This window comes from Patagioenas fasciata, chromosome 1, assembly GCF_037038585.1.
Source record: "Patagioenas fasciata isolate bPatFas1 chromosome 1, bPatFas1.hap1, whole genome shotgun sequence".
Taxonomy (NCBI): domain Eukaryota; kingdom Metazoa; phylum Chordata; class Aves; order Columbiformes; family Columbidae; genus Patagioenas; species Patagioenas fasciata.
Genome location: NC_092520.1, coordinates 166,093,842 through 166,165,930, shown reverse-complemented (window position 1 = coordinate 166,165,930; position 72,089 = coordinate 166,093,842). Strand labels below are relative to the sequence as shown.

The 72,089-nt window shown below is 36.9% G+C and overlaps 2 protein-coding genes across 4 annotated transcripts; one reads left to right on the top strand and one right to left on the bottom strand.

Annotated features, from left to right (window-relative positions):
- Positions 1–4,694: 4,694 nt before the first annotated feature.
- Positions 4,695–17,725, bottom strand: NTS (neurotensin). The gene is made up of 4 exons (XM_065829224.2): positions 17,471–17,725; positions 13,954–14,015; positions 7,419–7,643; positions 4,695–5,174 (listed from the first exon to the last, which is right to left on the bottom strand). The coding sequence occupies exons 1-4, from the start codon at positions 17,529–17,531 to the stop codon at positions 5,028–5,030; spliced, it is 495 nt and encodes a 164-aa protein (XP_065685296.1). The 5' UTR covers positions 17,532–17,725; the 3' UTR covers positions 4,695–5,027.
- Positions 17,726–34,531: 16,806 nt separating this feature from the next.
- RASSF9 (Ras association domain family member 9) lies at positions 34,532–62,807 on the top strand. Of its 3 annotated transcripts, none has more exons than XM_065843863.2 (2): positions 34,532–35,231; positions 58,839–62,807. In XM_065843863.2, exons 1-2 carry the CDS (start codon positions 35,185–35,187, stop codon positions 60,112–60,114), a joined length of 1,323 nt encoding a protein of 440 aa, XP_065699935.1. In that variant the 5' UTR covers positions 34,532–35,184; the 3' UTR covers positions 60,115–62,807. The 3 variants fall into 3 exon arrangements, with proteins under 3 accessions (XP_065699935.1, XP_071655813.1, XP_071655815.1); XM_071799712.1 differs by lacking the exon at positions 34,532–35,231 and adding an exon at positions 35,320–35,593; XM_071799714.1 differs by lacking the exon at positions 34,532–35,231 and adding an exon at positions 35,778–35,880.
- Positions 62,808–72,089: the final 9,282 nt, after the last annotated feature.

Sequence of the window (72,089 nt, the reverse complement as noted above, 5' to 3'; positions counted from 1 at the left end):
CATATCCCCATAAGTTATACATTATTTGCTGTAAAATTCAGAGTTCTTTGGACAAAGTCTTCATCCATCCATCCATATATATATATATGCCCTTGCTCCATGGGGTATTATGCATTTGATTCCTTCTTTTTGAACAGAACAAAAGGCATGTTGTCTGTTTGAAACAGATCTTTATTTAAAAGATCATTAGATAAGATTCCAAAACCCAATAACACCTGCAGTATATGGGTTATACAACTACCCTAAGGATTTGGTAGTACAAAAAAATAACCAAGAGATTTCAGTCATGCAAGAACTATTAAGCAAAGTATTACTAAGACTTTCTCTATACCTGCTATAAAATAGGAAATCTCTAAATATATATATTTTTAGGAGGAGAAGGACTGTTATTTAACCATACGGGTTACTTATTTGAAACAACAAAATTATTTTTTGCATCCTAATAGAAGGCTTTACAATATTAGATTCTAGGAACTACTGCCTTTAAATACGTACAAACAATATGGTTTTGAAAAATACTTCGGAAGAACTGTATCATTCACTCCAGACAAAATGATTGCCAAGTCATATTGCTCTGAGACAACTTTCTTTAGAAAATAATGTATGATATAGTACACATTATTTTTTTCTACACATTTATTTTAGACCGTGAGTTAAATACTTATAGATGAAAAAATCTTAAATCCCAAAATATTAGATTACAAAAACCTGTTATGCAGCTTGGATTTTTAAATAGTGAATCAGGAAAAGCTGCAATAATGATGTCAAGATTGTATTTTAGGATGTCTCCAGTCTATCCTCAAAGTCAGATCCATTGACACACAAACCCAGCAGTTTTGCATTCACATTCCGTTAACACTTTGTTAAGCAGCTCAGACACTGCGTCTGGTCAGAGATCCTCAGGCTGCTAGCAGTCATTTGTGAAAGCAATGTGAAAACTATCTGAGAAGCCCCTTCTGTACACATCAAAGAAACACAGCCTGCAAAAGATTCCTACAATTCAACTTCAAGAGTAAAATATAAAATAGTTCTATACTAATATTACACTGTAACTAACTTCTGAGGCAAAACAGACAGGTACTTGACCCACTGGGAGCTCAAGCAGACAAATGCTACTCCTTGGTTTTTCAAGTCCAGGTATGTATAGTCCCATCTTTTCCTATTGTAAAAGGGGATGTGAGGATCTGGGCAAAAGCTGTGCACCCTCAGCTGCTTGGAAAAACCAAGCCTTAGTTGGGCAACGAACAGCTCCTGAAAGTTCTATGTTTCTTAATAGCTGATACCCCTCCAAAAGATCCTGAGTGGCTCCCATACCATTTCTCCACATTGCTACCTCAGAGGACCCATTCAGCCAGCCAAAGCTTGGCTTTTACTGAGGTACCACAACTCCACTTTCTTTGCTTCCTGGACAGCAAGGTACAAGTTCCAACTCTGTCATTATGTTGCAGACTTAGCAGGCTCTCTGCAACACTTGTTTTGTGACTCACTTCAGTCAGTACAATATTTTGGATGTGGGGAACATCACTGATCAGTCTGGAACCTTGGAGAACTTCAGAAGAACCTGCTTCAAGTATTACAGTGGTGGCTTGAATCTTCGATTTGATACCTCATAGTGCAAACTGATAACTAATCTTGGAGAAAAATGAATAAAGATCAAGATCAAATTATAATGTCTTCATTGTGTCTTAGTTAAGAGCAGGGTATGAGGCAAAATTAAATGTCTTTGAATCTACAAACTTGATATTTCATCCACTCTGTTCATACCACAGCCATTAAACTCTTACCTATACCACAGAACAAAGTTTAGACTTATAATAGAAAAAGCAGGAAACAGCAAATTTTATAAGATACTACAAGCAAGAATGAAGCTGAAGACTTACTTTATCACTACATTCAACCTTGAAAACAGTAATTATTATTTTTTATATTGTTTCTTTTAAGGAAAAACTAACAAGTATATGTTTCAATGATGATGAAAATATTCTTTTTCCTATGCTTTTATTGTATAGGGCATTTGTAAGATTATGAAGGATAACTATTCAAATATATTAAATCAAATTAAATCTATTACATTTCATTCTACATTAGTAATAACTGAGAGATTTTTGCAATTTTTCTGTATGACAATATCCAATATTTTAAGAGTATGATAAATAATTAAGCTGCAGAATAAATGGTATAATTATTCATCTATGAACATCATAAAAATATCAGCAATGGAATATGTAGGAAAAATATGCTCCTTTGTGGAGACAAAGAAAGACAGCAAATCTCCCAGGATTTGCCTTCAGAAAAGAAAATTGTCCATGTCAAGAGGTATTTCTTTAAGCCAGGGTACCAATCTGAGTTAATGGTCTTCAATATAACATTTTTAAACTTAAGCCAATTATGAGCTGCAAAAAAAAAAAAAAAAAGGCCAAAAAGAGCTATCTGATTTTACAAATCTTTACATATTGTGAAGACCTCCTCTGGCTTGAACTTCATTTAGCAAATGCAAATGCAAATCCAGCAGGCAATGCACAGCTAGGGCCAAGGCAGGTACCGAGCATCCCGCTGAAAAAATGCCTGAAATAGAAACCAAAATGCATAAGCCTGACTAGTTCTTTTTGCTGCCATCATCTAAACAGGAGGGCTAAAGAAAAGCTGTAATACCCCAGCAGTGAGGTTATCAGGGGGTAGCAACAGCTAGAAGAGGAGATTTCAAGAAAATAAAGAACCCCCAGACATCAAAACATCCCTTAACAGCTCTATATATCTGGCTTAATCATATGGGTTTAATGTGTTTTCAAACATTTTAATGCTTCTGTCCTTGATTTTAATCAATGACCGATAACCTGAAATGCCAGCATTGGCTTTCATATCTTTACTGACCATGTTACAATTATGGATATTTGTTCCTTATCTAGTTAGGAGTCTGGGCTGTCAGTCTGTCAGTCTGGATGACATTCCTCTGACAGCTCGCTGAACACTTCCATCAGAGGCTACAGAGCAACTGAATAAGCAACAACCTCCTGTCATACTTCAAGCTTTGCCTCCTCCTGTGACACACGGTAGCTGACTGTGTGTGGATTCACAGTGTGCTGAAAGGAAATTGGTTATTTTAAGCCATTTTCAGCCAGCCTGGCTAATCACTTAAATCTGCACTGAAAGAAACAAGTGCACAATCACAGGGTAAGTCCCACTCAAGTGTGGAGCACTAGATGAGGATGGAACAGTTTGTCATCATTTGATGTCTTCTGCAATCACCTTCAATACCTAAATCACCTCCAAAATGAAACATGAAAGGGTGCTTCTGTTTTTGAGAATTTTGACATTCTCTGTTAGATGACAACCACATTACATTATCCTATTATTTTTTAATGAGAGAAAAGTATCATGGCAACCTATTTCTTTTTGTCTTATTGTTCTGTGCTCCCCATAAAATAGTGATCTGAAGTTTCTTTCTTTTTTTCTTTTTTTTTCTTTTTTTTTTCTTTCCCTCACATATTGCTTGCAGTGAATTTTGGAACAAATTCTGTTCCACTTTGTCATTTCAGAGTAACAGCTAATTTAGAATTTTAGGTGTCCACAACGGGACTAGGGAACTTGTAAGTTTGTTGAAAAGAGCGATGTTTCTTAGCCTCTCAAAAGCATGCTGTGTCTCCAGTCTAATTCTATGACAGTTTCATTAAACAAATTAAGGGTATGAATCTACTAGAACCTTATTTAAGCAAAGCCCTGAAGTGCATTAAACATTTAAAACACGGAGACCAAATGTACTCAAATGCTTTGCTGTATTCAAGCCATGATGATTATTATAATAACTAGTCTGTTTTGTGTTCAAACAGAACACAGGTAGGTTTTCTAAAGCAATGTCTGTCTGATTTTTTGCCTCCTTGTCTGAGCATCCAGGTTTCAATTGATCTTGGACTATCCCTCTATTTTGACTGTTCTTGTGACCCCCAGTTCTTTCAGACTGTTTTCTCCCAGACTGGAACACGGCACCAGTGAGATCCCAACTGTTACGTACACACCACAAACACAGAGCCGGAAAATGTGGCATTTGATTCCTAACAGCTTGAAAATAATTTTTTCTATGCTGGGAGCTACTCTCCCCATCAGCTTCCAAGACTGTCTTTAACCCCTGAAACTGCCTGTTGTTATTATAAGATGTTCTAATTTTAATTCCTCTTTCAAATATTTCTCCCAAGTTTCTCATATAACTGGATTAATACTTTGACTTTTGACAGTGGCAGCACAGAAGCATTAATCAGCTTTTTTTTTCTTTATTTTTTTTTTTCCCTGAGCACTCATATATTAGGTAAACACTGCAAATTCTTTTACTGATTTAATAAATTGTTTTTCTTATTTAGTCGGTGACACACAAGACTCATCTGGGTTTGTTCTCACTAGCATACATTGTTACAGTCTCATTTATGTATCGTTTTCTTAAGTTATTACTCTTTTGTGGCAAGTTAGGAGTCAAGAACTTAAAATTAATCTACAATCAGGTTATATAAAATATCAGTTTTGAAGTTGCCATTTAATAGTTAGCTGATAGTTTTTCTTCCTTTCTTAAAACTAATCCCTAAAAAATTAAACTGGCCAACATATAAAATATTGTGACAGTTCTGTCTAGTGTATTATACAGAAAATTTGCAAGCATATATATGTTTGACATGTTGCATTAAGAAATTGTAGGATTCTTGGTAGGGTTTATGGACAACATCAATTTACTTGGTGTATGTTGGTGTGCTTTATAAAACAGGAAAAAACTACAATTTGTTGGAAATATTTTGAAATCTCAGTTTTGTACAATACATCATGCTTAGAAACTGGATTTATTTGCAAATGTATTGGTCCAATTAATCTCAAGTAGGAAAAAATCACAGTCAAGAAACAGCAATTGCAAAAAAGACACAATTATGTTATCATCTTGATGATTTTTCATAGTATATTTTCACACAAGTATGATTTTAGATTTAAATAAGATAACCATAATGCACAGTTACCTATAAACTAAATATACATTGTTTTCTTCTGCTGCATCAGTAAAATGAACTTCTCTTGAGTATGTATGGTCTTCTAGCTTTGTTCACATGTAGCTGCCGTTTCAGAATATAAGGATTTTTTCTTTTCATTATTTCCTTCTCTTGGCTTGAGTTCGCTAGATCAAAAACATCTTGCTGAAGTAACTGTAGGATGCAAGAAGAGACACAAGGTTATCAGCTCTTTTTTGGTAATGAAGATTAACAGTTCCTAGAAAGTTTTATAAAACTTTATTTTATTTTAACAGCTGCCATTAATAAAAATCTTTACTATAATAGCTGTGGGGTTTTTTTGGTTGTGTTTTTTTGTTTGCTTTTTTGTTTATTTGGTTTTGGTTTTTTTTTGTTTGCTTTTTTTTTTTTTTCGGTTTGTGTATGTGTGGTGTTACTGTTGGTTGGTTGGTGGTTGGTTTTGGTGTTTTGTTGTTGTTTTTTGGTTTTGTTTGGTTTGGCTGGGTTTGGTTTGGTTCAGTTTGGTTTGGTTTGAAGTCAAGACACAAACCTAGTATCGGGTTAAAGATGAGCTAGATCTTATGGGAGTGATATCTAAATTCCACTGAAACAAACAAGATCAGTGTTTTTGACCAGAAAGAAAAGCTGATGTCCTTCTTGTACTAAACTCAAATTGACTGAAAACTTCCTAATGATTTACAATCTGTAATCACTCATTTAGGCTAAACATGTCCTAAAACACGCACTGCTTGCTGGTTTTAGCTTTTGAGCAATATTTTTATCTGCAACTTCCTACAAACAGAAAAATCAAAATGTGTAATAAACAAATAAAAAATGAAATAAAGCACAAGAAAGTCAAAAGTCTGTCCATCAAAATTTCTTATATAACTGTGTTTTGAGTTTTACTTGAAGCTAATAAAGTGTTTTGTTCAGGTCTCTTCTCTCTTTATCTGTTAAAATTTCATCCATTCTCTCACCATGTTTTTCCATGGTCAAGTACAGTCCTACTGTCTGGCTGAAAGGCAATAAACTGAAAACTCACCCCAGTATTTCCCTAAGCAATCAAACTCTGTTACTCACTTAATTGCTTAATAAATGAGTGCTCATCTAAATTCTATGGAAATGAATGGAAAGACTTTCATGGTTTCAACAGACTTTGGATTTAATCCTGGATGAACAAGATCACAAGAACTTTTTTCATTACATTAATTGTTTATTTCAAGCGTTCTACAATGCTTCTCCCTCTGGCTCTATCCCTTCTTCTTTTATTGTGTCATATAATCCTCTGCACTGCGTAAGTGTGTTCCTAAGCTGAGAGAGAAATACTTTTTTTTACTTTCACGTACAGTACTGTTAGTAGTGATGATTCCCAGCCACCACAAGATGCAATGCAACCGTAAGGCAAGGAACTGTGGTTAAGTCAGGTGGGCTATTGCATATGGTCAGTTCTATGGTAGCTCCTTTTCAGCAGTAAATGTACTGATGAAGAGAGTCCTCATAAAACTGGTTCTCAAAGATTTTGCACTCTTTCAAATGGACCATCCCAGCTAATGTGAAGCATTAAGAATAAGCCTGCAAATACAGAGCTGCAATTCAGCAAACAAAAGAGGATCAAGATTCAGCCAGACTGTATATGAATCTGTGATAGCCGAAGAAATCATATTTACTGGAAAGTGGGTAGTGACACTGACATATCTCTTTTCACTATGCAAAGCAGCTTTTAGTGTAATATATAACAACACAAGTGGATTGTGCCCAGTAAGCCTTTGTGTGATCATGTCACTAAGATAAATATCACAAGCGGACTATAAACAATCACTATTTAAGAGGATCAATCCTCATACAATCAGAATGTCAACTTCCAGGGTCCTCTTTGGGTGTGGGGAAGTGAAAAGCAGGAGTTCCCTCGCTACTGATTTCCTAGCAATTATAAGAAACCCAGAGTACCTCGTCAAATTACATGTACGCATGGGCATATGTCCATACATTTTGAATCCAGTTTGCCTTAGGGTTTCAAAAGGGTTTTCAGAAACATTGCCTACATTTAGTTACGCCTCAATAAATCTGCAGTAACTTCACACCTGTCAAGTAGATATTAATTTTATGTTCTGGCATAGAGCTGACTTTCATGTGTTTATTTGGTTCCTTGGAATGGCTACTAAGAGTGTAGAAAGTATGTAGTTAAGAATAGTTCTCATTTATCTATGGGTTGTCATAAAAAATGGACAGCTCATCAGAAACCATGTCAATTCATACTTTTCTATACTCTTCTTCTTTCACTAAGAGGCATATTAGAGGTATTAGAGAATACAAAAAGGGGAAGAAAAGCTCAGACAATGTGACAGAGGCCACATGGATATAGATTTTAAAACATCATTACAAACAGACCCTGAGAGTTTAATAACAGTTGAAACAAGCATTTGTGACTGTTTGTTTTACCTCCCAATGCTGAAAGGCTCTGCTGTGGCAAACTTTTTGGAGTTGATACACTGTGAGCATTGCTTCCAAGCTGAAGCCATCCAGAGCAGCAGGAAACTGTCTTCCTGAAACGAGGTCCTCTTCATCTACCTCTACTGCTTCTCCCACTTGGTTGTTCATGTTGTTGACAAGAGTGCAGATATTTAGCAGGGTCATTTTCCAGTAAGGAAGTTTTGCTCTGTTAATCTGAAAATACAAACACCCACTTTTTATCATGTTGCATACTTTTTTGTTTGTTTTTAGTAATAATGTGTGACATTCAAATATTTTGGTAGGAACGTTTGTGTGTTTGAAGTACTTTTCATCTACTAAACTTTTAGACACTAATTACGGAGTGCTGAAATTAGGCCAACTCATTTATTAAAAGCACCAAGTCTACTTCCCCACTGCTTTACCTCCCAGGTAGATGAACATGATGAAAAACTAAACTGCTACCAAACCAGAATGGTAGCATTTCATAGTCATTCTGCACAGGTGCAAACAAAAACACAGATGGAAATGAATATAATATAAATTCACAGGTGTAAATCAGGACAATGAGTCAAACCCACTGGATAAATTCCCATTACTGGAATCCAAGGTGGATGCCTGTGGTTAACTAGACGCTCCTCCCCAGTTCAGAACGAATACCAGTCATTTCAAAATTCCCTGAGAAAAGGAATGGAGTCCCTGCTTCAGGGCAAGCTGTCTGATGAGGTTGGGACTGAAGTTATGGAATCTGTAAGTCCCAGGAGTTTTGTATGCTGGAGAGTCGTGAGCCTGGGAGATGTGAATCAAAGGTCTACAGGCTCAGATGAAGATGGAGCAAAGATGAAACAGAGCTGTGCAAACAATGTATTCCTGATTTGGTAACTGGAGTGAAAAACTCAGACTAACTCTGTTTAGGTGGTCCATAATGTTACGTAAAGACAGAAACACAAAAATTTCACCAAGGTTTGTCTCAAATTCTGCTTTTTCCAGTATCTTGCATTCTTAAGGAGCTATTTAACTTTTAAACCCTCTTAAAAATGATGAGAAAAATAATTTTTACTTTTCTACTGGTACTGTTCTTTCCAAGCAGTTGTGCCAGTAGTTTTCTTTAGTTTCGATTATCAGTAGAAAAAAGTAAGTCAAAAGCCTAAGTGCTAACTCATTCACTACTTTTCATGTCTTTGCAACATTCTTGGTTCTCCCATTATTAATTATTTCTTTCAAATCGTATTCCTTTTAGCAGTGAGTATAGAAATAAGTTTTCTTAAACTAGAACTGGTGAAATAGCAATCTCCAGTCAAAAGTCTAATAGCAAATTCCTATTTATTACTGGCAAGGGTTTCCTTGCTGTGCAGATTAGGATTACACTTTACCTATGAACTGAAATGTATTTACTTCTTTTCCCGGATGTACAAAGTTAAATAGAGGTATTACATTGACACAGACATTGTCTTTTACATACTGACAGCATTAAGATTGTGGATACAGTGCTTAGCTGAACATTATTAGTAATCACATAATATGTTATTTCTTTAAAGTACCTTCCTAAGAAAGAGGCTTTGTATGTAAGATATATGCATATTGACCATACTTCACTATTTTTAAGGGAAAATAAAGAAAATGCAGAGGAGTGAGGAAGAAACAAGAAACGCAGTTGTCACTATCACCATTAGTTACAAAAAAATCAGTTTTCGGCATAGTCACTGCTCCAATATATATCTGATATGTGTGCTTTCCAAAATTTGAATTATTTACCCTTTTAATAAAACCACTATGTGCTCTCAGATTTCTGATGGGGCTCAGAAAAAAAAAAAAGAAAAAAAAAAGAGTGTTTTATTTGGGACCAAGAAGAAAACAAATCTCAAATCTTATTCAGAAGCTTGAAACTGGTTCTGCATTGTTTACTTTGAGTTCATCTGTTGCCCCATCTAGGTGCCCTAATTAGTGTGTTGAATTATTTTAAAAGATGTGACAGGTTCAAAACAAAAATTAACCTCTTTGCAGAATGTCTAATGTAATTAACAGAAGTTAAACTAGCAAAAAGAGCAAGAGTCCACTGCAATGTCAAAATCTTCTGTTTTGAAATATTTATGAAATATAAAAATATGAAGCTTTCCATGACAAATAGGAAGGTTTTTCCAGTACACTTCTTTGTCCTAGCTGTATGAAAGAAATATGAGCTAGCACTACAATAGCTAAATTGCAATAAAAAGTAAAATACAGGGGCAATGCTACATGAGCAAGTGAAAGTTCAGAGTTTGAAAATACATAGATAAATAAATTGCAGTGGATGGGAACAGAGCAGAAGAGGAAAGGGTAGGAAAATTTATGTCTTCTTGCATAATTTATAAAATCTTTTTGATCTAAAGTCACTACTTTATGTTAGCCTGATGCATGTCTATGTTTAAAGGAACTTACCTCTGTATACTAGTAAAGCACTTAAGTGTCGTTAAGTGAAATTGGTCTTATCTGCTGCTTATGAGGTTAGGGGAAAAAATTTTGCATTACTGTCTGCAAGCATACATTGTTTGTTAAGGGAGTCTAATTCCCATTAATACCACACAAATATCACCTCAGACTATTTTCATTTGGGTACACCTGCTTCTGACTGACACTGCTGTCAGCTCACAGAATGAGACTATAAAGCATTAAGAACTTCAGTCAAGAGTGAAGTATTTTTTTTAATTGGATATGGAGGTCTCCAGGTCACTGAACAGAGAAGTCACTGCTTTTCTGCTCCACTATTACAGCAAGCATTACAATCAGACAGATTTGTTGTATAAGGCATGGGAAGTCTCTGAATCAGTCCTCCTAAAGGAATATGTGAAAATACAGTTTAACATGACCACAGCCCAAATGTCCAGGTACATCTCAAATGTGTGATATTTTTTTCCACACAGATTTAAGCAATGCCAACTACAGTTGCTAAAGACATGCCTTGGAGAACACCTACACAAGAGATCAAGGAACCCATATCTGCCAAGATGGAACTAATTTTTTTAAGATTAACTTGAAAAATACCTGGGAATGATCTGAAGGAAGAAAAGAGACTTCAGTATGAGTCAGAACTTAAAAGTTATCAATGCTGAAGTGAATATTATGTATGCATTTTCATTGTTGAATATGCTACTGAAATCAGACTCAGATATATGGCTTCCCATAGCTCATATATAATGAAAAATAATTTTAAATCATCTAAGACACTGAAATGAGTCTGAGAATATTTACTTCTTTGACAACAGGTTTGTCCTATGAAAAATTAGAGAATCCCAAATTATAACTTACATTATATCTTTTTCTTTCCATTTCTGGTTGAATAACCCGGCTAGTTTGTTTAAGATACTTCTTATATTGTCATACACACCTCTCAAATGTTTGATTTTTTTTTTTTTGAGAAAAAGTAAGTTCAGTTCTCTGATTTTTGTATTCTTTACCTAGTGAAAGGAGATGAAAACCAAATTCATAACCAAGTAAAACTCAAGGAAATGTAGGATTTCAACAGTTCCTTTTCAGAACTGTAATTGAGTTTTATTAAGAATGTAACCATAGAAAAAATAAAAATACTCTCTGTCTTTAAGCATATATTGTATTGAGTTCTGTTGCAGTGGAAGATCTTCCATGTTGTATGCTAATGTCTGGAAATGTAATAAATTTTCATGTGATGACTGAGTAAGGAAGTCAGCAACTCATAGGCAGCAGTAAACTCATCTGCCTTAGACAAGGAAGCAAAACTGGGCCAGTACAGTCAGCAACAGGAATCCTACAACAGTAAGAAGCTCAGGGGGCCCAAGACTTCAGAAAATTAATGTCACTGGGGATCCCAAGGTATATTCTAGTGGTTATGTATTCTTAAAAACAAACAAACAAACAAACAAACAAACAAAAATAAAAAACCAACAAAAAAACAAACCAAAACAAACAGAAATAAACAACTAAAAACCTTCTTTCTTTCTTTCTTTCTCTTTCTTTCTTTCTTTCTTTCTTTCTTTCTTTCTTTCTTTCTTTCTTTCTTTCTTTCTTTCTTTCTTTCTTTCTTTCTTTTCTTTTCACTTACATCACCTCAGTATTGTTTGAGTTCAGAACATTTTTCCTGCAAATGGTGGTTTCAGGCAAGCATTTGGGAAGCTGGGAATAGAGCTATCTATTTGAGACAAAAGAGAGACAACAGATGGCTGTCCACATGTTTGTGACACATCAAGTCGTGTTTCCTTACCAGATCTTCCAAATGGCTCTTTGGATTTTATCTTAGAGAAAAGACAGATAAATCATTTTAGGGACTTATTTAATCCCTCTATCTTCTTTGAGATGTAACAGCAGAAAAGGGTGATAAACTCTATTAAATGTTCAAGACAGGTCATAATAATCATGGATATAATTCTTTAAAGATGGAGAGTGATTCAGCATACAAATGACTCTAAAAAGCAGTTTGAAAAGGGCCAGTAGACACTGGACAGCAGTCTGTGAAGTCAAAAGCATATGGTAACTCTTTCTATAATACTGAATAAACTACTGAATGTTGCCAAAAGTGTGTGGTTAACCCCTAACTGTAGTCTTGATAATATACTTTGAAAGTGTCTACTTACAAAGGTTTTTTTCTGTCAAAAACTAGAACTACAAGTGATAATCTGCTTTGTTGCATTTTTAGATCTCAGCTTTCATAAACATATTTTTCTTTCTTTTTTTTTTCTTTCTCTCCCCCCCCTCTCCATCTTAATGCTGTTTAAATTGTCTGAATTTCCCTTGCTGCTTGTTACTAAGTCAGTGTCAAAGACAGTTAATGCAGTTTAACAGTAATTGCACTCAACTGGAACCAGATCTCAGGCACAATACAAGAGAGTTATTACACATATCATCCTCAAATTTGTCTCTCATACCAGAACCATACTTCTGTTCTAATGAGGGTTAAAAGCTAGCAGAGGACAACAGAAAAAAAATAAAAAGAATTTGTCATTTCAGTGACGAATGGAACAGCCTCTTGTAGAAGCATTTGTGCACACTTTTTAGCAATTCCACTATGCCTTACTTTGATGTCAAGAGACAATATATATTGAACTGATTAATTTAGATGGTGATTGAAGGCAGCATAATGTAGAATTAAAGCAATGTTTCCGCCATGTATCTACTGCTTCTGTCAACTTCGGGTGTCACTTGATTTATGGTAGATACCATAAGGAAATGGAATAGCAAACTACATGATGTAAAACAACATATAAGAGTATTATGGCAAACATCATTACTGATGCGCTGTATTTGTGCATTTTTAGTTACCTGACATTGTTCTCTGTGCTGAGGGGGAGTAAAAGATGGAAGTGGAAGTTAGATTCACAGTTCCACTAAAGTCAGTAACAGAAATACCAATAGCTGCAGGGTTTCCTCACAGGGCATACTATGCTTTGCTACACAGGGAAAGAACTATTTTTGTCAGCCTCCTACATTTAAATCTGTCTCAGGAAAATAATATCTATTAAATCTCTCTGTACCTTAGAGAAGCAAGTGACAAACAGGTTTATTTGGTAGCTAAGGTTAATTACCATGCCAGTAAAGAACATGGGAACCTAAGAACTGCCAAACCAGATCAAAACAATGTATTTTCTGGCCTCATTTCTTATTTTAATCCATTCAAAGGATCCTGTGAAAAAGCTCACATAGAAGCAAATACAGTAAATACGAAAGTCTTCTAAGCAGGTTTTGTCCTTATACTTCAACTAGTCATTGGCTTATGAAATTCTTTTTGGGGGAGAAATTTTCATTTCATTAATTTAAGCAATACTTTAACTTCATTAGAATGAAGAATTAAAATATTCAGCCTTAAGCCCATGATGTTTGTTCTTTTCCTGAAGAAATATTAGACGTATGTATTTCTTAGATCATTTGTGGGAAATTACAGTGGTGAGAAAGTGTCTATCGGCCTGTTCAATGCATATGTGCAACCCTTTCTGCTTCACTTTGTCAGTTTGAGATTGGAACAGGACTTTTGTCTATTTGTATTAAATAACAAGTACAGTACTGACAGTCTGGCAACTTGTCAAGGAAATGCCATTTATCAGATTAATATTTTCACAGTGATATCCCCATGCTACTGTACTAATGCTGTGATTAAATTCCTAAACCAAAATCAGCATACATATTAACACGTTCTGTTTTATGACTGTCTTAATTTTTATGCATATAGGAAAAGTTCTGCATAAAAATAGCACTTATGGGTTTGACTCGAGGTTAATTTAGCTTTCAGCATGCATAATCCTATTGGAAACACATTTCCTCATATAAATTTACATATCTGTACATAACACAGTTTTGACAGTTTAATGAAAGTACCAGTGTTACAAGTGAGGAACACGTTTAGTGTGTCACATCAACACCTTTAAATTTCCTTTGAACTGGAGAAAATCTTTTACCAAAGTAATGTATAACAGTGAACTTTTCAGTCCAGACCATAGGTGATTACTTCATACAAAGACTTCTGGTATTATAATGAGAATTCATTTGCTCCCTACCTGTCAGCTGAAAGAGGAAAAATAATTACCTTTGATGTGTACATATTGGTCAATAAATCTGCTTCTAATGCTTTCATTTCCTCTTCTGAATCTAGGAATAAACCAGAAACACATGGTTATTATTCCATCATAAATCGTGGACATTTCAATTCAGCATACAGAATTTAGATATATCAATGAGTTTTGAAAAACAAACAAAAAACACAGTCAAGTGATCTAGAGGGACTGTGAGGAGTCTTTGGGTAACAGCAACATTATGTTAAAGTGGATGCTAACTACCTTTTTAAAGCATGATCAAGATTATAGAAGTGAATGAAATGATTTATTAATCTCAGTTCACTGGCAGTCAGGTCCACTAATCTTCAGCCCTTTCAGTAAGAAAAACTGCTGCAATATTTTTCATTCAAAATCAGTATGACTTTCATAATCACTATTTGTCACCCCTGCTTACTTTATAAGAAGGTTTTGGATATTTATTTCAAATCATATTTATTTAAGTAGTAGCTTAGTATTTAGGTGCATAGCAGTTATGATTACCTGAGAATATTTAGTCTTGGCTCTTCTTTGTTAAATTAAGAATATTTTTATTGGTACGAGGGAATTGCGTTTGACCAGAGTTTATGATACAAGCTCTTGAAAAAGCATATACCAAAATAAAGTATTCTGACTGAAAGTCTTAGAAGTTTCTTTGCTAATTTAATTGACCTTTAATAGCTCAGCAGACTTGCAAGACCCGTGATTTGGTGAATAGGGTTAAAATTGCCATATAAAGACAAAATAGCCACAAACTTTTCTGCTTTGTGAGGTACAGAATGAATCACAAGGAAAATCTGGTTTCTTGAAAACATAGTAGCAATCATAGGTCAAAGATAAAAAGATATAAAGAGAAATCTGTTAAGTCTTCTGGAAAAATGGAGTTCCACGAAGCTTTTAGTTTTCCTGGAATATCAGCAGTCCAAAGCCAAACAACATGCTTGCTTGTATTTAAAAACAAACTAAACCAAAATCTATTCCACATTCATATCTCACTTTCATTAAAATGACTGATGCTGTTGGCATTTAACCTACCATGGAATGTGTGGATAGATTCTGCCTATGCCTTCATTTCAGGGATCATCACTATCTTGTGTTGCTACCTTTCACAGAACATGAGACAGCAAGGGGCCTTTTATACAAATATCTGCTAATCTGTCATAGATTTCTGCTAGCACAGGAAGCCAACCATTATAATGCTCTTAAAAATAAATTATGTTTAATCTTAATAACAAGATCTCACCACCACTGTCCATCTGCTTTGGGGAATTCTTCCAAACTATCAACAGTCATTCCCCTCCTTTTAATTTCAGGCTTGATTTATTTCTAATTACAAATTTATTAACGGTTTGTATATAACTTTCTTCACCATAAATGATATTATTCTATTTCCAATATTTACCTAACTCATATTTTTTGAGAGCAATCACCGACCACCCTTTACAGCTAAAATCTTAAATGTGTGTGTTTACATGGTGATTTTCAAACGTAATGCCACTGTGCCATTTGGACATAAACCATTGCCCTGGAAATCCCATAAATACTTCAGTGAAAGAGCTATTAGACTCGTCTGTTCTCCTGTCTTGTAATAGCCTTGTACTCCCCAATTCTGGTATGAGAGTGGCTCTCCTCTGTGCCTGATGGGATCTCAGCACAGCAGAGTACAGTACAGTTCAGATCAGAAGCCTAAGTACTCAACTACCTTAACACCTACCATTAGCTACAGGAAGTAGCTCTCTTACACATTTTTTATTTTGTTTGTCCTTCATGGTCAAAAAACCTTAATATCTCATAAAAACAGCTGAGGTCTGATAATATGACCAAGTCCTTTGTCTCCTCAGACATTTCCAAGACCTGGGCTCCTGCTAAAAGAAGCTTTTAATAGGAACTTCTGTAATAGCCTAAGGTATTGCATTTTGTGCTGTTGTGCTGCTTCCCATTTCTATTACTCAAGTCATCACAAACTTCTGAATGTTATGCCGACCTTCCTCTGTAGTGATGCTCCTGTTCACCTTTGTGTTACCAGCACACTACATTAATTCATTCTTGCTTTTTGCATTGAAGTTGTACTTGAAAATATTGAATAAAACTGGTTTGTAGATCAGTTTTACAGCAAGTCACTAGCAACTTCTCTTCAACCTAATGCCTTTCAGCACTGCTGGTTATCTTAATTGCTTTCCAGTTAGCCAAAGTTCTGCTGACAGCACAAAGTCACCTCAGCTGTATTTCCAGTAATGACAGGAGCAACTCCTGTGAATGAGTGAGCAGCACACCTGTGACAGCATCCTGATTTGTGGTGTCCTGGGTCATACCATCTGAGGACAATGAAAGGACTTGTGCCTGGTTAGCACCTGTTTTTTATATTCTATGGAGAACGGAAGATAGCTTCCACACCATTGAGGGTGGAAGATAGCTGCAAACGTGGAAGATAGGTAGATATTATTTAACATTTTGATGGACAAAAAAAAGTCTGAGAGACATTATATAGAATATAATAATACATAATATACAGAATCATTATGTTTAAACTGTGATAAAATGCAGGTATTACGCGTGTTATGTTTTTCTTCTGCAGGGAAGCTTTCATCTAAAGTGAGAAATATGAATTCGGAGTCCTCCTGAACACCGAAGCTGTAAAGTGAAGCTACTTGTAAATTTATTCTTTAAGTTTTGTGGAGTTAAAAGCTAAAGTAATTTGCAAGTTAGTTAAGATCGGATTTTGAAGCCTATTCTGCTTCCATGTCTGTATGCATACACCTGTTTAATTGCCACCATACCCATTTTGGGTCATAAATCAGAGCATAACGACACATACTTAGCTGTGTCATTTTCCAAAGATACAGGCAATCCATTTTAATATATGGTCCTCTTTTTTAGGTTTCTAAGGCAATTATTCTTGGAGTAGAAATGCACTTACATTAACCTTCCTATTGTGTGATCTGCATCTGATTCAGTATCTTTTATCATATTTTCAGATCAGTTGCTAGCAATTTTTTCCCCAGAATGCTAAAATGGAATTTCTGTCACTAAGAGGTGACTAAAGTGCATATCTATTGATGTTGATTTGGATTATGGCACCTATACATATAAATTGCAGAATAATTTCCGTGATAGTTTGGAAATGCATACATAGTATTCAATAAATCACAAACAAAGTGGCATAATCAAGCAGATGGTCTACATTGATGTGTATTTCCAATTACTAGTCTACACTAACTCCTGTGGTATGGATGCTGTGAAAAGAAATGGTTTATATAGAGGGAGAAAGTTACGGGAGCGACAAAAAATGATGCTGGACAGAGCCCGTTATCAGGGCCAGCTCCTTGGCGCCCGAAGGGTATAGCCGCGGTAGCCCGAAGCGACTTCACTTTTCTTTTGGTCCCTCTCAAAGCTCTGGGAGCAGCTTAGTGCCTATCGGTCGGAGAGCCTCCGGGGGGACGGCGGCGAGCGCCAAGCCTGCGTTGTGGGGTGCGCCCGGGAGGAGGGGAGTGCGGAGCGCCCGCGGGGACTTACCTGAGCCGAGGCTGCAGGAGGCCAAGGCCAGCAGCACCACGCACACCAGCTGGGCTCTCATCCTTGCTGTGCCGCCCTCTAGAAAGTAAAGTCCATAAATCCTGGGGAGAGATGGAGAGAGAGAGAGACAGACACACAGACAGAGCCCCGCCGCTTCGCGTCGCTCCGCGCCTTCAGCACACGCGCTGGCGGACGGCTGCAGGCACCGGACGGGGAACCCGGACCCTTCCCCAACTATATAAGCCGCGGGGTGATGTCACGGCAGTGCCGCCATCGCCTCCTGATGAAGTGCCCTCCCTCCGCCCCCTCCGCCCCCTCCCCGCTCCCGCTCCCGCTGCCCCCTCCCCGCCGCTCCGCGCCCGCCAGCGCTGACGCCACTGGCCGCCTGACGCACGCGGAGCCCCGCGGGGCGCGCAGCGAACCTCCGCACTCACCGCCGGAGTGGCTTTTCCTGGCGGGGATCTATCCTTTGATCTGGAAAACCCCTGAAATATTTTACTATTATTATTATCGGGGAAAAACAAAAAAAGTTATCGCAGTTGCTCGGACCCCTGGCGCGTACTATGCGCTGGGTCAGGGGAGGGAAACAGTCGCGCCTGAGCACCGCGCGGTCCTCCTGCGGTCGTCGTCTGATGCGCTTTGTCTGTCATCTGTTTTACCTTTCCCTACAGCGAGGGGAAAAAAACGAGGAGAGAACCGCACAGCGGTCACGGGCAGGGGTGTGACACCAGGCAGGCACAGGAGTGTTAAACCAAGGATGGGGAGTGGGTGCGTGAATCGGGCATGGGCAGGGGTATAACCCCGGGCATGGATAGGGGGTTTACATAGGGCATGGAGAGCAGAAAATAAAAAAAAAAAAAGAAAAAGTGTAGCCTCTGTGAGAAAGAGCGATGGAGAGCAATAATGGGAAAGTAACTTAGACATTTTTCATAGATGCGCAAAAAATTCTGATGCCCGACACGGCGAGACTTTCTATTACTTCTGGAGAGTGCTTGCCGGAGGCCAACAGCTCTGATTTCAAGAGAGTCAGGGCTCCTACGAGACATTTATTTTAAAATGTACTTTTCCCCGTTTTTTACAATAGATCTCTTTCCTCAACGACCAGCAAGAACCAGGCTCCGTGGAACAGCATCCAGAGCTCACGACTCAATACAACAGGCAGGGGACCCGAGGCGGGAGGCAGCGCGGCGGTGGAGCGGGAGTGCGTTGCCCCGGGAGGGGCCGCGTTGGCAGCGGGCGGCGCCGGGGCGGGGGTGAGGGGGACACGGTGTCCCCCGTCGTTTAACCGCATGACCTGCCCTCCCTGTGTGAACGGCGGCCCGTATCTGTCCCGGGCTCTCCCGAGCCGTAAAAACCACGGAAATTATTCGAAGTAAAGGGTAGGGCAGGTTAATCTTTAACGTGCGAGTATGTAAACGTAAAGCTGAAATCTGGCATCAGCCTCCATCGCTCTACTGCATTTACTGTGATTTTTTCCTCAGACACAGACAAATGCTCCATCTGTTGAATGCAGATATTACAATGCGGAACATTTTGATCTCCGTGAACACATTTAAGGGCAGATACACATGCCACATATAGCAGGAACATACTCCATAGATTCTGCGAGCGTGGATGTTCTCTTCACTGCAGAAAGTTCCCTTCAAAATGCAAAGAGCAGTGACGCGTGCTGATTTCCTTCCGTACCTCCTGTGCCTATCTATGGGACTAAATAGGTGCCAGAAAAAAAAGAAAACACACAGAACTTTTAAAATCCTGCCACAAGAAACACCTGATGAGAAAAGTTTAATTAACTTAATTCCTTCTTCTATGAATCAACTTCTGCAGTTCAACAGAATTTAAACATGGATGTGTTTTGGTTTATAGTCAAATAAATGCACACAGAAATAAAGTTGAGTGCATTCTGGTGGTATTAGCTGTTTTAAGAACATGGATTTTTGCACACAGTTGGGAACACATCTTTCAGTCCTGATAAGAGAAAATTTTGAAACAAACAAAACCCAAAAAACATGTTTATCATAGCGTATTGGCTGTGCTAGTCTTCCAGAAAGATTTAGCTATTGCTCATCTCCCTTAGCATGGAGGTTAGATTAGATAGCCACTCACACTTCCCTCTAGTCCTATTTTCTATTATTTCTGTCATGTAGAAAGACCAATCTGCAGCTGATTTTGCTTTGTGGGTGTTCTGCTGTTCGGAAAGCTCTATGAATGAGAATCATATTTCATAGATATTTTCTAATGCCTACTCTCTGTCACAGATTTCTTCAATAGTGTAATTGCCCATATTCTTATGTAACTCAAATTTATGGGGAAGAAGTTTTATTTTTTCCTCAGGAAGACTGTAATTGTCATTTTTCCTGCCATTAAAAACTGTGATCACCTAATTGTTACCTTTTTTTTTTTTTTTAATGCTGAGATACTAATTATTAGTGATTTCTAGAGGATGAATGCATGTTATGTTAATGGGCCATGGCCTTTTGAATCATTGCTTTGTTTTTACCTTCCCCCCCTCACCCCCGAAAATGACAAGGCAGAAACTTCAGTGTTAAAAATCTTCTTTGTTTTCTTATCACGTTGCATGTTCTTGACATATTATCTTCAAGTCCCCTGCATCAGCCTCAACTGAGCTTGCGCAATTATATTGTTTTCTCAGTAGAACTGAGCTGCTACTTCTCTGATGCTCCTTCACTTATTTTTGCCACCTCTTTCCTACATCTGTAACCTCTACTGCTCCATTAACAATTACATACTAGGAATTTTAACCCTTTCAGCAGTTAATTCCCTAAATCACCTTGAGTTCCCCAAGTCACCTTCATGTCACATTTATCCTCATAAGAAGGATTTATCTTGCAAAGAAATGTGCTCCAGAGAAGCTTTTACGAGAAGAAGAAGAACAACAACAAAAACAAAACCACTTTGCAGATATGTCTCTCTCTCTGTCTTTCTTTTTGCATAATCCTCAGCTAGAGAGAACATTTATAAATATTCATTAGTATTGGTCAGCTTGAAAAACTTGGTTTATCTTTACCTGCCGTCAACATGTGATTTAAACAGCCTGTCCTGGCCTACAAATCATCTCCATTCACAAATGTGAGGCATCATAAGATAAAGGAACAATCAGGCAAATGGCAGATTCATGAAAGAACAGATACCTTCGTCACTGAAAGGTAAAACTACCATCATAATATATGAACTACATCAAACACAAAAGCTGTAATCACCGAACAGAAGGAGAAAACCATTGTGCTAATGATCCCGCAGTAGAAGGTATTGGGGACTACAACAAGAAACAGTTGATGTTTCAGTTAGCAATCTTATGTCTTTGAAATACAAATAAACACAGTGAGAATGGATGGAAGGTAATTAAATTTGTTCAGTCTTGTCATTAAATATATTAACATCTGAGGGGTTTTTTTGGTGGATTTTAAATTTTTTAATGTTTTTTTAGTCAAACCTTGCAGTAGTTATAGAAGTATGGAAACTAGAAAAGGGATCGTTCTGAAGGTGTTCAGCAAGACAAAATTTCATACATCAAGCTGGCTCAAGATGCTTGCTCATAATCTCAAATTTGAATTTAGTTGTATGACCCCTACAATGGTTTGCCTGTGAGCAGTTCAGGCTAACATGCAGAAAACTGAGGACTCAAATTAGCTTCTATCACGTCAGCTCAAGGGATGATAAGCTCAAGCAAAGCAGCAGGAAAGACAGGGAAGCATGTTCAAAACACATTTAAAGCATAAAGCATCCTCAGACACTGCAGCTGAATTTCCCAGACGTTGTGGGTTCTCAGTGTCTGTTTCTCTGAGCTAGGGTTTTTATTCCATTTGTTCAGGACAGTGGTGTTCAAAAACTGATGGTATATTCAGCTGCTGAAAATCCTGGAGACCACGTATATTGGAAAATTCAAAAGTCAAAAGGAGAAGCTTAACACACTGGATCATTCCTAAATAAAACATTAAACATCCGCTCTACTTCCAACCCAATCTCCTTTAGCCATCCTGTGACTTGACTTTTTAGATTTGTGATGTTGTGCACTTTAAGGAAACCTTGAGGAGTCAACCAAATGATATTCAAGAACTTACTCAGGTAGAAAAAAATTCAAACACGTAAGGAACCATATTATTATCTGAATCAGAAATATTTCTTAATATGCAGCAAATTTATGCCACATTTTCGAAGGAGCTGCAAATCAGCAGAAATTTCTTGGAGGTCTAGCGAGCTGTATCTTTATTAATATGTTTTAAAGTTCTGGAGTTTGAAACTGTGAAAGTAGCATTCTGTGTAGCCTCTACATATGAGGTCTACAGATGCAGCAGAGCTTTTTTTCTTGATGCTTTTACGTTTCAAACAGCAATAACACCTCAGTACCCTCAGGGATCATGATTCTTAAATCACAGAAAATTTTGAAGTATTATCTCAACAAAATGATCTGAAGTATCATGTCTTCTTTTGAATTATTGTTTTCCCTTTAAAGCACAGCCATTACACTTTCAGGACTTTGAGACTCTCTAACCCTTCTCTTGACAAAACGGATTCTCTGTTTCCATACAGCATGTATGCACCTACACACCTACAGTTAAAACCACTAAAAATGTGAACGGTTTGGTCATATATATAACTGTTTGGAAATTGTTTAGGAAAAGTAATTTTGTATAAAAAAGGCCATAAGAAAACGATCTTCCCTCCTACTCCTAATTTCCTTTCCTATTTTTGCTTTTATTAGACTCCTGCTATCTGAGAAAGCAAACAGTGCAGTTAGAAGTGCCACCACAGTGTGTCATGGGAGTTATGCTTTGGGCACCTCCTCCTTACTTTCACCTCTCAGCAGTACTTTCCCAGGCCAAAATGCATCTTTCTCACTTCTCTGGTTACACATTTTCTCCAAATACCTAAGTTAATCAATTTTTCATTTCTCTTCACTGAGCTATGAATATTTTAATTTAAGTTTCTGGATATAATATATGCAATGGACATGGGTGAAGAGCCTGATATAACTTTGTTGAAGATTGCATATTCATGTAATCCACTGTTCACCAGAGTGATCATGCTTTGAAATTCTGTGTTAGACTGATGAAATAGTTACAAGATGCAAAATTATTGCCATTATAGTGTTACTGTTGGACTGATCAGATAACAATGATTATCTACAATGCCTAAAAGAGCAAAATGAAATTGATTTGAATTCAGAGGGGTGATGTTTTGTTTGCCATGATATTCAATTACTGTCTGCAGTTATTGTTCAGTTTTTCCTGGAAAATGGTAACTGAAGACATGCAGTATATGCTGGTATATTACACTAGTTTTGTTATGTCGCATAAGTAGGGATTAGACTCCACACTTTGAAACTCTTGAAATCACTCTATTTTGCCTTCCCTGATGCCTTCACAAATTTCTTAAATAATCACGTTCTTTCCTTGTAATCAGAAGATAATTTCACTTTAGCTAGTGATTTAGAAATCACAGAGTTATGAAAAGATTTTCGGTTAAAAAAACTGAGGAATATTTCCTCTGTGCACAGAAGAGAAGCAACATGTTATTGTTACTGTAAATCAGTGAGATTATGCTGAGACCTTCATCTTGACCAGATCCAGGTTCTCTGCCAGGAGTCCTTAAGAGGTTTCCTAACAACCAGCAACCTTTTTCCTTTTTTAAATTAAAGAAAGCCTCCAGAGTCATGGATAGTCTTCCACAGTTCTTCTACTGCAAAATCAGAAAATACTAAGAATCACTGCCTCATTTCATTTAAATGTTTCTCTTATTTGATTTGTAGTTAATTTTCCTTATCTTCTTCAGAAAATACCTTTAAGCAGGGCAGATGCATTAGTTTTAAATTTATTCTTCATATACAAGGTGTTTGGTTTGACCATTTATGGGTAGACCATTTAAAAATCATTGTAGAATCTGATTTTTTTGATTTATGACTAATCATCAGAAGCAAAATATGAATTCAAAGAACTGTGGTTTCAGTGCTGTGCCAGCATGTACATTCCAAGTATACACCCTTTCTTAAACTTCCAGCCTTTTTACCTATGAGGGATGGAAAGCATCTATGTAATTTGCACATCTGTGAACTGAAATTTGCATACATAGCATCTAAGAAATTCCTTGGAGATTGAAAAGCAGACATTCCAGTAAAGACAGACAAAGTGGTAATAAGAATACATGTTACAACAGCAAACACAGGCAACCAATCATTTACAACATAAGCAAAAACATAACTGAGAAAGTAAGAAAACAGCCGTTCTGAAAAATAAAATAAGAATTTGCATCTGAAGAATATTTTATATTTGCATAATACCTTTCGAATTCAGTGCTTTACAAACAACAATTAACTATAGCCATGTCTAAACTAGAATACAGCTTATAAATATACACCGCTCTGGAAAAAAAAAAAAATGTTTATAATCTGTGGCAGCCTATACCAGCCTTGTTTTTGCAGGTAAGGCTTATCACAGAGGATGCTGAAGAGCTATAATCTTTACTTCTATCCCTTATCAAAACCATCCGGAGCAGTGCATCCTCCTGGACAGGTGTCATGAAAGTAGTTCCACACCTGTGATCACCATCTATATGATAATGGCATCAAGCTCTGGTTTACTCACTCCTCTCTCTCTCTCTCCCCCCAACTCTTCCTCCCAACAGAAATACGTCAGACTGGCAAAAGAACAGTTGTGCTCTTATAACTGCAGGTAAACCAGGGGATTCGGTGAGTACAGAGCGTTCACACCCCAGATTAACATGGTGATGTCAGCTGTGCCTTGTGCTGTAGACATGATCTCAGCTTCAAACCACCCCCCTGGTGCATCGATTTGTGCTGCTGGAGCCATGTTTAATTGAGACCCAGAGGGGACTGTTTTCTAATCACCCGATGATGTAGTCCCAATCCTGCAAACACCTCCATACATGCCTAATTTTAAGAAGATAAGTAGCATGACTCAAATACTAAAAGTTAAGCTTGTCCGTATCTGTAAAATTCATGTACCCACACCGAGGAACATGAATTGTTGATTTAAACAGTGAGACCTGAATTGCAACTCTTTATATTAGTGAGATACCTGTGGAGTACTTTGGGCACCAACTGAAAATGTGTTAGCAGTCAGAGATTGCAAGTAGGTTTGAAGAGCATTACATTTACCTAGCGGTGCCCCGTAACATTACACATTGTTGATTTAAGTAAAACCAAAACTTTTGAAAATTGAGAATAAATATTTATGGCAAAGAGGCAAACTTCAGCTTCTTCCTTCTTTCATCTTCGTTGTCCTCGGTCTTTCAGGGTCAAACAAGCGCTGTAGCTGTATTTGCTGATGACTGGGGACAGCCTGATATTCACTAAGGCTAACAAAGAAAGCATAGCTTAGCCACAATGTAGCCACAATGGTCTCACTCCATAGGGCCATACTTTTATGGGCAGGTAAAACATTGGAAGTGAACCTCTATGCCCCTGTTTCAATAAAGGGAAAAGGGAAAAGGTTTTTTTTACACAGATGAGATCCCTTTGCTGTGCCAACAGCCAGCTGAGGTCTTAATGCAGAAAGAATAATGTTAGATCCCTATAGAGCTAAGCGGTGTTAGAGGGTGTGAAGGAGTTCAAAAACATAGCAGGTGTGACATGTTATCTACAGCAGGTTTACACAGGCACAGCAAGTAGACGTAGATTCTATTCCCTACAGTCCAAAGCCACGGAAGAGGATGTGCATCACAGACCAATGCCTCATTTAAAGTGGTAGATGTGTTTGGTTAACCCTCACTATGGGCTTTCAGATACTCAACACTGACTGATGTTATCAGAGGACACAGGACAACACTGACTGACTTTACCACTCTCCAAAGTTTCCCAGAAACATAAACATTAGAGGTAAGGAGTTGGTTATTATTTACACATTGGTTTATAATGGATAGTTCAGATATAATGCTGACTTCATCTGATAACCTAAGCTGGGTGATCCTGTGCAATTTCTCTTCCTGGAACAGGGCTTGCAATTACATTTTGATGTGCTTACAGTGTGCAGACACCAGCATCATGGTGACAGCCTACAGCTCTGGTACCAGGGTCAGATTCAATACATGTTTCTAACAGTAAATTTCACTATGGAGGTGGGAACAGGACACTTCTCTGCTGTGTGTAACAACCATTTCAGTTTCCTCCTTCCCCATACACTGCTGCTAGATGTCATTCATATTTGCAGTGGTAGCAATTTCTAGCCAGATCATATCCTTTGTGGTTACGAGGCTGATTGTATATTGGTCCTGGTTATATATTTATGCATACAACCAACTAAAGCTTTTTTTTGAGTAATGCCTTTGAGCCATTGCACAGGCCTGCACAGTTGGTCATAGTCACAGTCAGGGATTGACTCCCTTCGCCATAATGCTACACCTTCTGGCACAAGGGAGCTAGGCTTAAATAGTAAAAGTATCCATACATATTAAAATCAGTTGTAATTAATTATCTAAACCACTTCATGGATTTGCGCTGAGGCAATGCAAAGTCAAAAACCTCTATATCTTTTTATTAGGTGACTGTATTTCCTTTAAAACTGCTTCAGGAATTACGATACTAGCAGCCAGTGGGATGGGCAAGAAACCAGTGGAATACAGTCCTTTTATCTTCTAGAGTTTAGGTGCCTGAGCCTTGGGCAATTTTCTTGATGAAATAACAATTAACAAATTAGCTGGGAAAAATATATATACTTGACCAAAAGGCACGAAAGAGTTTCACAGGAGCAACCATTAACAAGGAGACAAGTGTCCTCCATTGTGAGGAATTATATGCTAGTGCAACACATGATAGCACCTTCAGGAGAACATGTACATCTTGACATACCTATCTCTGCTATGTAAATGGTCTCATCCTGCTGCTTATTTTTGATCTGTCGGATGCAAGAATGCATCCCACGTGGCTTTCCACCCTTTTAAAATCTTGCTGGTATTAGCTGGCCTGAAATGCCGTCTCTGGCGTCTCTGTCACAAATATTCAGGCATGTAAAATCCTCCTAAACCTTTCATTAGAGATCTGTGTTTCTTATTTGAACTAAGGCCAAATCTGTGAGAGAGCAAATGTTCTGAAGGACTCAGATAGTTCTGATTGTGTTATTATATTTGAAATATATGAAGACATTAGAAAATACAATACAAAATAATCTGCCCTATCTGGAGAGTAAGCTCAGTATAGTTTTAATTTTCTCTTTTTTGTGTGTCTTAAATTCATCCTATTTGAATTCCTTTATTCTGAAGTTAACACCAGGTTTATTCTTAAGTTAATGTTCTGTGCAATAAATCTTCTTTCCAGCTAGGATGAAAGTAAAAAATTCTTTGGAACCAGTCTTAAGAGGTTTGAGGTTTTTTGGTGTTTTTTTCTCCTGAAGGAGTCAAAACATTTGTGATTCACTGTCCTAGAGATCAGTCTTTCCTAACACATTTGCAGTTGTTCATTTGTGTAAGAAGGCCTTGATCAGACAGAACTCCCAGTGACTTCAACACAAAAGCTTCAAGAAAGCATGTAGAAATGTGAATTTAATTGTCTCCAGGTATTACATCATATGCAGATTCCTACCTTGCTGGGTTTTTTTAATAAGAAATGGAGTGAGAGAAAGATTTAGAAGCTGCTTCAGCCTAGAATTCTCATATGTTGTGTATTAGAAGATTTCTTATTCTTCGTGATGCCCTATTTCCTTTAAAAGCAATTCATGATCTGGCAGCATGCCATTATAAGATTAAAAACCAGCAGCTTTCTGCCACTGTGGAGTTATCTGTGATACTTTCCATGTTCCCCTAGATGAGACAAAATGGGGGTAGGGGAGGTGTAAACATTTGTTTCTGTCCGTCACAAAAATAGACTGCAGGGATAGAGTTTTTTCACTTTTTAGGTAGGGTTTGAGTATTTTCCATGCATGGCTGGAATCTAGCAAGGGGAGAAAGCTTGTATCTTATAGTTCATTTCGCCCATATGTGAGCCAACATCTGGAGAAGATGTTTCTCTCTGTGCAGGAAGACAAGAACAGGCATGCTGGAAACATACATCACGAAAACAATATCATGGATTTTGGTGTAAAGTTGAAAAGTGATAGGCTTAATGGGTGCAGGTACTGACAGGATATCAGGGACTGACATTAAGGAAGAACATGAGAACTCCCTCTATAATGACCAGAGTAGTGCACACCTCCAGGGGGCATTTGTTTCAGATGTTTGTTTCCAAAAGATGTTCTTATTCAGCAGACAAGAGCACACTCAGAGGTTTTTTTCTTTCTGACACTCATTTTCAGTTGCAAAGGACAGTTCTTCAAAATCCTGTAAAATCTATTTAAATTGCCTAAAAATGAGTCCCTCTTTTGAAATACTATATAATGACCTGAAGTTAAGTAATGAACGAATTGATCCAGCTCAGTTGAGCAAGAAGCTTCCAAAATACAGACACAAGAAAAATAAAATATTTCCTCTGTATACATGTGTATTTGAGGAATATAACCTGACCATGAGCATGTCAGCAGTTAATCTTTAATTCCATGTATCACTCTGCTAAGAAGCAATTTTATACACAACATTCGAAAAAAGAGGTAAACTCTATTCATAAGGCATCAAGACTCCCTACCTCAGGCACTGTCTAGTGGATCTGTGGTCCTTGTCCTTCTTAAAGATATGATTAAAATTTGGGTAGGAAGAGGGTGGACAATAACGTTATTCACCGGTTTGTGATCTGAAACCATTTATTTTCCTATTGTGTGAACCAAAATCTCGGGAGAGTCTTAACTACACTTAAACCTCAGAAAGCCATGAAATATTAAATGAAGGAGACATTATCATTGCAGACCAAAAGGCATACAATTAGCATTTCCTTAATTAATCACATAGTGGAGTGCAAAGCACATCACCATTAATGGAGTTTTAGAGTCAGGGGAAAATTTCTGAGAATATTGCCACAGATTCTTCCTGTATTCCTTTGCTTTCTGTGTTTAAAAGTCTTCAGATCATTTAAAATAATACTGTCAATCTACAAATTCTATGTTCGTCTTTTCTCATTTAGTGCTGCAAGGATTGTCATTACTTATTCTTGGATGTAGGCAGCATAAGAATAAGCAACTTTTTTCAGAATATGGGAGTAGGTTATAGTATATTATGCAAATTTAGTATATGCCTTTTGAAAGAAAAATTGCTATATCAAAAAAAAAAAATTAATAAAGGTATTTCGAACCCTAGATTGTATTTGTGTCAAGAAAGTATTTTTGTCATATTTTTAAATACAGAAAAATAATTTTCTTTGTGTCTCTTCAACTTCCAAACCCTTCCAGCTATAACAAGTTTCTTTGGTGTATTTGACGTGTTTCCAATGTGTCTTTCACAATGAATGCAGTCTGACCTCAGATCAGTTTACAATAAATCCTCTACACCAATTATTGGTGACCCAGGTATGGCAGCTCGTGACACGGTAGTTTATCTAAATTCTTCTTTTTGACTCAGATGCCACAATAGTCAGAGCTGCTACTAAGCCAGGCACTTAAACCAAATAATATAACCACAAAATACTTTTGCAGCGCGCTGGAAAAATTATTATAAAAAGTAATCATATTATATGTTTCATAAGAGGATTAAAAAAAAAATTAAAGGAAAGTATTAGCTAGATCAGTCAACTCTGTCTGCTGTTTCCATGATTACTGTGTAAATCTGGAGGAGCTGAGAATTTAGTTCGTGTCTCTTAACACATTTTAATCAAATTACAGAATGAAGAAAAATGATCTGCTAGGGAGCTGGAGAAAAGACACAAGGATAGGAGCAATTGTCCTGTTACATCCAACCATTAACAGAAGAGCTGCACTACTCGATCACACCATCTCTGATAGTGGGAATTCGCAGATGTTTAGGGAAGAGTACAAAAGCAAGGCAAATATGAGGTAGTCATCTTACTCCCAGCATCAGGTAATCAGCAGTTCAAGGATTTTCAGAGCTGAAACCTTATTTGGACCATTATATTTAATAGTCCCTGTGACAGACAGAAGGATGTTCTTTCATATACCTTGGTGCTCAGTTAATTTGCTCCAGCTTCTTTATTGCAGTCTCTTCAGGTACCTAACTGACAAACATTTACACCATTACAGAAAGAGTGGAAAGACATAAGGGGGGAGTGTTGGAAATAGAGAAAATGGTAAGTTCAGTCATAGAACATCATCTCAGTACCTGAAAAAAAGCAAGAAAGAAAGACATTAGGATCTGGAGGAAGAATGTGTTTACTGGTACAGTCATGTGCAAAGAACTTTACTCCACATCTGGGGAGTTACTCTCTGCCTTTAGATGTATGCTTAGAAATGCTTGGGCCTGGTAGAATAATTTTAAAAAATAGTTCCGTATCTGTAATATTGAATAAAAATCTGCTGACAAGGGGACAAGCTGCCTGTTTTGACTACTGCTGTATTTTGCACAGCAAAATCCTTTCATGGAAATCCTCTACAGAGATCACAGAAGCTGAGGTGATGCTACATCTGGACCCAACCTGCAAGTCAAAAGTAACCTGTGAGGTTTACTGGACTTAGGGCAATGCCAGTAGCTAATGAGCTGTATGGGAAGGAAGGGAAAAGAAAAGAGGTTTGGGAAACAGCTGGACCATGGCAATAAAGACCCAAGAACACAGTGATTTTTATGACCTCTATTGGCCATATGCTCTATGGTTTTGCCTAATTTTTTTTATTTTCTTTTTAACTGATTCATACTTGTGTTCTCCCTAATATTTGCAGTAAGAAGGCAGTTCTGTCAGTTATTTACAAGCGCAATTTTTTGTGTGTTTGTTTATTTTAACTTTGCTGTCTGGTTATTTCTTTTGGTGGGTCTTTGAACTTGTACTGTGAGAAATAACTGTTTCCTATTTTTTTCTCCATGATATAGATTATTATAGACCTCTCTTCTAATAAACAGATATTAACCTTTCTTTAGATTCAAGAGTCTTATCTCATTACTAAATCTCTCCTCATATAATATTTTTCGCTCTTTTGTATACTAAAACTCTCCAGCTGTCATTTGCTGCTCCCCACACCCCACATTATGCCCTCTTTCAGATGGGGTACCTGGAGTATTCAAAATGTAGGCTCAGAATGAATGTTTACAGTGACATACTGAACTTTGCATTTCACTCTGTATTCCTTTCTCATTAATTGTTAACGCTTTTTTTTTTTTGATTGGTTTTGATTTTGGTTTTAGCAGTACAGAACTTTGACCTAAGGCTTTAAGAGAACTGCCCCAAATAAATTATGTTTCTGAGATGTGACAGTTAATTTAAAGGCTTGTTTAGATTTTCTTCTCAGTCTATTACTCTGCACTCATCAACATGACCTTCACCTGCCAGTTTATCATCAGCTACCAGTCTTGTGAGTCTGTTTTGCAAATCTTCTCAAGTGAGTAAGTTAAGCAGCACAAAACCGTGACCTCTCTGAAGATGGATCACCCAGTTTCCTGCCTTTTAGCCAGTTATAATCCCAGCACTGGCTCTATTGGAACATTTAGTCTAGTGTCTTATGTTCCTGTACCTGGCTGCACTTAAAGCAGACGCAAATATTTATGGTGATTTAAAACAAGGGAGGTACTAGAAGCAGCCTATGCGTAGTAATCTAGAGCAAAGAACAGGCAATTTATCCTTTTCCTAAGATAATTTTTGCTGCTTCCATTGAGCTACTCACTGCTGCAGCCAGAGTGAAATTACACAAGGTGGCTGAGCCAATCCAGCTGCTCAGGACTGCTCAGATGGGACATCTTCTTCCCACATATTTCTGCCCACACTATTGACCACATGGTTCTGTTTCTCTCCTCACATGCCAGTCCTGTCAATTGTCTGGCACCTCAATAAGCCAATTTAAATAGTTAGCCCAATAAAAAGATTGTTTATTCACTTTCCTGTGTCAGGTCAGATTTAAAAAGTTGAATGATGTGAGCACAAAGCCTGTTGACAGCCAGACCTGGCACAAGGAAAGGATCTGGAGTCTGTGGCCAGTGAATGAGACCTCCCCACTTTTAAGGACAGCAAGTCATTAGATTGGATGAAGTAATTTCATGTAAACCCACTCTTAAAATAGGTTTCATTGAGCTGCCAAACTGCCCTACCACATAACCAAAGGAGGAGGTCTCGCTCCCTTCCCCTGTTTCCAAGTCTTCCTTTCACTTTGCTTTCTCTCTTTCATTCTCTTAGTCCTGCTTGTAGTTCAAGTCCTCCCTTGCATCAGTTCTGGAAATCACACTGTCTGACTGATCTTGTCTGATCCCAAGGTAAGCCAACTCACCTCAGCATTCAGCCCAAACCAGAGGGAACAAACTTTTGCTGCTGGGTTGGAATTTCAATGAGTTACATCCGCTTACCAGGAGATCGAATGAGATCCTGGAGACCTTGTAAGATAGGCACTAGAACCGGTGGTGGGTAAGAGATGTAAGAAAGGGAAGGAGAGAGCAGTAGCACACCCGCTCCTTGTTACCTGTAAAAAATTAATTTGAAACTATACCCATAGACTGATATGGCTAAAGCTGTTCTTTAAAGCTGGATTTTAAATCATTGTTATGCTGCAGTGTTTTTGCCAAAGAGATATGTAGAACTTTCAGTGTGAGCTGCTTTGGAAGACTGTAAATGAAACATTTCAATTTATTAACCTTAAGTTTTCTGATCAAGCATCCAAGATTTGCATCCAGATTTATTGTTCAGTAAGCTTACCAAGATGGCAGGTGAAACTCTAGTGTTTATAATTTTCTTTCGTTCTCCTTTAAATACCAGAGTGGACTGTTGATGTCTTACTGACGATTACAAGTTCAGTGTATATGTATTTTATGGAATGTTTTCAAAAAACAAGTCCTTCAAACTGACCTACCTGACTTCCATTCATGACTTCTCCTGGGGTGAAGATACTGTGTAAGAGAACAATTTGGCTGAGCTTAACAGCTCATGGGTGAAAAATAGGATGTTACCAGATATTCACCTTTTAGATTTTTGCATGAAGAAAGCATGATTAGAAGGTAATCATACTCAAGATTTGAGCAGTGAATACTTTTTGTGCCCACGTGGCATGCTGAGAAGTGCCAGGGCCCTGGTCTGGAATGTTGGCCTAATATTCCTGGAAGATCAGAGCTGGAGTTTAAAGAAAACTAAGGACATGTACATACAGATACAGATAGGTTTGAGGCACTTTGGAAGTTTAAGGCCAAGCTCACTGAACTGTTATGTCAACAGTGCCTGCAAAATTAACCTGTCCCCCATGAAATGTTTTGCTACTATTTCTATGCTATTCAGAGACCAGTTTATGTGCTGAGGAATGGAATTTCATGTCCCTTCTATTACTAAGAGAAATATCCACGTATTTTTGTGTTTTTATGTATGTATTTGTATAAACTCAGTAAGCCTTTTTGCCCTCCGTGAAACTTTTGTTTGGGTTCTGCGGATTAACTTAATACAAAGTGAAACAGCATGTATTCACTTTATGGAATACTAAATGTCCTTTAGTCTTGCTTTTAGTAAAGAGCAATGTTCCCCTTTCTTAGGATTCTTTTCTTTATTACTTTGTAAAACTTTATTATATGTCCACTTACTTTCTTCCTGGCTTTGGTTAGCCTAATTGTGAAAGTGCATAGACTGAAAGATTTCTCTTCTCCCTCAGCTGTGGGGAAAATGTCTGCTTACTATGCTGGAATCTTTCCAACAATTTTTTGCATAGCTACATGAATGTAAGAAGCATTTTGATTTACTTACATACAGGTATCTAGTTCCCACACTACGTATCTTTGGTTGAAAATTATTTTGCATTTGCTAGTAAAAGAGGAACAATTTACATGGTATTTTAGTATTTGATTTAATTAAAAATGTGAGATGACTATTCAGAATAAAAACAGCTACACATATCGTTGAGTTCCCATTTATTTTCATAATGAAAAGTGAATATTATTCTGTAGATAAAGCTATTTCATTTTACCACTGCCAATAAAAATAGTTATTTGAATATTAATAATTCTCTTGTAAATCCTTTTTTTATGTCAAATACCCCTTGAAATATACCGAAAATTTTGCTGGTCCTTTAGATATGAGAAAATGCCCTCTTTGTGGTATATATTAAACTGATTCAAAGCAAAATGAAAGAATTCTATGGTCTTAATATGTTTGGGTTTATGTTCAAGATGTCAAAATCAGACTGCTTAAAATATCCCCTGGCATCAGGATAAGAAATCTGAAAGTTGTTTCATTTCAGCTTCCCTATTTTTGTGTTATTTGGATGATTACCCAAACAAGGCTTTTAAGAGGCTCCGGTCTCTCTCTTTGTAGTTACAGCTCAGAGAATTTAGAGGCGTGGGACTGAACTGAAAATATGTGGGGTATTCCCAGAGCTGCCAGTAATAGGTAACCCATGGAATGGGCCTTTGCTTTGCTTTCTTCAGGCTGCTGTGACTATCTTGACTAAGGGACAAAAAGGGAATTTCAGAAAAAGAAAAAGCCTTTTTTTTTTTTCAGATAAGTCCTTACTCTAGGAAACTTGTATTTAATCATCCCCCCCTGGTTAATAAAACAGTTCCTTATTGTGCTGCACCTTTAGGTGGCCACATAAAGAATTTGCCCTATAATATGTGAAAAACAAACAAACAAACAACAAAAGCAACAAAAAAAAAGACAAAAAGAAGTGTTTTGCATCCAATATGTACCTGTTGAAATAACTAAATAGAGGGGTAGTGTGGGTGAGAGCCACACTAGGGACTTCTCCCATCTGCCCCTGAACACTGATCCACCAGCATCAGCCTTTGGGGCGCAATGGGTCCACTTTCCCTTGCTCAGGTCCGCCTTGGAGCATAGGGGAGGATTTAAAAAAAATACAAAAAAAAATTTTAAAAAATCCTTCTGAAGCTTAAAGAGTTTTCCCTTCTGAAGCTTTACTCTGAATCTCTCATTCCCACAGGGTTCCAGCAAACAGGAACTGTGATGTGTGTTCATTTCCTTTCTGGTGAAGCCAGCTTAAAATAATAACACATAAAAGGTCCTGCAACATCGCAGCACCAACTGAGATTTTCATGTTGCTGCCTCACTCTGCTAGGCCACGCTTAAGAGGTTTTCAGAGGTGCTTTTAGTCTGTGGAGGCTTTAATGCAAATAGCTCATTTACTTACAAATCCAGGGAGGGCAGAGGGGCTACAGCCCCATTTTTCCCTTCATCTTCCCATTACTTGTCCAACACCTTGTAAAGAGGTACTGCAAAGGCAGGTTATTATGCACTGAGAACTGGTGTGGCAACTGTTGCTTGCCCTTCATTAATGCTGGTGTTTAGCTGAACGACTTGACCTAAAGTAGCTGGAGCCTGCCGGGAAAAGTTTTCAGCCCTTTTGTTGTGTGTTTTTACAAAGTTCCCCACCAGAGCAAAACCCCTTTCTTTCCCATTTGCTGGCTGATGCCCTGAGGGTGACGAGACTGAAAGTTTAGCAAGTTTTGTGCATAACTTCACATCACAGTAGCAAGTGCGTATTTCTCCCCTCCTTTCTTTTTCCTGCTCCTAAAACGCCTCCTTCAAGTTTGCAGCTGGGCAGGACTCCAAAGGTGCAGCAGCAGCAGCAGCAACAAGCCGGAGTTCAAAGTTAGCAGTAAATTGCACAACTTCCAGCTCATCGCTACGCTCAGTGACTATTAACAAGTTGGAAGGCGCTCAGGGAAAAAATAGGGGAGAAGGGAACACCCTCGAATTGTTTGGGGATCGCTGATGTTATGTTTTTGCCGCTGGAATCATGGCTCCCTTTGGAAGGAATTTATTAAAAACCCGGCATAAAAACAGGTAAAGTGCGTGGGTACGTGGAGGAAAAGGGAGGGCGATACGGGATGGATGTCTTTTATACTTTTTTTTTGTTTGGTTCTGGAGGAAGGATATGTTGCTCTGGACCCATGCCTCTCCCAGGAGCTGTAACTTCGGGGCTCACCTGCGAGTGGGATTCGGGGCGGAGGGAGAGGGTCGGCGGGTGTGGAGGGAAGGGGCGCTTCTCCCCCTCCCTTGCCCCTCTGGACCTGGCTCTCACTTCTTCGATCTGGCTCTTATGACTCCTGGGCAATATTTTCAGTGAGGGGAAGATAACTCTTCCTGACTTTGAACCTGCCCCGTCTAAACTGAGGCGAACATTGGAAATCCCCCGTGTTAACAAGGTGAGACTGGGCCGGGGCTGGGAGGAAACGCTGGCGGCCCCCCGCGTGCGGGTCCTGCCTGCGGCGGCCAGTGCCGACGGCCGGGGGGGACCTGGAGCCCCTCACCCACGCTGGGGAAAAACTCCCCGAGGTTCTCACGGGGGCTGCGGCGGACCGAGCCGCACCGGGCCAGGCCCCTCCGGGCCCCTCCGCTTTCCCCCCGTTTGGCTGGGAGGGAGAGCCGCAGCCTGCAAGCACTTAGGATCGATCCTGTCCCTTACCCCGTCCGTTGGCTGTTAACCTGGCAGGTAGGAGAGCACCGATCTTCCAGCGTGGGCAGAAGGGGATGCTTCTTTTTGGTTAGGCTTTAGATTCAGCTGAACTTGAGTGTTTTGTTTGTTTTTACCTAGAAATATGTTCAGAGTGGCAGCGGTGGTCCCTGGGTTGGCCCCTGCAAAGTTTCTTTGTGGGGACTTTGCCCCTCATGTCATGCATACTTCCACATGCCATGCACACCAGCTGTAAAAAGAGAAAGACTTATGTAATAATTTTAAGTGCTAAGATGGCATTAGTTTTGTTTTTGTTTTGTTTTGTTTTGTTTTGTTTTAAGAGTAAATTTGCTTGGAGTGGAGCAAATTTGCTTGTACACTATGGAATTTACAGTGGCCGAACCCAACTAGCTGAGACTGAACTGAAGCAGATCACTGAAATTTTGGCTCAGTGAGAAACTCAAAAATCACTTGTAATCTCTTCCACACTTTTACTGGTGCTTTCGGCTGAAGTTTGCTTTGTATTTAAGGAAATGCAAGGGAAAATCTTTTTCAGAGGTATTCCCTAAAAAGTCAAGTAAAAATGTCCTGATTTTTTTTCTGGTTTCCCATTTAATATACTGAAAGTTATTCTGGAGGAACTGTATTTGTTGGGATTGTGTGAAAATATTGATTTAGCAAATTCTATGGAAGAGAAATTGGAAACACAGTTACAGTCAAGATTTAAAAAATAGGATGCTATTTTAGAGTTGTTAATGCTGTAGGTTACTGGTTAAGCAATGTGTTTTCTAACATATGTGGAAACAAAAACTTTGATGTACTTCTCATGTGGCCATTTTATGTTCAGAAGATCTGGAAAGATGAGCATGAACTTTTACATGGAGTTACTTTTACAGAGACCTGTAAATTTATTACTGTTAAAATAGAAGCTTTGCTACTGCCATCAGTTACCTGAATAACTGTATTAACAGAGCACAAGTTTCACTCCATTCAATACTGAAACTGTTTCTCTTTTGGATGTTTCATACTAATTGCATCAATCTCACTGTGCTTGCTGATGTGAAATTTTATTCCTCGGGAAAAGCAAGTCATAATCCAAAGCTTTAAATAGCCAATAAAAATTAAAATACCAAAGAAGCCATTACTGTGAACATCTAGCACTTTCATTTCACCCTCTCTCCCTCCTCTCATGACCCCACCTCCACCAAAAAAATAAATTAATACCTTTAATGGCAGAAACATATTGTGACAGTAAGAAGGGGCTGAAAGTCTTGTGACTACAGAAATGGAGATTTGGGGAATGTCAAGAACAAAGCAAACGACAGAATTGTTAAGATGCATAATAATATATTCAAATATTTTACTTTCTGTGTATTTAACATTAGCTTTTGATATTGAATTTTGAGAATTAAATTCTGCTCATAGTTAGTAAAAGGGTCTTGTAGTATGTTTGAAGAACTATGTAATAACTTTTTTTATTATAATTGTATCTTTGTTAATTAATTTGAAACCTTGAAAAGGAGGTCATGTGAGTTTAGAATCCTTGACTGTGTTTAAGAGCAGTAGTTGAGGAGTCAGAACTTGTGGTTCATTACTCTGTTTTAGTTTGCCTACCTGTAAAGTGGAACCAAAAAAGGGCAAACGTACATGTATATATTTAATCAGCTTCTTTGTTTATTAGGTCTAGTGTTTCTCTTTGAGAAACTCAGTTTTGAAACAGAAAAAGTATTGCGTAAAGGTGGAGTACAGGAGGAGCAAGCACTCTCCTTCCCTCTCTTCACATTTTGCTTTTTCACTGGATGTTATTTAATGACCATTAACTACATGCAAATATAACTCTTGAGAGTTATCAGATAAGCAAATGAGGAATAAAATCTATGTTTGCAGGAGGAAGGCATAAAGCTAAGGTAGCTGGAAGAACAGCCAGAAGGAAAATGAAGACATTATAGTCATTCACACAGATAAAAAGAGGATACCTCTATAATTAGTGCTTGTCTTGTAGCATTAATCAGAGGTCCCAGATTAAGGCCCTGTTTTATAGTAAACTCTTCACATCCAGATCACAAAATGTCAGTCTCTACCCCTAAAACCTCAGAGTTTATACAAAGATGCTATTCTAACTGTATCTGTCTGCATGAGGTATTCAAGTGAGAGGTGGGGGATGTTGGCTGAAGTGCCATGAACCTTCAGAGAAAGAAGCTGAGATTAAACCTTTGGAAGACAAACTCTGTACTGAACCGCTTCTAGTAATTGAAAGATCTTCAGCAGGTATTGCTCTTTTGGGCTGCTGAAATCTTGCTCATGCAGAGAGACAGCACGAGACCTGCGTAACCATTGGTTCATTGTAAGCCCTTATTTGATTTCAGAGAAGCAGCCACTAGGAATGCGGCATAAACATAATTTTATTGGCCAGAAAGAGAGTGATATCTCAATCTCTTTTTCAAGAGTTATGAGGAGTTTTTATACTATTCTTTGACCTCCTGTGACAAGCAGAAATAATTGTATTTCCTAGAGCGTGTATGTGCTTGTTAGGGTGTCCCCTGGAGAACAATGCATCCAAAAGGTAGCAAGGCCATGCCCCACCCTGCTACAAATCCAAATGTGCTCAGCAGGGACAAGCTGTACCCTCTAAGGCAATAAAGGAAAGGGACAGTTTCCTGAAAGACTAAGTCTCTGCAACATGAATAAACTCAAGGGGATATATTTTTATTCATATCTCTTAAAGATACTGTTCTCTGGAAGTGTGAGGAATGCTCAGCTGACATCACACTTTGGATGTGTGTTAATATGAGGAAATGTTCAGCCAGAGAAAGAGAAAGGGCACTGAGTTCCTTGCAGATAAGGTCTAGTATTGATCTAACACATTGCACTGCACAGAGACAAAACAGCTCTATATCCAAATATGAACAACAGATACAGAGTGTATATACTTGCAGTTTTTATGTACCGGGGTTCCACATTGTATACAATTTCCTGGTTACCGGGAATCTACACCCCTTTGATTTTCTGTAAGATTAGGACTTCTCTGCTCGTGCTAGATTTGGTCCCTTCTGACAATTGGTCTTCTGGTTCATTTAAATACTTCAAAATTTACTCATCATTTCAAGAATATCTGCATCTGTCATTGTCTTATCTGCCCAGCGATCTCACATTACTGAAGCTGACTTCATTGCTATTTCTCTTCCATTGAGGCCACTTTCTGGGGTTTTTCGCTTAAACCTTACCCAAACTTATCAACTGTTCCATGCAAGTTGTAGCGGGGGAAGTAACAATCTGAAAGGAAGAAGATACAAAGAATCTGTCTTCTTCACATAGTTGTCCTTGGTGCTGTCGGGCTGTCTTGTTAGTCACAAATAATTTGAGAAATATTTTTTTACAGAGTAATTCATGTTGTTTCTAAGTTTACCACAATCATTTATATGCTCTGTTGAAATACAACACATCTGAACGCAGAGCGCTGATTGATGATGAAACAGTTGTGTTACAAATATATTATTATTTAATTGTATTTATGGTTTTTGCTTTTCCTTTTTTTTTTTTTTGACTCCCCTCTATTTACTGTCCACGTCTCAGTGCCACGGCAGTTAGCAGAGTGTTTCTGTATAGGAGGCAAAGATTCACTTTGCCTACTCCTTATGTCTGCTTTCCTTTCATCAGCTCATCCCTGGTTCACAGGTGGAAAGAAAGACCATGTATACACATTAATTTGTACAGATATAGAGAGAGTTCTTCCTGTCCTGACAGTCAGAGGCCCCTCCCCAGTGAGAGAAACATTCAATTATTCTCTCAGTTTTTCATATTACAAGCCCAGGTTAATGAATGAGATTAGAGACTTCATCAGTCTGATACTGACTTTTCATTACCATGTTCCCTCCCTTCCTCCCTCCCTCCAGTAGTTTCTCATCATACCTAGTTAGCACACTGATTTGAGTATTACTCTGAACATCCCTACTGCTCTACGGTTGAGTACACTGCTGTGCATTTAAAGCCTTGCTGAAGCAAAACTGCAAATACTCAGCATTTAGGTTTGGACTGGAAAAGCTCTTGGAGATCAGCTGTTTATCTGAATGAACTGTGTATGACCCATACTGTGAGTCTCATGGGATCATGTGAGTTGTCCAATACTTCTCTTGGATGAGCATACCTGGAGGAAAGTCTATATGAAGCTATAAAGGTCCTTTTGATTCAAGACTACTAGCCATTTGGTATGTATGTTGGAGTGGGCAGATAAGAGCTTATTTAGAAGTAGTGCTGCTATCTGTGTTAAATTTTAGATTGAAAAGATGGTGCTTGTTCAGTAATGGTGGAACATATTCTCTTTATTTTTGCTTTTCTTGGACTGTGAGATGTATTAGTGAACTATCAAAGAAGGGGTTTCCTTTTGGGCCAGAGATCATACATTATAATTTATTTCCTGGTCTGGCCAGTTAGCTTTGTCTCAGGGGTCAAAATGGTTGCATACATTTTCTAATAATCTTTGTACATATTTGTTCACTTCATTTTCAGGAAGAGCTTTTCATCTAACAAAACACTAACCTTATTTCTAAAGAGTTAATTATCTACTCTTCCAGGAGGGCATACATCAATTTCATTCCAAAGGAGTAAATAAACTAAGTAATAGATGTGTGTAATACTACACCATCTAAGGAAATAGCAGTACTCAGGTTAAGTTGAAGTTACTCTAAAACACTAATACGATGTAGAGTCAGGCAGAGAAGATACACTTCAGCCTTTTTTAGTATTGTGGAAGAAAAATCTTGCTAGTCAGTGTTGATTCTCTGTTTTACTGATGAAAAAGTAGCATTTTACGTGCAGAGAAAAGACTCACACATGTTACGAAATGTGTAATGATTTCTGTAGAGTGATGCAAGTTTTCAGAGATGGGGATTTTTTTAAAAGTCAGTGATAATCACAGAGGGGTACCTCCTGATCAGCCTGCAAAGGTACACCCTTACGCTCAGAAAATATTAATTTGTTTGTTTGTTTGTTTTATATGATGAATAATAACAACTTAAAATAATGTTCTTAAACAGTATTATTTGCAAGCATTACCATCACACATGCTGTACAAGCCTTAATTAGTTCATCCAACTTCTATATTTAGTATGTAGATAAATCCTTATTAATGGTGACAGAACTGATGATGCAAGATAAAGGTTTTGTTTAACACCACACATTAAGTGAAGCCTAGAACTAAATGTTGGACATGTTGGTACCCAGTTGTCTGCATAGGTGACTGAGCTGTTATTGTCACTTCTGTTGTTTCTCTTACTTGTTATGATAGTCTCAACATCGTGACTTTCTCTCTTCTTCTGCAGTGTTATCATGCTAGCAGTTACACAATATCACATAAGACACAACAGATAAGAGACAAATGGTTTCAGGATGAGCAGAAAGAGTGATCAGCCAAATGGAATTAGACAGCAAAATAGATGACTAAATTTACTTATGCAACAAAGGCCAGAACCATCCTCTAAGGAATGTAGGCACTTCATATTGGACATTAGGAAAATGTTCTTCACCCAGAGGGTGGTGGAGCACTGGAACAGGCTCCCCGGGGAGGCAGTCACAGCCCCAAGCCTGACAGTGTTCAAGAAGAGACTGAACAATGCCCTCAGACACACCCTTCAAGGGTTGTCAATTTTCCATGGACTTGCAAAATTCTTGCAATAAAAATGAGAATTTTTCATAAATAATTTCTCATACAAATGTGTTAAACACGAGTATAAAATGCAAGAGCTCTGATTAGTGATTTTGGAAGGTGCATTTTTGGGGGAGACTTGCCCAAAAGAAGCATTTTTTAGCATCTTACTGGAACTTGCCTCGAAAAGGCATCAGAACCATCTACTAGTCACTTTTTCCTGTCTCGACCTATCCAGCAATGCATTTAAGGTCCACATGTTGTAATAGTGATAGCGATACCGATTTGTCTGTGACCTCAGACAACTGATAAGCATACTTAGTTTTCCTTAGCTATAATATGGGTGATAATATAACATGCCTCAGGAAAATAAATAGGGCATGACTAGACAGTGTAAAATCTACAGAAGTGCAGAGTGCGATAGCCAGTTAGTGGGAGAGGTATGAATAAAATCTGGGAGTTGCTTGTTTCTAATTCTTGTACAGTCCACTAGAGCTGGCTGCCACACAGAGAAATGAGAATATACTGCGGTTTGTTTAGGTTTGATCTAACATGATTCACTGAGGAATTTTCAACGTCTGAAACATTTCATAATGTTAAAAATGGCTTCTGAGGAGGGTTGTAGTCAGAGAAAGAAAGTAAGTTAAAAAATATCATGTGTGTCTTAACAGATTTTTTAGGTGTTTTTGTGTGGTAAACCTAAGGGAAGAAAGTTAACTTTTGAAACCAGAAACCAGAAAGGAAGGTTTGAAGGTTTTCACTGATAATGATAATAAAGTTGTTATGTAACTGTATTTTTAATGCTATGATACCTAAGTCCTGATATCATGTGGAAAGGAATAAAAAACACTAAATGTGAAAGAAAATTTTCCAGTGCAAGTTTGGCACACATCTCAAATACACTTTATTTAAATACATGTTCATCTTTCACTGACTTTTTCCTATTTCACTCTCTCACCTGTCTACCTGAGTACATGTTTGCATCTGCCAATTTGAACCATTTCATTTGTAGTCTGGATGGTTGCTAGACATACATTTTTGAGCATTAGCATTAGAAGAAGCCAGGCTTCTGATTTGTTTCTCATGTTGTAATCTTGGAGGTGATGTAAACCTCTGTTTTCCTGGGTTGGGACTGTGTTTGGTTGCTTTTTTTTTTGTTTGTTTGTTCCCCCCCCCCCCCTTTATTTATTAGTCAGCTACAGTGTAATGATAAGAGGACAATATCTTATTACAGAGGTAAGTATTTGCTGTGAATGAAATTAATAAATATGTTTTTATTTTGAGGGTCAAAACTGTCAATGTGATTTTCTTTTTTCATTCGCCACCCCTGTTTGCATTCATTGATATAAAGAATTTTGAGTTGTGAAATTCCCATCATAACGGCAAATAAAATCAGCCACCTTGAAAAACATAAGATATTTATTTTCTTCTCCTTTTAATAATACAAAACTAACAAAGCTTAAATATATAAAAACATAACACTCTCTTATTAGGGGACAAAATCAGGTTTATAAAAATGTAATAATCTATTAGGCCAAGTTTTGTTTTGGTCAGGTATAAATAAGTTTACTTTAACTTGTAAAGATGCATGACCTCAGTGGAATAAGGTAGTTGAGGGAAGACTACTAATTTTTAAGAGAGTCTGCTCTTGGATCTTGAACCTATAATTTGCTCTGTGTTAATAGATTCCTTCATCCATGTGGAACACCTTAGTTTGCTTTCCCCAACCTTTTCTGTATTCAAAAGGGTTATTTCTACAGAACACAGTTTCCATTGTGAAAGCACTCTTAAACCACAATATTTCTCAGAGCATCAGTTGGGGCACTGTTTTGATGACATAAAGTATGTCTCATTTGTCATAGGAAGTTATCAGATTCTGCTCACTAATCAAAGAGTGGCTTAGTGATATTTATAAATCCAGGATGATACTCTGACTTTCAGGTGCTTTTGTTTCTGTTGGCTTCATAATTGGTGAATTGGCATTCTGAACTGTTGTTTCACTTCGATGTTACCTGTTGACAGACTTCCTCTGCACTGATTGCTAAGGCACTTACTATACTTGTTTAACTTGATTATTGCCTATATCTCTCAGGGCTACTTTGTTGTTAGCATCGTTTTACCGAAAAGCTCTGTACAAAACCAGTTTTCTAACAGGAGTTTAGGATTGGTATTGACTTTACTGCATTTTCCCAGACTTTTGGTAGTTTAAGGTCTAGGCGGGCACCTAATCATCTTTGCTTACCCATGAAGGCCACTACAGGTATCAGACAAAGATCTAAGCTGTTTGGAACTGCAGTTGTGGACGGTCACACTTCTTACTTTTACTGACACGCAGACTCTTCATAAGATTGAGGTACGCAGTAAAACACAAAAGTCAAGCTTCATTTTACTCAACTTGAGCTATTGAAAATGTAGGTATCTAGTCATCTCAGTACTCTTTGTAGTTAATGGGTACATCTAAACACTTCCAGAGGGCAATTCATTCAGCCTTAGACAGGTTTTCAGTATGGGATTAGTCACCCTTTTGGAGGTGCCTATCTTATGCCACTGATTACAGAGTAAGGTCAGAAAATTATCTTTGACAACACATCTACATTTTAAATAGCTTAAGGTAGATTACATGAGCTCCACCCCGATCACTTTCAAAGGGAAGGTCTTCATGGAGCATGCTCAGACTTTGTAGACCATCTAATTAACCATCTTTTGTACCATTCATTTTATAAATTAAAAAGGGCATAGTGAATGTAGAGGTGAATTACAGGTGGATAATATATGATTAAGGTAGAACCATCCTAATGGCGTGGATGTCTTCCCTGCCCCTGCCACAAAATTCCTACGTGATGTTGGGCAAGTCACATAAACCACAGTTTACAAAAGTAGTTACTCAGTGCATGCTCCTCATTTGCTAATACAGTGTCCTGTAACCTGTTTTGCACAAGGGTTGAGCAAAGGAAGTTTATGGATACCCTGCTTTGGACATCTCTATAGATATGAATTCAGTTAGCCAGGATTAGAACTTGAACAAGAGGATAGCTTTGACATAAATCTTTTTGAACTTTGGTTTGTAAAAGGAAGTTCTTTTCCCTCAGCTTGTGAAGAGATTCCATATCTGGTGATAAAAGACATATGGCAAAAGATTAAATTAAAAAAATGTGTCTTCTGTAAAGGGTAGTACTATACATGAGAGAAAATGGACACATGTTGAACAAATGTAAATAATAAGGGCTGGATTTATGAAGGAGACTTTGGTACCTAGATGTCATGGTAGTCACCCAAGACAAGCTTTAAGAACTTCTGATGTTCGCAAAATTATGATTAAATCCTGAGGTAATAACATTTTGATTGGCAGCGCTCACCAGCTACCTATACTCCCATCGTGTCTCACAGTGGTCTTGAAAACCCCGCAGTTATGTGCCTCCCTCACACTTTATCAAAATTAAGAAAAAGGCAGTCTTTCGGCTTTTTCAACCATAAGATCCCATCTAATAGCCCTGTTCAGAGCATGTGCAACAACAGAGAAAGTGTAGCCAGACATCCTGATGGCCAAAACACCCGTGAGATGCCCACACTGACATCCTCAACATGGACAGGACAGTTCTGTCAAGTTACTTTAAACTGAAAAACAATATTTATTGTTGAAGCTGTTCCATTTTTATACAGTAACCCAGAGAAAGACAAGGATTGTGTTGGAAGGCTTCAGTGGGAAAAGGGGATCAGGCTTTTGGTTACTGTTCTAATTCATATTGTATTTTTTTATGCAGTGAACATCTGAATCTAGTCTAACAGTACCTAAGACCTGCCCTTTTGTTCATATTTCTGACTACTATAGGTCAGTTCCTGCTGAACTTGCTGGTGTCAGCAAACCCCATTTTTAGGAGTTGAACTCTTCCATAGCACTTTTTTTGTGGAAGTTTAGGTGTCCAAGAGGGGATTATGAATTTCAGCAGTGGGGAAGACACCTTAAAGTTGCAACAGTCAGTGTCTGCAATGCTTAAGTATCTTTTGTGGCTCTAGCAAAGCTGAATATTGTCTCTTGAATGCATTCAAGCGAGGCAGGGGTCCGATGTAATGGAAAGAATTCATCTTGCTATGGATATGCTTAATCCAATTCATTTTTGTTGAACTAAGTAGCATGGAAAACATTAACACCAATGTTTGGAATTTTTGAGTACTTCACTGCAACTTAAGCATATTTTTTAATGCTAAAGCATTTGTGCATGGTAGGCATATATTAAGTATATAAATGCAGATATGACAGTTTGTGTTGTATGTGATCATGTAATGAATATGTATAGCACATGAGATATACTTTCACATATCTTATTATAGATCTACCCTGTATCATCTACATCCAACATACAATAAAACATATTACAACCCCCAAATCATTGTATATATAAACAATATGTGCCAAAATAGCCACTTCTGTAGATTGCATGCATATTCATCTACATATTACAAAACTGGGTGTGTACAAGGGTTCTTTAAAAGTCAGAAGTGACAAACAGAATATGAATATGCCATAGAAGAATGATAAATATGTATATTTCTCCAAACATCACAGAGTTGTTCGCATGGCAGAAGGAAGAATGCCTTCATTCAGCTGTCACCACAGTATCCATTGAGCTTATGAAGTTCCCTGTTAGAAGTAAACTGCCTTTTTATCCTCCCTGAGCTATGAAGTCATCTGAATTGCTCATATGTTGAAAGGATCCCCACCTGCAAAGACATTTGGATGTGTGAAATAAAAAAAAACATTGGATTAATTTTGATTGTTGAGTCAGTCTGACTTTCTGTGAATTGAAGACAACAAGTAGTTTGCAGTGTCTTTCTGGTGTCACAGCCCTCTTGGCATAATTGCTATCCTACCATAGATGTGTCTCACAAAACTAACCCCATCATTTCTTGGGCCTACCTTGGTCTTTGGCCACAGACACCTCTTTGAAGCCTTGTTTGGCTTCAACTGTGCCCAATGCAGGTTTTTGGACCACACCTGCTCTCACTGTTCATCACAAATCCTCTATCAGGGGTTACCATCTTTTCAGCTGCATCAAATTTGTGAATGATTTCTTCCTAAATTGTTCAATCACATTCAGGTGGGTTATCTTAGATGGCTTAACAAGGCCTTTATCTTTATGGTCTAATTCATCATGACTCATATGGTTTGGAGGTCAGACAAGTAGCTCAGCTCCAGTGGGAGGGTTGTGATGGGCAATTGAGAAGGCTATGAGCCTCTTCAGGTGGCCCCAGCTGGAAACTCATTATCTGTACTCATTATCCCTGTTCTAGAACAGTTTTGGGGCTTAAATCATGATCATTCGAATATTTTAGGATTTACATGGCTTTTTATCTGAATCAGGGAACATCTTTACTCTGCAGTCAGTTTCCTTTATCTTCTCACACCTGAAAGTATTGTGTGTGTGCGCTACGGAACACCATTCTCTGTTTCTCTTTCTTGCCTACTCTTTCTTTTTTACATCAGTCCAGTGGATTTCCCATCACTCTTGATCTTTGTGATCCAGCATTAATCTTGCTTCCAGACAACAATTCCTTCCTTCTTACCTTTCCTACCTCTATTGCTCAGCTGGCTAGAACTAGTTTTGCAAGCTCCTGTGCCTTCTTTAGCATATCCATGGCTAGGGCAGAGCACAGCTGGTTAACAATTTATTTCATTTGTTCAGTAGCTTCTTCAGAGAGGATGTGATATTTCAGAAGCCAAATCAGCCTGTGTCTGACTAACTATGTATTGAAGCATTCATTGATAAGCAAATTTAGAAAATTACTTGAAAGCACAAGCTGCATAAATCTCTCAGATTGTCAATTCACAGTGAAATGCTTCAGATTTCTTTTTTTGAAAATTTATGTCCACTCTGCTTGTTAGCATAATTATGTATCTTGTACTTAATTTAGCTCTTCAGGGTGAAGATTTTTATAAGGGTCCACTTCAACATCTCCTTTTCCTTTCAGCTCTTCAGATACTGTAAGTAATAGAACACATTCGTCATTGAATTATCTTTTAGAAAGCTTGAGGGAGAAATTAGAAAAAAAAATTGATTGTAAATTAGGTCTTGATAGAACCCCTTTTGAGATGACATCTTCAATATAATTTAATGAAAGCAAATGAAACTGGAAAGATCATACAGTATCATTTCAAATTGGGATGGTTCACTCTCTGCAAAATTTCTTGCAGAAAATACAGAAGAAAATTAAACCAAATCCTGCCTTTCTTACTCCTGGCAAACAGTAAAAAGATACTCAGAGCAGGTTTTATGATATAAAAAGCCAATATTTTGAAAAATCACTGGATGTCAATACATTAAGAAAGAGTTAAGTTTGGTGAGGTGGCTGAACATATCTAAAGGCTTGTTGTTGCACAAAGGGCAGTCCCAACTCCCCTTTTCAGGCTCCTGGTCACTCTGCTGTTTCCTTTGCACTGGTAATATTCACCTGACACCATGGAACCCAATGCAAGGAGCACTACTCAAAAAACAAACAAACAAAAACAAATAATAACAACAACAATAACAACAAAGTGTCTTTATTTTTTCTGCCAGTTTATCCAGGTGGAAATTCTTTGATTGGACTAGCAGAGCTGGCACGTGCAAGGAGATAAGAATGTCAGGGAGACATCAGATTGCCTAAATTACTTCTAGATAATTTAAGTCATACAATTGCTATTCTATAAGATTAGATACAGTGATAAAATATTATTTAGGGCAATAACTTTCCTAGGATAGTTATTTTGTAAATAATTTTGTATATTTTGGGGATGGGTCTGAAGAGTGTTGGGGTTTTTTAAAAAAAGAAGTTAAAAATAGTGATTCCTACAATATTCCTTTTCAGAATCAAGAAGTAGAGTGTTCAAACTCTGAAACTCGTCACAGGCTCCTGCTACAGCAGCTACAGAAATAGTTAGAGTAGGTAGCCATCAGAAAAAGACTATAAGAAAACGCAGAGATGCTTTGCTGAGCCTGACCTCAGCTTGAGGACTGGTGAAAAGAAACCTGGTCCATCTGGACTTTCTTTCTTTCCTTTGTGAATGAGGTTAGCATCTGCCTCACATGGTGCCAGCAGGAGTAGAGAAGTACACTGAGCTGTTTGAGCCATGCACTGTGTATAAGTGTTCATAAGAAGGTAACCATCCCAGCCTCCTTTTAGCCCAGGGAGTACTGGAAAGCTGGCAGAAAATCTTATTATTTCCTTGTCTTTATCTTACTCTTTTATTCAGCTTACCTTATTGTCACTGGTCTCCCTATAGTGTGCTTTGTTCATGTTTTGGTAGTCCAGACCCAGCCTCAGAATGCTTTCTGTTTATTTCTTCACTGAACAAGATGTCAACAAACCCAAGGGAGGGCAATAGTATATGTTTGCCTTTCAACAGAAGCTAAACTGAACTGCATGGAATGACAACAACCACAAAAATCCTGCTTTTAACCCTTGGAATTCCCCATGCTTCTTTGATGTCAAAAGCTTGTAAACAACTAGGCTGCTTCTAAAAGGCAGTAATAAAAGTTGTAATGGGAGAAATAGGTTAAAAAAAAATCTGTTAGCTGTAATAACAGCTCTGACTTCACCATTTACAAGCATGTGTTCTAAATGAGGTATAAATTTTTCTACTTCTTATGTATTATTTAAAGTGATGGAATTTTAGACACATTCTGTACATTATTAATAGGAGCCCCATGAAGCTTGTACAGTTTAATCAACTTAGACACTGAAACAAAATAGAGAATTATATTTCTGCAACATAGCAAAATTCTTTTGGTAGATGAAAAATAGCAGTGACATCTTCATTTAGCAACCAGTGCGAACTACCCACTGCACAAAACCAAGATGTAGCATTTGTAATGTTGATATTAGTGATTTTTGAATCTTGCTTAGTAACACTGAAGAATTTGAAAATGCCCATCTTTGCATTGTTTCCATCAGGGTCTAAAGAATTATTACCACTGAATATGCCAGTGTTTGTTTTGGCTCTGGAGTTTTTCCTGGATCTTCCATTCTTGTGTCACAGCTGCTTCTGTGGTAGTAGTTGCAATACACACATCAAAGCATGTTTTCCTAGTAAAGCAAATTGTTAATGTTATTGTTGCTCATCTTGGAAAATATTTTGGTGGACAGCTAGCTTTCCTCTGTTCTCAAACCTCCACGGTATCAGGTCACCAAAAATACAGACCTGAAACAGTGAACTTGTTACCTGTCATGGCATTTTGTGTATACAACATAATTGCTGATATTACTTATCACAATTCCAAACATTTTTTTGACTAATATCCACTTATCAACCTTTTGACTTTGAATATACAGTGGAGAAATGATGATTTGTCTGACAGGAAGGCAGATTTAAAGTGTAGATGTAGTTTATAGTGAATGTATACCCTTAGGGGGAGAGAAGTTATTTCAGAGGTAAGACAGGAGAAAAGGGCAGGGGCAGATGCAAACTTCATCTGAATGGAGACTGCAGCCTTTGCATTTGCTTGGAGGTTAAGTGGTTGGGAGCATAAACATGGTGCAGGGCAGACGTAATAATTGAAGGATAGGACTTGGTAACCTTTTGGTCACCTCTGCTGAAAATCTACCCTAGAACTTTGCCAATGAGATTTTGCAAAACAGTATCTGCCACTGGAGCAATGACAGAGAGTTATATCATTATTAAATGAAGGGGTGGCGGGAGGATGTTCAGGATAATCAGCCATAACTATCACTCTTATCTACTGAGCAAAATGTATAATTCCTTGTACAATGTCTTTCATTTCTTTCTAGTAGTGCAACATTCTGAGTTAGTGCAATTTCTTGGCTTATTTTCTACCAAGTATAAACTCTGCTGTCCATCTACTAATCAGATGATGGAATTATTACTGTCAGTCCCCCTTGGTTCTTCTTGTTGTATAATTTTATTTCTTTTATATCTGTTTTAAGTAGTGCCGTTTGTTGGTTTGTGTTTTTTGTTTTTTTCTTAAATATTGGGTCCTGTTCAGGCACCTGTGTGCAAGCAGTACCATTATTAGAATGAAACACACAATTTCCCACGGGATTTTTACTGAAGTCTGACATTTTAAGTCAGCAAAAACCTGGTGTGAATGACTTATTTACCATAAAATAATTATCATAAAGATTTTTTTTTTCTAAAACTGACATACTTTTAATGTTATTTATTCTACGACAGAATAGCACTATGGCATTCCAATTAAAAATATTTTACTGAAATATGTCATAGAGCACTAATAAAGTGTAAAATGGTTGGATGTACAAAAATTTTCACCATAGGTCATTGTTGAGTTATAATATATGCAATATTGTACAGTAGCTAACTGAGGTGGTGGTATTCCTCTGCAGAAGGGATTAAGAAACTAGTTATAATTTTAAGTGCACAAATGATAATTGATATAGGACATAATTGTCAACAGCTGCTGCTAATTAAAATGTTTCATAAAGGCTTCCTGACAGTATGGGAGTCTTGCTGAGTTAAAAATGTATTCATTTAGAAAGGAATTACAGCAAGAACACAAACTTAGACTAGGGGAAATGTGTTGTACATAGCTAGTTAACATAGCCTTAGTTTAAATTGTTTAATTTTTTCAAATATCTGAAATATTTCAATTAGAACTACTGAACCACTGTGTATATGTGTATGTTTGAAAAATGTCACATCAACATTTAGATGCCTAATTTTTTTTTTTTTTTTTATTTTTAATGAGTGCCTAAGTACATTTCTTTAAAGGAGGAAGCTTTATTATAGAGTAACATTAAATGGATGCAGAACCAGATGGCTGAGAGAAATTTAAGTTATTTGTTTTGAAATAATTGTTTTGTTTTCACAAGTTCTATGGTGTTCTTTAGAAATCTTACTGCAGTATTAGGATTACTCTGCTTACCTGTGTCGAGGGGTTTTATTCCTATTAAAGTACGAATCTTCCCTTGCCATGATACTTTTTAGCTAGACATTACCCTGACTTTCATGTGATGCAGAATGGAAGAAGGACCAAGTTTCTGACACCTCATGTATGGAATTTCTATCTCCTGTATGATATGAACATTAACTGTGATTCCATTAATACTGTTTTTTAGGCATAGGTGAAGGGGAATGGGAATGCAGTTAGTTAGTAGGCTGTCTTGAACCCTAAGGCTTTGGAGTAATTCCAGCTTCAGTGGGTGGTGAGAGAGAAGATACTTCCTCATTGCTGCCCTTAGGAAACTCAGAGCATGTAATCTGCTTAGGCAGGAGGCATACTGAGTAAGAGATTTGGCCTTTATTGCTTTTTGAATAACTTTACAGAAGGTGACAGAACATTGAGAAAAAAGATGGATTAAATGTGGATAGTTTGAATAAACTTGGTGTGAACTTTTAATACGATCCATTTGTGCCTGAAAGGTTGAAATACTTCTGACCTCAGCTTTCATATGGGCTGTGTATTCTTTATAGCTTTAATGTTTAAACTCACTGTCAAAAATCCATTTGGATCACATTAAGTTAGTTTTTTCCAAACAAGGGCTGCAACACATGGCACCAATAGCTTTACGTTTTTCCAAATTTCACAGATAAAAATCCCACAGAGCCAGAATATGTTTTGATCTTTTCTTTTGAGAATATTCTTCCACTCTCATATATGCTTTATATATATATATATATATGTATATGTATATATGGTAACATGCTAAGATTTTTAAAAATAAGTAATAAAAGCAATATATATATATTATCATTTCTAAATGGAATGTGCTGACTGATAAATTAATCAGCCCTTATATACCCTGACATGCAAATATCACTGGTATCAGAAGTTCTCAAATGACATAGACCATGCGTCCTATGCTACAAATGCAGATTGTTTGTATCAAGCACATATACCTGTAATTTTGTCCTTTCCTTGTTTCCAGCAAGTAAATATAATTAAAAGCCATCAGATTTATTTTATAAGTAGTTATGTCTCGGATCTGAGACACAGAGACACAGAGGTTATTATCTCTGTGCTTAAACAAGGCATGTGCTGTCTGGGCCTTTGCACATGAAATAAAAAAAAACCAAAAAAACATTTATGGGTGCAGAACAAAGAGAAAACCATAACACAAATACACACTTCCCAAAATCCAAGTGTGCAGATTAGCATGCCCCAGCAATGTGCTTAAAGACCATCCCCCTTGAAAACTGGTACCAGATTATTAAATGCTTTTGTGGCACACGTCTCTTGTTTTCCTAGGATTTTTTATGCCATTATGTCACACCATTTTCAGACGAAAGTGGCTCAGCAACTGAGTGGGCATGGCTGGGGGACTATGCAGCTTGGTAGGAAGCAGATGAAGGTCTCAGTGAGGAGCTGTGAGTGAGCAGCCTGGGAAAGGGCCAGCCTGCTGGGAGCTGCAGGCAGCACAGACCCTGCCAGCTTCTGCATGAGAGTTTCATCTTTCTTAGTGGACTCCAGGAAAGCACTGAGATGGCAGACACTGAAGCTCTAGGCAAGGCCTTCACTGCAAGGGTACAGTAGACAGCAGGAGGGTTGTCTCTTAAAGTTTTTTTTTTGTTTTTTTTTTCTTCTCTGTTTTCTCGCTTTTGGTTTCTCTACTGAAGAAGTGAATTGTTCTGGGTGGTATCTTGACATAATGTCAGGGTTTGTTTCTTAGAAGTTTAGAGGCAGTTTGACCTTCCTCTGGGGAGGTCATGGCAACAGCATCTACCTGAGAGCTGCGGTCAACTGAGGACCCCGCCATGGCAGTCGGTAAATCATAAACCACAATTATCATCTGATGTGCTGCAGATTAGACTATATGTTCAAATGTGCTATTGAAAGGGTTTATGCTGTCGATAGGAGGCTGTTTGTAAGTTACTGTTCTGTTTCCTTTCTTTTGCATTGCAAATTATAGCTGTGATGGGTGGCTTCCTGGGTCCTATGTATGCTGAAATGTATTTATGCAAGCACAGCATCAAAACAAACAAACAAATACCAGGTGAAGAGAATAAAATATCTCAAAAGTAGAAAATTTTATTCATTTTCTACATTAAAATTGAATAAATTAGTTATATCATCTGCTAGCACAAAACTAGAAGCACTCCTTCTGACACAAAACATAATTAATTACAGACTATGTGCCATTTGCAAATGGAATGATGAAAGAAAAAAAGGTGATGTTACACTAAGAAGTACAAGAATATTCCAGCCCACGAACACTTGTACTTTCTAACAGATACAGCTATATAACAACTCATTAACAGCGATTTACTTAATATATAAGTAAAATCTCTTCCACCTCTGAAAACTAAGATTATAAAATATGATTTCCCCAATAAATTGGTGAAAAAATGACTAAGCTATTTCACACAAATGGCTTTCCAGCATAAAATCTTTATGTCAAACTTGTAAGCTATTAAGTTGTATGCATTTCCAAACAAAGGGTTGATATATTGCTTTGTGTGCCATTTATTTTCACCTGCAGATTTTTTACTCTGTATAAGTTATTTCAGTCACTGGGAGGAGATGATTAATACAATTTTTGATCATGATCACAATCTAAAGTTTTTAATCCCTTTCTGAACACAGAAACATTAATAGTTGTGTTGACTTCATACTGGTTCCATTGGTCATGATGATTTAAAATAAATGAAGCGTTACACAATAGTGCTAGTAAGGGTTGACAAAAATGTCTTCGTTATGAAACTTCTAGCTGTTATCTAGGTATTTTTCAGTTACTGAGTGTGATTAGTTCCTTGGGGAGAGTACATCAAGAAATATGGGAATGTTGAGAAAGGAATTCCATTTTATTTTTCTGTGAAAGTCTACAAAGATTTTATTACACTTAAGGGAGATGAGAGTTTTACCTGTGTTTTTTTCTCAACAGAGACAGAATATTCTTTGAAAGTCAATGATATTTCAGAAACACTATATTAATCTGCTAATAATTTAATATCTAAGCAATCTAGTCCCAACAGAATATTTGCTGAAATTAGTAAGGAAAATGTAACATCTTGTAGATGCATAAATGAAATTCTAAAAAAGTAGGAGGATCTTTTTATTTGATTGAAGTGATTGGTTATAACATTATATTTTGCATACTTAGGAAGAATTTTAAAATTTTCAGGAAGACAAAGAATTATGTGTTTGGTATTTATATTTTTGTACCTGACATCCAATAAAGCTAGTGGATATCAGAAGTGCTGCTTCCAGCATTTAAGCTATCTCACATTCTGACTTTGTGAAACATAAGTACTTGTTTTTGTTTTGTCTATGCATTGCTGGAATGTATTACCTTTCTTCCCTTAGGCCTGCATAGTAAATTAATGAAGTCTATATCTGACATGCAACAATCAGCTTGTGCTGGCACAATCAAGACTTTGTGTGAGGTCTATAAAGTGATTAAAATGTTTTTTTGGGTCATGATGAAGAGAAGCAAAGAGTAGAAGGCATAAAAACTAGCGATAAAAACAAACAGACAGAAGTGATTGAAAATGTACTTTTGACCATTCTTAAGCTTAAATTCTAATCTGTTCCTGAGCAACAAGCAACTGCACAAAAAAGGTAGACCTGCATGTTTTCGTTATCATCAAGGCTTTAAAACCATAGATGGATAAATAGAATATTGCAGTGATCAGTTCAAAGAAACAGAATTCAAGCCAGAACTGAAAGCTTTAAAGCCTGTTTGCAGCAAAAGCAATAAAGTTTTGAAAAAGTGAAGGAGTTGTCTAGCTAGTTTTTAATAAGTTGTTACTGAAATTATTTTTCAAGAAAGTCCAACATTCAAACTGAATAAACACCTTAGGTATTGGAGACTCATTAATTGATATGTTATTGAAAATGACAGGTCTTCTGCTTTCTTTACAAAACTGCAAGATGTCAAGGCCAAGGAATCAGTAAATAGAAGTTTGCCTCTTCAATAAAATGGCCACTTAAAAGCAGATCTTGTTGCCGAATATTGTTATTTTTAGTATTAAATTGCAAGAAAAAAAATCACTGTCAATGACCAACATTTATTTAAGATGAGAAATTACAAATTCAATTAGATCTTCCTTAGTATTGAAATGACTTTATGGATTTCCTTATGAATGATAGTAATAAACTGAATGGCAAATGTAATAATGAGCATCTAATCTAAGGTATGAAGTCAAAATACATAGGTCCCCTGTTTAGTTATCTTTATTAAATCTACTACTGTCTGAACCATTTCTGTTACATATCCACCAGACAATAAACCAGAGTCTGATTAGATTACACTTACCTGTATTTAGCTACCTGGAAATGAGCTATTTAGTTGAAGGTGACACATAGGTCTCTTCTAGTTAATGAAAGAAAGAAATAGCTTCATTTGAAGATTCATCCCAATGAACATAGATAGAGCAGGTTGTGATGACTTTCTCCTTGGAGGTCTACTCTCCTCTCATGACAAGGAGGAACTTTGATGGTGAATTTATACTAAAATATTAACTTCCAGGTGCCTAAGGGGGACAAATTCCACTTCATATATACAGAATCTGCTCTCCACTTTCTTTGAGGAAAGCACAGCTTAATGAAACATGATTCCTTTTACCATCGTCTTACATCCTGAAAGCAAGTCTTTAATAATTGTTATGTTGTGACGGACACGCTGAAGTTTCATTTTTGTCTGGTACTGAATTAACTCTGATTTAGAATTAGAGGATAAATTTTACCTAAAAGGTCCATGGTGGGCCTCATCAGTTTACCATTTTATAGTGGTAGATAATAAAGAACCCTTTTGATTTTTTACATGACATTAGGATTCCATGGCACTGTAAGATTATAAATGACTCATTCGTTCTTTTTGATTAAAAAAAAAAAAGGATCAAAAATTCAGTGAGGTTACTGAATAAAAATAAAGATAATGTATGTTGTGACAAACGCATGGAAAAAGCTTAGCTCACATAATCTGTTACATGTTAAAAGCAGTGACTAGGAGACAATATGGCAATCAACAAAAAAAAAAAACAAGAAAAAGAAAACAACAGGAAGAGTTTCAATGTGAAAACAAATTACGTAAGACTCTCAGAAGAATGCTAAAAGACTGAGATAACTTATTCTCTGAAATGTAATTATTGGTTACAAAAACAACAGCAAAGACGTGCTCTGAGTTTACTTCCTCACAGTCCTACACTAGTATTTCTTATGTTTTTATGCCTAGTTAATTTTTGCTTTTCTGTCCTTTTATAAGTTGAAATTCAATGACTGATAATATACTTTTATTTCTACGTCAATTATTTATGTATCAATAGTGGACATTGTTTGAGATATTACATTTTTCATAATTAATTTAGCGTAATTTTATGCTTAACACATAATGTAACTGTAGTTTACGTGTTGGTTTTTTTTCTTTTTCTGTCTGTAGTGTAAAACAAACACTGAGTTATTTGACAGTCACAGCTGACTTACCTTTTGATTGTCTATTTATGTAAGTTCCATTTAACTATCAATCTGTCAACAGACAAAAATATTTCTATAGCATCCTGTATTCTGTAAAAGTAAAAAACCTTGCAGATACTGACTTAAGGGTAATACCATTTAATATGGTACTGTCTTTCACTCCCCCCCCCCATTTAAACTTTAATATTCTGTTTCTTTGTGCCATTTTGCCATTTTCTGTGTGTGACAAAGCTGTCCTATTTTGGGAAGTAGTCTGTGAAAATATTATTAATCTTTTCAACACCAGTTTTAAAAATGTAAAATGCTGGCCTGTAAGAGGGAACTATTGAAGCAGCAAAATGATGTCATTACTCAGACTAATCTACCAAAACACAAATTTTAAAGAGGAATGTTCCAAGACCTGGAGCAATGCAGTTAGAAAGAGCTCTCCTGTGCGATGATACTCATAAACTCCTTCTTGAAGGTTTTATAGTATTCATTTGCAGACTCCCGTCTTTTAAGGATGATTGCCTCCTGGTCAGAGTGGCACCTAGAGCTGAGTCAATTATAGTTCAATTTATTGGCCTGCTGTTTGTGTCTTGTGGTGTGTAGTAATTAAAAAAAAAAAAAAAAGAAAAAAACCAACAAGTTGGATCACTTTAACAATCATAGAGTCCATAGTTAAGTAAAACTCCATTTCTACTACATCTTAAAAGGCTAGAAAAGTACTACAAATAAGTAGTCCCAGATAGAAACAAATGTGGTATTGAGCCATCAGAATGTTGTCCAAATTGTCATTTTCAAGCTTTCTCTGTCAGACTGGGTTAAATTTCATTCATTCAAATGAACTGGAAGTGATACTAGAAAATCCAAAGAAATGCATTTTTCCCCAGGGAGTTCATTTTTTTTTATCCTTTTAGGCAAGAGGCCAAATCACCAGGTCTGGGCAAGTAGCAAATTATACATGTGAAGGCCAGAGAACAGGAATATCCTGGACAGGTTCCACAAGGCCACCCTGGCAATATAGGCCTATGACCATCTAGGGCTACTCAGATGGGGACAAACTTAAGACTTAACTGTAAAATGAACTTCTCTATTGGGTCAGCTGAATCACTCTGTAGGTTCCACAGGTTATGTTGATTAGATGGCTATAGTAGCCATAATGGAATCTTAGACATTTGAAGTTACTGCAATGCATAAAGAGGTACCAACTGCTAATGTCAGGTTAATACCACATGCATGGGAATTCATAAATAATCTTTTTAAAAATTAAAACTGTTTACATTTTTTGAATTTCTGTATCATTACAAAGGTTATAAAATACAGACCATTATATATATTCTATCATAGTTGGTATTCTCTCACAGCTCACTGGAATTCAAGCTATTCAGTACTTCAGGAAAAGCAACAAATTTCTTGAGACTTTTAAGTGAAAAATCACAGTGGAAAACAATGGTGTTTATGCTTGTGTGGGTGCAAGTGTGGCAAAAGAGCTATAGATTTATCCTATCATCAAGTTCTTTTAACTTAGACAGTGTTCAATCATCTTTTCTCAGTCCTTCTATGTTCAGTGCATATTTGGAAGTATGATTCCTGCCTTGCTGATATTAAGAGATTACAAATGTTTGCGCAATGTGTGATGAGAACAGATATGCAGATTTGAAAGTTTTGTTATCCTAGGACAGTCTGGAAATGTAATGCAGACTGTCAAACTTTATCACTTATTGTTAATACAGATTTACTGTCTGTACATAAACTAAATTTGATAAAAAACTTTTTGTATGAGATTCACGGTCAGCTGAATTAGTGATAATATTAAAGCAGTAGCTGAAATGGGTGTGTATTTGTGTTACTTAATCCAAAGGTATTTCTTCATGTAGCTTAAACAAGTGTATTGTCTTGTACAGAAATACAGGGATTTTTAAAAGTGGTAGTCATATCAGAATTATAGTTATTATTCATACAGTCTGTGACATTGATATGTAATTTATAGTTGGTCTCTTCTTATTTTCCAGGTCTCCCAACAAAGACATGGCTTCAAATGAAAGAGAAATTGTGGTTTGGGTTTGCCAGGAAGAGAAGATTGTATGTGGCCTGACAAAGCGCACAACTTGCACAGAAGTGATTCAAGCACTGCTTGAGGAGCATCAGGCAACATTTGGAGAGAAAAAGGTCCTTTTTGGAAAACCAAGTGATTACTGCATTGTAGAAAAATGGAGAGGCTCAGAGCGAGTCCTTCCTCCCTTGACAAAGATTCTGAGACTTTGGAAGGCCTGGGGGGAAGAGCAGTCTAATTTGCACTTCGTGTTGGTAAAGTCGGATGCTTTCCTCTCATTTCCATTGTGGAAGACTGCTGAAGCTAAGGTAGTACAAAATATAGAAAAACAGTGGGACCTCAGTCCAGCGAATTACATGAAGATGTTGCCAATAGACAAGCAAAAGAAAATTGTCAGGAAGACTTTCCGGAAACTGGCCAAGCTTAAACAGGACAGTGTTCAGCAAGAGAGAGATAACATGGAGACGCTGATTCATCTGATCATTTCTCAAGATCATACCATTCATCAACAAGTCCTTAGAATGAAGGAACTAGATATGGAAATTGAAAAATGTGAAGCGAAATTCCATCTTGATCGTGTAGCAAATGATGGAGAAAATTATGTACAGGAGTCCTATTTAATGATCAATCCAAGTGAGGCTGAGCAGCAAGGCATTAGGCCAGATGATCAAAAAGATGTGCATGACTATTTGAGTAAAAGTGAGGGAATTTTACAGGTTGAAGAGAGACTGAAACATCACAAACAATTAATAGAGAAACTGTGTGCTGAAATTGAAAGAGAGGTACATGGTATATGCACAGAAAAAAATGGAGATGATGTTTGCACAGAAGGAGCTGCCAATGCTGAACCGGAAAACTCAAATTTGGAAAGTGTAAAATATGAGCTGGAAAAAAGTATGAAAGATGGTCTGAGAATTAACTCATACTTGAGCTGCATTCAGAAAGAACTTACCTACAGGGACTCACTGCTTCAAAAGAAGGAAAAAGAATATGAACTTCTTACAGAAGAATTTAATTTACTACATGTTAAAGACAGCATTGAAGCTAGGCTTCCATCAGATGAGGAGCCATCCAAGGGCAGTGGCATCTCCAGTAACAGCATTGCTGCTCCTGACTTTGTTCATAGAGTGACTAATCTGGACATAAATGATACAGACTCTGACACTGGAATTAGCTCTACACACAGTCAGGACTCTGAAATAACTTCAGGAGACATGGTACTGTTGTCAACATAGTTGAAAACAGTCACACATTCATGAAAAATCATATTTTGGAGAATATTTATAAGAATTAATAAACCTTGTTGTCTTGGGATTTCAGCTCTTCAAGATGTTAAAACTGTGGCACCTCTGTAGCAAAGTAAACTGTCTATTTATGCGCTTAGTAGTATATTTGTGCTTAAATGCATGGGCAGTCTCGTGAGTTAACTAATAGGTGCAAGGCTGTTGGCTTTGCTAAATCAGGATAGACTGTTCAGACCTTGTATTATTGAAACATGAGAATTTGGACTGGCTTGCACCAAAAGTCTGGAGATTTGATATCCCCTAATCTTTGGGTCCACTTCTGCATCTCTGACTTTTTAGGAATGTGAATTAGAGATTAGACCAAACTAAACAGAGAGCTTAATTTTCTGCTCTGTTACATTAACTTTATTCAGATGGAGTTTCCCTGCTATGAAGCTGATGTAAAGGAATATATAATCGAGCATGTAATCGAGCATGTAATCTGTTAAAAATAGTTTTTATGATATTGTAGGACAAAAAAAATGCAATTGCATTTATGCTGTGTATTTAAATATAGTTTTAAGTTATCAGGATTATATTTTCAAAAACACCTAAGTCCTGTTTTAAAAATTATCTTACACACGTAGATTTTTAATTCCCATTCTTTTTCAGCAGCATTTAATTGCTTCTAAGATGCTTAAAGCCCCTACTTATCTGTCGTTACCCTGTAGTTGCCCCAGTGATGCTTAAGTCCATGTAGTTTCTGCCAGTGGGCATGTCAGAACTGCCTACATCCTGCTTGTGCCAGGCACTCAAATCCCAAGCTCACACCCAGCCCCAGGGGCATTTTCAGCAAGGCTTTCTCCTGCCTGTTTCAGCAGTCGGATCCAATGTCTTAGACCTTCTCAGATCATGACTACCAAATAAAGCATAACAGAAGGGACAGGCAGGAACTGGACATTTTTGGCTCTGGCTGGGCACTGTTTCCCAATAGCCAGGTAGTTACCATTTTCACATAGCAGGTAGGCTGTCAAATTGCATCTCACACTGTTGTGGAACAGGGATATGGACCTGTAAATCCTTGGCGAGGACTTTGGGATGCAGCTAGAGCTGATCCACTTTTTATATGTAGCTAATTAAATATTGGACCCCAGGAAAAAAAGGATGCATAACACAAGAATTTACAACTATGTGATTAAGTCAAGTGATTTCACTTAGGATGTAGTAGTTTATCTCAAATCCTTCTCCAGCACATTGCTATTAATCCAGAGTGAAGGTGTGTAACTGAGGTTTCTCTTCAGTTACCAAACAAGATTCCCAATCCTGAGCTACGGACTCTGCGAACAGAGTACCTGAGTATTTTCTGGGTTGCCATGTTTATATTTTGCAGATCGATCTGTTTAAGACTCATGATTAAGTGACTTGAATGGAGTAGTAGTTACAGTGCTTCTAAATGAAGTTTAGCTCTAGTAAAATTCAAGCGGATGCTGGAATTCAAAGCCTACAAAGTAAATGAATGGACACGACCTAAAAAGGATAAATGTAAAATACTTTCAGATTCACTGCTTTCTCTTTCTGTATTTTTCTTCTCTTAAATATCTGTGAGCTATCAGTTTTCTAAAATGACCAAAGTGCTAGAATTCCTGATTAGCACATATTTAATATAGAAAAAAATAAAAAAATAAAAGGAAAAAGGCAAAAAAAAAAAGCCTTTTCTAAAATTTTGTCTTTTTTAAAAGTTTTTTTTTAAGTGTTTTTGATCCTTGATATTATAAATAGGATGGGTTTTTTGTTTGTTTGTTTTTTGTTTGTTTGTTTTGTTTTTCTGGGAAAGTGTGCTAGTTGCCTTAATATATTTTGTGTTGTGTTGTTTATTGTCATACGATGTTATTTGAATACTTCAGTAGTAGTGTGTCATATTTAGACTCAGCTCCTGATGGAAACACAAGTATGTATCAAATGTGTGATCTTTGTAATAATTTATTAACGCAACTCAGCATCATTTGAACTCTGTGGCATCACTCTGACAAGTAGTACGCACAGAGCTCTTAATGTTGAGAGTAGGCTGATGTAGTCTATGAGTTCTTATGAATTTAGCTAGCAGTTTTTTCTAATGAGCAATTTTTTAATATAAATACTTAAGGGATAAAGAATTCAAATAGAATAATATTCACACCTGTGCAGGCAAGTGTTATACAAGATCAGTGGGGGAAAGAATTTCCACTCATATTCTATGAGATTTATTTCAACCATAGAAACTTTTACTGGTTATCGGAGATGATCTTTATCCACACTACATGCTTGATTGTACATCCCTTGCAACGTGTAGATCTTAAGAGTATTACTGTATTTTAAGAAGAAATTAGGAAAAATAGGTTGGGAGAGAGTATTTCTTAAAAAATAAAATAATATTAAAAAATCCTGTGTTTTGAATCTTATATTTGAAGCTTATAGTTTGAGATCACAAACCTACTTGTTTCTTTCAGAATTTAGATAAAGGTACAAGATGATTAAAGACTCTGTGCACTCTTTGCTGTTTATCTACCTCTACACTTTTCATATGCTTGTTATGTCTGTTTTTACAATGCTATAACTACACTTTATGAAGCTTACTTGACTATTCTTCTTTTTTCTCAACTATGTATGATTTGGTTTTTTTTAATTTCCATAAGGAAATGCACAATAAAACATTTTGCCTCATTTCATGTCATTCTCTTAGACCGGTTCCCTTTCCACCTTCCCTTTTTTGTTTTATTTTATAAAATTTTCCATGGACTATGTTATACTTACCAACAAAGAGGAAGATGAAAGAAGTCCTATGTAAGATGAGAGAAAAATTCTACTCAGGGAGTGGAAATGTGAAATGTCAAGATGAAATGAAAGGAAATCCAGTCCATTACACTCATCCGCACAAGGGTTTTTTGATAGAAAGACACTTGTTTCTTCAAAGTAAGAGGAATATCATGGTGAGTAGGTGCCAGACTTGGCTTGTATCATGACTGTTTTGGGGTGGGATATGTTAGTCCTTGATATGAATCTAAGCAGATATCTTCAGTGACTGTCACCCAGGCTAACAGTTCTGAAATGAATGGACTTGCCTAAGCCAAAGTCTTTGGATCCTGCATACTTAAGTAGTTTCACATATGTATATTTATAACCAATATAACTCAAAGTTTCCAGGGAACACAGTGTATACCCCAGTCTCATGTTTCTGCCTGACTTTATTATGTACTTTTACAAATTTGATGAAAGCAGATGAGTCAATTTAATTAGCTATTTCAGTACCTTGATGGTTCTTTCAAATATAAAACATAATTATCATTTTATTCTGTATAAATTTACAGTATTTACCATCCATTTATGTTCTTAAAAATTACTATGTAATTACAGAATTATTGCTTTTTTTTTTTTTCCCCTACGAAACTGAGCAGTCACAAGAACTTTTATCCCTTCAAAATTATAGATTATATAGTTGTCTTTGGATTGTGCATTTAGGGATTGTTCTACTGGCTGTCTTGTGCTTCATACATATATACATATTGCTAACACAGAATATTCGATTATATGATACTGACAAATTGAAATTCATAGAGAGCTTCAACTTGCAGCTTTCGTCTGCCAAGATTAATAGGCTTTACATTTTCCTACATGCCCAGAATCATCATTTGTTAGTTTCTGCATATTTCCAACTGTGTAAAGACATAAATAGATGTAATTAAACAAATAATTATTAGAAAATAATACAATTTCTATCTCTGATTGTCTAATTGTGTTAATTGTTTTGGATGAAGATTTAGATCCATGCACCTAATTCAGCAAAGTACTGATATCTAAATTAAAGCAAATATTATTTTGAATTATTTTCTGTTTGAAACGTATTATATTTTCTTTAATAATATGTGAACATTTCTTGTTATACTTTTAGTATTCCTGTGACTGTTCATTCTGATAAAAACCAAAATCAAACAAGCGAAAAACCCCCATGTTATTATTGTTCATTTTTATCTCATGAAACACTGGGTTCATAATAAAAAATATTTTTCATTTTCATTAACCATGCAAGAGGAACATCCACTGAAGAACAGAAGTCTCTAATCCAAAGGGTTTTTTTCTAAACCCACCTTAGACCATCCCTTCCTGTTTCACCAGTTTAGTTATAAATGACTCTTTTCTTCCAACAGTAGTATGCTCATAATGATTACACACATAATATTTTTCTTTTCCTAGAGCTGTGGTGTTTATCCTTCTGCAGAATTTAAGACAATCAGGTTGTTTGGCATTTTATAACTTCAAAAATAAACTGTTTGTTTTCTTTATCAGGCCTCCATCTGACAACATAAACATACTTAAAAACAAATAGACTAAATTTCCGGTGTCCATAATATAATATTTTTTTCATATATTAAAACCATTCATATTTTCCTCAAATGTATTTAAATTGTTGCTAAATCTGTTTTGAAAATATTTTATTGTCTTTGTGACATAGTGTTTTGGAAAGTGTAATAGTCTCATTCCAAAGTCTGCTATTGGTTTTTTTCTGAGTTTTTTTGTTTGATTTTTGTTCTTAATTTAACAAGCAACTCAGAATATATTATACTATGTCAAAATCTCATAGTCCTTTCTGAAACAAAGCTGGTCATGACTGAAATTATTTTCTTCCAAAGAGAGGGCTGCTAGGACATAAAATACAGACATCAATATTTTATTTCTAAAACTTAACAGATTCTAATAATTAGTTAATATATCTTACATCAAACATAGCTTTTCAGATGGATGATTACAGACTGTTTTTCTGGAATCAAATTTGTGATTGCCTTGCATCTCTGACAGATCAAGTCCAACTCGAATCCAGACACTAATTTCAATTGAGACTGTTTGTAATGGTTCACAAGCCTTCAGGTTTAATTCAGGGAACCTATATCTATGTTTGGACAGTATTTCACTTTTCCTGCCTTATATTTTCCTGAATTGTGAAATAAGTGCTTACATTTTATGATACATTCATTTTTCAAGTGTAAAAAATTCAAATCTGACTGGAATTCAAACTAGCTTTCTGTCTTATTCATGTAGAATTTGAGGATTGTCATATCAATAATTCATTCAAAAACTAAATTATCATTCAATATTAAAAAATATTTACAGTAAGAACTGTTGACTTCTAGCTTTGTCAGATGAATCCCACGTAAGGGTGGGGAAATTTAGAGCATGTAAATGCAAGTGTTTGCTTATGCAATGACTATATGCGTATTTCGCTTGACTAGCTTGTTGGTTGAGATTATAGTTCACCTGAATATTTGAAAACGTAACTTGCAATGTTCAATCCGTCCACTGACATTGATTTTTCAGGAAATAATAATTCTTTTTGAGGAACTGTTTTGTGAAGAAAAATACAGGGATCGTCTTGTTAAGATTCATTTAAGATAAAGTAAAAAGTCCAACTACTACAAAAAGTTCATGTCAGCTAGAAGTTCAATTTAATCCTACACAGTATCAAGTTTGGATAGATCAAATAATAGTAACTATGGAGAAAGTAATGCAGTTACTTGCTATGATAAAAAAATTTGTGTTGTTCCACAATGGGAAGCGTCAAGGGAGTCTACAAAACACAAAAGTATCTGAGCACTTCACCAGTGCATTCCTGAGGGTACTACGTCAGCAACTCTGTTACAGATTACTGGTAGAAAGTGAGAGTTATTTGCATGACGAAGAACCTCTTAATTTCTTTCTGTCTGTGAGGAATCTTTCGATTTAGAGAGCTTTTGTCATTCCTGACCTAGAAGTAATGTGGACTTTTTTGTATTATACTATAGCGACAGAAAAAAACATACACTGTTCATAGTAATTTTAATTCTTTTACAGGTTGCCACAGACTGTGAGAATGTAAAGCTTATTTGACCATTTTCCCAGATTCTTATATGACTCCATAGTTTATCTAAATAATGTATTTACAGTTCCATGCAACTTTTATTATGTTCATATCAGCACTTTTTTCGAGTGGTTAAATCAGATTTTATTTAGAATTTCTTCCAACATCAAATATCATATTCTTCTATTTTATGTTCATTCCTATTTTGCTTCAGATCAGCTGTATTTCCCTTCCAACTTGGTATTCTATTAGTATGTTTCTGTGATTTTTATTTCTGAGTACAAGGATTTGTTTTAAACTGCAGATTAAGTAGCTCCTGCTTCACAGTTTACTTTGCTTAAATATTCATAAAATAGATATACATACTTTCTTGTGGAAGGAGGTTACTGCTTAAATTTTGGTTCACCAAGCTGATTAACCTCTTAATAGTTTGCATATAGTAAATTGCCCTTACTTTTGCTCCTCTTTATGTATGGAGAAATTTAAATGGCTCAGAAGATGTTTTTATGTAACATAGGAATATCTTGATTTAAATATTTCCTACATTATTTACAGTTGCACTGAATTCTGACAGCAGAGGAGTTACATGAAAAAGAATTCTGAACTGGTATTTCTTTTCTGGTATTTTCGTGTCAAACAGGGCCAGGTCAATCATAAACCCAGGACTGCATTACACAGTCACACATTTCTAGAAGGATAGATTAGCAATACACGGATTAGCTAATGTTCACAAAACTGTTCTGGCATACTTAAAGCTGAGAGCTTGAAATAGTTGTTATGAAACTGTTACTGATGATGACCCTAACAGGCATAGTTTTCCTCTTAACATTTGCAATTAGCAGGGTTGCTTATTTTTGCCATCTGGATGATTATTTTACTATGTAAACAATTTTGTTCTGTGAATTTGACCCCCCACCCTTTCTTTGGGAAGGATTTTGTATTAACAAGCAGATCTTTAGGACTTTTAATTTCTCTTTTTTTGCAATGATATGAGTAAATTTCAGCTCTAGTGTTTTGAAAAAAAATAAAAGGTACTATTCCTTTCTATACAGATTAGTCACTTGCGTACTATAGTTTCTCTCAGTATTCTTTTCCGAGACATATTTCATATATTTGGTTTTGATGTCTAAAATTACAGACTGAGAGTGTTTGTGGTTAAGTCAATATTTGAGCTACGCAACACAGGCATTTAGAGAAAGGCCAAGTCCTGTGCTTCTGTAACTGTTTCATTGCTGTAAAATTCCATGAGATTCAGGAAGGGGAATTTGTTTGTATATGACTTCGGAGTGGAAGCAAATCCATCTCACAGCATATGCTATAACCCAAGTGTTCTACAACTACATCTCAGTGAAGGTGGCAAGAGAATGCTTTATGAACTATAGTTTCCTGATAAGCTATTTTTTTTTTTTTTAATTTTGTGATTAGGTGAGACTCCGTTTTCACTAGGAGAGGGAAGGGGAACAAACTTCCTGTTCTGGCTTTGCAAATTGCCTAAAAAATGATCCACATGTAATTTTTGCTCAAACACAAGAAGATAGTTCAAAACCAACACATTTTTATGATCTTTAAACTAAATTCCTGGTCAGGAGGTCTTGATAATGTCTTGGAATTCTTGTGTTGGTAAAATTGTAGGTTTAAAGCACAGTTTTGCCCGAAAAGATTATTAACACCTGAATTCACTGAGCAACAACAGCGCCTCAGAGTTGTATGTAAGAAAAGTCTCCATCAAAATATCCTGATATCTACCATCTGAGAAACTGCTTTGATTCCATCACTGGACTCTTCCCTAAACTGCACACAAAAAGTGTAAGATTTTCCTCAGAAATATGTTACACTCCTTCTTATATTAAATGAGTGATGGAGTAGTTCAAATTAATGCTATTAGTAAACTCAAGGGAATAAAACAAGGAAAGAAAACACTCTCATCTGTTTTCTAAAAGTAAATATCCTTATATTTCTGCATAAAAGTACAACAGTTTGTTGTGAATCCCTGATAGTTTTCCAGTTTTTAATAGAATTCTCTATATGACTTCATTTTACTTTTTTAAACATAGTGTGTTTGGGTGTTTTTTATACACTACTGGTTTAACTAATCTTTCATGTTCTTAAATAATAATCTTACAGAGTTTGTTTGTATTTGTACTTTGTTCATTGAGATTTGCTTTTCCTTCATTTTAGACAATGACTCTCCCCAAATGACTTTTTGACCCATAATCAGTCCACACAGCTTTAGACACTTTGGCTTGTTAGTGCAGCTACTACACTATTTTTATCAATACTTTTAAAAAAGTGTTTATAAAGCAAATATGTGATTTTGCCAATTACAGTATAGATTGACACTGAGAGAAAATCCCCAGCACACAAAGAACATAAAGAAACTCTATTTGTAGAATTTCCTTGTGGGAGAGGCTGGGGTTTTTTGTTATCTTATTTTTCTTTTTTTTTTTTTTTTTTTTTTAAGTCAAAAGGGTATGTAAATACACTGTTATGACTTGCTATGACTTATGTGTATATATATATATGTGTGTATATATATATCTTCCTCCATTTTCAGGTTTCCCTCTTACAGTACTAGTATTTCTGACATTCCCTGTGCTGACACTCTCCTACTCCGTGATCCTATGTGCCTGATGCAGTCAGGCAGGCTGTAGAGATGACCAGCTGCATCTGGTAGTTGAGTTCCCAGAATGATTTATGCAGAAGTCGGTGCGTTTATGCTTGGCAGATGCTTGGCTCACAAGGCTGATAATTCTGAATCTTACAACTGAATCATGTTGCCATAGTTTTTCTCCTAACACATAATCTTATATGAGTAAAAAGCACCATCATCACACAATCCACTGTCTGTTACATCCCATGACATACTAGATAATTCATGCTTTCTCTTTTCTGTGGCCTGGGGCAGCTTTTTTGAGCCTGAGAGAGGAATGAATTTAAGTGTGGTTTAGCATGAAATAGGATAAAAGTAGAGTAAGAGCTGAACTAGAGCCAACCATAACATGAAACCCTTAAAACATAGCTATGAAAGGTCAGCAGAGCAAGGACACATACACAGATATGGAGTATTTTGTCCCTTGTTGTGGGCGTGACAAACTCTCAAGCCATACCCACCCATATCATATGGCAGCCCTGTATTTGTTTCTGGTTTAAAATGAAAATTAGAAACAACTGTTCTGCAGTGATAGTAATCATCCATTGCCAAGGAAGAAGGAAATTCATCATCTCCAGGGTTCCTTAAATTGAGACAGGATGTTTTTATGCTCTAGTAAACCACAAGTTATTGGGCTTGACAGTATTCACTTACATTTTAGGTGAAGATGATATGTTCCACTACAAGAATTATTGGTGAAATTTTATGGCCTGTGTTAGGCAAAGATCAAACCAGATGATCCTTATGTCTTAAAATCTGCCTTTAAAATTTACAGCTGCTCAGAAAAAAACAAACAAGCAAACAAACAACAAACAAACAAACACACACACACACACAAAAACCCCACACCTTGTCAGAAAATGGTGAAGGGAAAGAGGAGGTTGGATACAATGATATAAAATATTTTTCTTATTATAAAACACCACTGTTTCCAGAATGGGCAACTCTGCTTGTTTTGGAATTATGTTGTAGTCATAGCCTAACTGAAAATTTCATAAAACAAGCTGGGAGTTCTCTTCTACTTTCCCTTCTGACAGCTGAAAGAAGTATTGCCTATGCTTCCACAGTGCATATCTCTCATGTCAAACCATGTAGAGATTTACCTGCCTGTGCAATGACTGTCTAAGCAGACAAAGAAATAGTGTCTTTACTGAGTCATTCAAAGTTTTCAAGCTTCTGTCAGAGCCAGGGAATAAATAGAATAAATAGAATTAGGTGTGGATCTATCATGCTACTAATACTTAAGACTTACCCTCCTATCTAGTTTCTGCCATCCTGTCTCACATCATGGAGCACTTCAGTGGAAGAAGAGAAGCAGAAATGTCCTAAGGAGCTAGACCAAAAAAGCCCTGGCACACATTAAATCTTTCCTTCTTCCTGCTGCTGAAACTGTAGTACTACTACAGAGCCCAAAGAGTGGGAGTACTTTGTGTGCAACACCTGACAAGTGAAAAGGTGGGGAGAATGGATGAGAGAAAAGAGAAAATAGTTTGCCATATAAAATAAAAGAGGGGAAGCAGCAGTGTAACAGTGCAAAAGATGGCAAAGGGAAATACCATAGCCCAAAGATATTAATTCTGTCTTCTGCTTTAACTTTTGACTGCATGCCATATGCTTTTTAAGATGAATTGTATGTTTTCAAACTATTTCAGCTTTAACTCTTAATTTTCCATTCACTATTTCAGTCTACGCTTGGGACAGTTCTGCTGCATTTGAGTGTACAAAGTAAAATTATGAAAATGAGTCTTGGTCTTATTTTATTAGGGTCAAAATCTGAGCTGCTTTAGTCTATTTAAACTTTCTGTCATGTAATCACAGTGAAGTTGCTTTGACCTGTTGCTATAATATAAAACTATAGCTGCAAAGTGACTTCTGCATTTTTTTTTTCTTTACATATTCACTGTAAATCATGAAGTGCACGAGCAGAAATGCTGTAATTATGTTGGGCTTGCACTGCCAGTTATATATCTTGGTAAATTCTCAGTTGTTTGTAGGACCAGGGAATAAGAGGTACATTGCATGGGCTTGGAACAAATGACAAAAACAGGAGAACACAGTGTCAAAGGGTTTGCATTGACACATATTCTTTTAAATTACAAACTATTGATCTGGTCTCTTGAGCTTACATGGATAAAAGGAACCTTGTGCCAGTAAGGGAAAAGGAGTTGTTCATCTTTTTCAGAATGTTTCTGGAAGTTTATACACAATGGACCTTTCAGATGATCACACCCCAGAAAACTGTAGGAAAAAATGTTCTTCCATCCCTTCTCCCTTTCATTCCAACTATGTCTACGTCACAAGCTGGTCATGGCTGGAAAGGCACTGAATGTGTATTTGAGAAGAATGGCATCTGAAAACTGATCCTTGATGAGAAAAGTGGTGGATCAGAACACTTAATAGATAAGATATCGGACCTAATGGCTGGGTATAGTTGAAAACTTGAAAAAGTGATAAAGGATGTGAAATCTGGGGTGTTTGATAAAGTCCCTTCACAAAAGCATTAAATTTGAACATTCCCACAAAAAAAATCATGCTTTAAGATACCCTATGGAACATGACAATGCAAGTTAGACAATAAAAGGAACAGATTGAGAAGGATCAGTCTCTCTTTCAATATCTTTAACAAAAATACACTCTTCTATGTGGTATTCCTCACTCAAGGCCTGCAAAGCATTTTATGAAAGTTATTTCACCAGTAGTGATCTAACTGAAATTCACTTAGTACCAATACCTGATCTCACTTTCTTGGTTCTCCACTGACATTTCTAATATCTGTATTGAAAGGAAAAGGTCTTTTAGCTAAAAGAGGCAAAGTGAAGCAAACAAACCAAGAGCTTTTTCATCAAAGTATGAGTTTCCCTGAGCTCAAGAAGTGGAGGTTAGCAGAGTCTACCCATCTTTAAATTATCAGCAGAACTTCATGAGGACAGCAGGTTTCAGCAAACACTTCTTGATGTACAACTTGTGTTTATGCCTGTGCACTGAACCACAATTCATCACGTATTGTTCAGGTTCCCACACACAAAGTACTCAATACAATAGCAGTTCATTATGAGAAATTTTCAGTATAATTGCATTTACCCTGATTGACAAAAGTAAGATGAAGGATCTCATTTAAGGTGTGAAATCACCGTAAGTAGAAATGCTCCTGTGCATTCTTCAGCTATGGTTTCAGCAAAGGCACCAGCTAACGAAATTCATATGGTCCTATGTGAGACATCATCTAATTACTACACTCCATTTGTTGTGATGGGAATTCGATAACTTACTATATAACAAAGTTGATAGACTCTTGGTGCAAATGTGCTTTTTTTTTCAATATCAGCCTCTGGAAAGAAATTTTTCGAATAGCTTTTTATTAAATAATGTTATTTGAAAACAGCCTTCTTCCCTGCAGAACTGTGTGAATGTCTGAATATACACACCCATGCTGAGCAGCAAATTACATGTGAAAGAAAAAGAACATCTGCA

What these genes read in the sequence shown, in the direction of transcription:
- NTS (XM_065829224.2), bottom strand. Translation starts at nt 17,531, where the DNA reads ATGAGAGCCCAGCTGGTGTGCGTGGTGCTGCTGGCCTTGGCCTCCTGC. An exon ending in CTCCTGCAGCCTCGGCTCAG is followed by an intron (nt 14,016 to 17,470) that starts GTAAGTCCCCGC and finishes GTTTATTCCTAG; the next exon opens with ATTCAGAAGAGGAAATGAAA. An exon ending in CCAATATGTACACATCAAAG is followed by an intron (nt 7,644 to 13,953) that starts GTAATTATTTTT and finishes TTGTATTTTCAG; the next exon opens with ATTAACAGAGCAAAACTTCC.
- RASSF9 (XM_065843863.2), top strand. Translation starts at nt 35,185, where the DNA reads ATGGCTCCCTTTGGAAGGAATTTATTAAAAACCCGGCATAAAAACAG. An exon ending in AAAACCCGGCATAAAAACAG is followed by an intron (nt 35,232 to 58,838) that starts GTAAAGTGCGTG and finishes CTTATTTTCCAG; the next exon opens with GTCTCCCAACAAAGACATGG.